At 43.6% G+C, this 72,089-nt stretch overlaps 2 protein-coding genes across 5 annotated transcripts in view; both read right to left on the reverse strand.

The window, feature by feature from the left end:
* Positions 1-7,940: 7,940 nt before the first annotated feature.
* Positions 7,941-21,976, reverse strand: NKRF (NFKB repressing factor). The gene is made up of 3 exons (XM_040323844.1): positions 21,568-21,976; positions 20,460-20,584; positions 7,941-10,623 (listed from the first exon to the last, which is right to left on the reverse strand). The coding sequence occupies exons 1-3, from the start codon at positions 21,963-21,965 to the stop codon at positions 8,543-8,545; spliced, it is 2,604 nt and encodes an 867-aa protein (XP_040179778.1). The 5' UTR covers positions 21,966-21,976; the 3' UTR covers positions 7,941-8,542.
* A 14,524-nt stretch (positions 21,977-36,500) lies between these two features.
* The window catches only part of SEPTIN6 (septin 6), a 92,878-nt gene continuing 57,289 nt past the window's right edge, over positions 36,501-72,089 (reverse strand). The window contains exons 5-11 of one of the 4 annotated variants that reach the window (XM_040323848.1): positions 66,872-67,033; positions 66,086-66,182; positions 61,445-61,613; positions 58,670-58,802; positions 55,832-56,022; positions 53,704-53,740; positions 46,190-46,548 (exon numbers count right to left, since the gene is read on the reverse strand). In XM_040323848.1, the coding sequence (XP_040179782.1) occupies positions 53,737-53,740; positions 55,832-56,022; positions 58,670-58,802; positions 61,445-61,613; positions 66,086-66,182; positions 66,872-67,033 (756 nt within the window). In that variant the 3' untranslated portion in view covers positions 46,190-46,548; positions 53,704-53,736. Of the gene's footprint in view, positions 36,609-42,557; positions 43,233-46,189; positions 46,549-53,703; positions 53,741-55,831; positions 56,023-58,669; positions 58,803-61,444; positions 61,614-66,085; positions 66,183-66,871; positions 67,034-72,089 lie in introns of those variants that run through there. The other 3 variants (XM_040323847.1, XM_040323845.1, XM_040323846.1) reach the window with 3 other exon arrangements.

Here is a 72,089-nt window from a genome sequence, read left to right on the forward strand (position 1 = left end):
TGAGATCCATTTCTAGAGAGACCCATGGTCTGTGAGGCCAGTAAGGAAAAACTGATGACTGTCAAAAATCTCCTTAGGAATTTCAGGATTAAAGAAATTGGAGGGAAGGCATAGGCCAGTTGCCCAGCCCAAGGATGGTTAAAGACATCTGTCCCCTCCGCTAATGGATGAGGGTAGCGTGAGGGAAACTGCAGATGGTTGATGAGGCAAAAATATCCATCTTGTAGACACCACTGCTCGTGGATGATCTGTTTGAACACTTCGGGCTGAAGGGACCATTCGTTGGGGATCCATGAATTGTCTGGATGGGCGATCTTCTTCCAAGTTCTGACAGCCTGGAAGATATATGGCCCTCTAATCTGAGAGATATTGTTATGCCAATGTCATGATTGGATCCACCTCTCTCAATAGGGATTGGCTGTGCTCCCCGCTTTGTCGTTGTATGTAGGACACTGCTGCCGTGTTGTCCAGATGGAGCAGAACTGGGCGACCCTGTATGTGCGGCAGCAAGGTGGCCAATGCCATGAATGCTGCTTGAAGTTCCAGAATATTGGAAACTAGGCCCTGAGTGGGAAATTCCCCTCTGCCCTGGATCTTGAGTTGTTTGCAGGTGGCGCCCCACCTTGTGCTGGCATCTGTGGTAACAATGATCCATGGCTGCGGCCCTAATGGACTAAGCCATTTAGCGGTTTTATTTTTGTCTACCACCAGAGACTCTGGCACCTCCAGCTGGTGATCCCGATTGGCTGGGCTAGACAAACTCTTCCACTGCAACAGGAAGCCATGTTGAAAAAATTGAGTTTACAGTGCGCCCAGGGGATCATCGGAATACACAAAGCCATTGTCCCGAGAGGACTTATGCACTGGGATTCTGACATCGCTGGTGCAGTCAGTGCCTGTTGGAACGTCTCCCTGATTTTGGGGAGTTTGAGGTGGCAAAGAAACTGAGGACGCCTGAGTATTGAACTGGGCCCCTGGGTAGACCATATTCTATGTAGGCTTCAGCTGGCTCTGGTAATGCCTGTGCCTCAACGCAAAACTGAGGAACTGCTGGTATGACTGAAGGATCGGGACATGCCGATAGGCATATTGCAAGTCCACTAAAATCCTCCAGTCTCCTGGTTGAATGACCTGGATTATGGTATGGAGAGACTCCATCTTGAGTCCAACTGGATAAATTGATTCAGCCTCTTGAGGTAGTTCTGGAGGCTGCCATTTGAACAGCTAATAATGGCCTTGCGCCACTGTGGACTGAATCTGCTTTTTTTTTTACAGTGGTCTTGCCGGAACTGGGACACTTTGAGCTACCTGGCTCTAACTGCCTCCTGGGTGGGCCTGCCGTTAAAAGGGCTTCTGGGTATCTTGGGGAGCCGCAGGGGTCTTAGCTCTCTGCGATCTTACGAAGGTTGACTGTGTACCCCTCCAACACCTTCTGTAGTCCCTGGATGGGCAAAAGCCTCCGAAATCCCAGTACCTGTTTGGCGCTCCTCTGGATGGTTGCCCCCTCTGGTGTTTGGACCTTCCACACAAAAAGGACACTTAAGCTGGCTACACATCATAAAAATCCTCGGCCGAGGTCCCCCCCCCCCCTCAGATTTACCAAAACCACACAATATGAGGTCAAACCTTAAGAGCCTCAATTTGTATGCAATCAGGCAGGCACTACATGGTGCCGGCAAATCTAAAGGAAATCAGACAACAAAAGCTTCACAGTGTGTATGGGGTCTTTACAGACACGAGAGCAAGAAAAAGAAAAAACGTTTTATAGAAATTGACAGACCTGGAAAGAGTTCCATAGGAGAGAAGACATCATGCAGTCCCAGTTGCTGTTTCTGGACTCCAAAGCAGGCATGGCACAAGAGGATTGTCGTCTCCGATTAGAGAAAACCTCCACCCCATAAGACCACCAGAAGGGGTTCCCCAACTTGCCTAAGATGTGGGACTGCGTACTGGGAAAGGCTGAACCCAGACGGACTCCGACGTAGTCGGCAGACAGGGCCAGTGCAAGGATTTTTGCCAACTCAGGCGAAGGTGCATTTTGCCGCCGCCCCCCCCCCCCCTCGGCATGCACACGCGCACACACACCATACATTATATTTTAGACCCCCCTCCACGAACTACAGACCCCCCTTCCGCAGTATGGATCCCCCTCACTTAGAACAGACCCCCCCTTTCTCAGTCCAGACCACCCTCCATCAGTGTAGAATCCCCCCTCTTAGTGCAGACACCCCACCTTTAGTGCAGACCCCCCATCAGTATAGATTTCCCCCTTTAGTGCAGACCCCCCACTAGTATAGAATCCCCCTTAGTGCAGACCCCCACAGTATAGACACCCCCCATAGTGCAGACACCCCCATCACTATAGACACCCCCCTTAGTACAGACCCCCGCAGTATAGACACCCCCCTTAGTTCAGACCCACAATCAGCATAGGCACCCCTCTCCCCTCCCACAACGCCCCCCACATGTCCATCTACTTATAATAGAGTAGTAAAGTGTACAGTACAGACCTCAGAACAGCGCAGCATGCAGACGTATACACACAGCGGTGTGTGTCCCTCGGCTCCTCCTCATTGTATGTAAAGAGCAAGGAGGCACCGGCGGCTTCAGTCCGCTCCACCGAAACAGAGCGAGGTCAGATCAACAGAGCAGCGAGCGGTGATAGCGGTGCCGCTATCCACGGGTGTCACCCGGGTGCGGTCCACACCCCCTAGCAACATAACAAGGGGTTAATTAGGCGCACTCCGGATATAGTTGCGAGGACTATTTCAAAATGGAAAGGGAAATGGATGGGTGAATGAATGTTAGTCCATTAAAAAACGTCCATAAATAAAAGACTACACTTGCGCAAAGGTGGCTGCCAGCTTTGCGCAAGTGTCTTCTAAGCATAGCAAATGAGATATTTATTAAAAATAGCAAAGGCATAGGAATAACACTCACAAGGGAGCTAACAATAAGGCTTATCTGTAAGCTTCGTCATCCGCTCTATCCCGGGTTCGGTTGATGCTGTTCCTGCCTTTGATGTTGACCGGCGGAATCCCTGTGGCTCCTTGCCTCTGTCGGCAGCGGTGGGGGAACCACGCGCTCTCAATGGATGGAGGAGGATGGCGTTCCGTGGAGCACAGCCGTAGATGACGTCACTTCTGTGTATGAGGTCAGCGGGGAGGTGCATGTGTTTTCTGCCCTGTTCCCTGGCATTGTAAGGCAAGTGCCCATGTTGCCTTGCGCTAGGGCCGGCCCTGTCGGCAGGTAAGGGCTTATGCTAAGTGTAATGTCTGTAGGTGTTGATCTTTTGAGGAAAAAAAGGAGAATGGTGAGATAGCTCTCAGTCAAACTTTTATAGCGCTAAACAGGTCCTGTGGGTGGATATAGGGGCGGAGCTATATCATATGTATGCTGCCATGTCTGGTGTCAGGAAAGCTGTTATCGCTGGGTCCCCTGCGCTGCGCTCTGATCATCCGAGTGGCTCTCCTGTTCCTCTCCTCCCCTGAACAGGTAGGCACGGATAAATATGTTAATATGAATTTTTATAACTTAATTCTGCATAAAACATTTAAGTGTCATTTTATGAGGGCATGTTTAGGGATGGGGCATCTGATGGCGAGTAACCCTTGAGGCCTGGCTAGTAGCTCAGGACTTGACATTTTGAGCCCTGATGTACAGTATCTCACAAAAGTGATCTCACATTTTTGTAAATATTTTATTATATCTTTTCATGTGACAACACTGAAGAAATTACACTTTGCTATAATGTAAAGTAGTAAGTGTACAGCTTCTATAACCGTGTACATTTTCGGTCCCCTCGAAATAACTCAATACACAGCTATTATTGTCTAAACCGCTGGCAACAAAAGTGAGTACACCCCTAAGTGAAAATGTCCAAATTGGGCCATGTCATTATTTTGTGGCCACCATTATTTTCCAGCACTGCCTTAACCCTCTTGGGCATGGAGTTCTCCAGAGCTTCAGAGGTTGCCACTGAAGTCCTCTTCCACTCGTCTATGATGACATCACAGAGCTGGGGGATGTTAGAGGTTAGACCTTGCCCTCCTCCACCTTCCATTTGAGGATGCCCCACAGATGCTCAATAGGGTTTAGGTCTGGAGACCTGCTTGGCCAGTCCATCCCTTTTACCCTTAGCAAGGCAGTGACATAAACCTACAGTCAAGAATATAAAGATGCTCTGTCCATCCATGGACTTCAGAGAAAAGGATTTTACAGTGAGTACAAAAAAAACTATTTTTCTCAGCAGCAGTATATAGCAGTCTTGGGACTTCTATCAGTGTTCAGCCAAGCACTGGGTAAAGCTTGTAGGAGGAGTTTATATTCTCCTCTGATTGTCCTATTAGGCTGCAGGACGTCTGACCCTCTGTCTGGACAGTGCTGACTGGCCCTGTGCCAACCACATGCACCATTCCAAGAGAAAAAATAAATAAAATAAAAAAACACATGCTTTACTGCATATGCAGTCCGATTTTACTGTTGTGGGTTTAATAACACTTCAAGGAAACGTTGCTCTTATTGCCATCAAAATATACATACAGTTCCTTGAAAAGGTATTCATACCCCTTGCAATTTTCCACATTTTGTCATGTTACAACCAAAAATGTAAATGTATTTTATTGGGATTTAATTTGATAGACCAACACAAAGTGGCACATCATTGTGAAGAGGAAGGAAAATTATATATTTTTATTTATTTTACAAATGAATATGTGAAAAGTGTGGCGTGCATTTGTATTCAGCCCCCCTGAGTCAATACTTTGTAGAACCCCCTTTCGCTGCAATTACAGCTGCAAGTGTTTTTGGGGATGTCTCTACCAGGTTTGCACATCTAGAATTACATTTTTTCCCATTCTTCTTTGAAAAATTAGCTCAAGCTCTATCAGATTGGATGGAGAGCGTCTGTGAAGAGCATTTTTTAAGTCTTGCCACAGATTCTCTGTTGGATTTAGGTCTGGACTTTGACTGGGCCATTCTAACACATGAATATGCTTTGATCTAAACCATGGGTCTTCAAACTATGGCCCTTCAGTTGTTTAGGAACTACAATTCCCATCATGCTTAGTCATGTCTGTGAATGTCAGTTTTACAATGCCTCATGGGATGTGTAGTTCCGTAAGAGCTGGAGGGCCGTAGTTTGAGGATCCCTGATTTAAACCATTCCATTTCAGCTTCGGCTGTATGTTTAGGGTTTTTGTCCTGCTGGAAGATGCACCTTTGCCCCAGTCTCAAGTCTTTTGCAGACTCCAACAGGTTTTCTTATTATGATTGTCCTGATTACTTATTGTAACCCTCAATGGACTCCAAGAAAATGATGCACAGCTTACCATCCAGATGACGGAACACTCTTTTTCAAGTGAGGAATAGCTTAAAGCTCCCCAAAAGGAGAAGCTCCACTTGTTTTGACCGTTCCACCCTCCGCTGCCATATTTGGCACTTTTATGTGGGGGGCAGGTACCCATTTCCACATCACAGGTCCCAGAAGATTACGGGACCATTCACAAGGGGGAGTGTGCCTTGCGCATGTGTAGTAGAACGATTTCACTTCCTGTTTCCCTTGCTAGAAATGCTGGCGCCTGCACCCAAAGCCAATTGAAGAATCAGCTCAGGTGAGGACATGACGGGATCTCTGGAGTGTACTTATCTTAAAAATCAGCAGCTACAGTATTTCTGAAGGAGAATGGTGCTCCTCTTTAACTACTGTTGTTCGCCATGTAGAGCTCTAAAAAAATATTCATAAAACACACACATTTTCAAAGTCTTTTTTTAGAAACTTAATTGAAGAAATCAGAATAACACATTTTAGTGAGGAGCTGGGAGCTTTTTTTTATGACTGTAATACAATACAGTCACAAACAGAAGTTGCCATGTAATTTAAAGCCTAATCTATGTTATGTAGCTTTAAATAGTTTGCTTGGGCCAAGCTGACCCAAATGAACTTTTTAAAAGGGCACAGTAAACATTGAGTTAGGTTTTAACCTTAAGGGCTCGTTCATACGTGTGTTAAATATGAAGAACAAAGCAATGACATGTTTTGTTGTATTTATGAAGCACTGAAAAAACTTCAAGCATTCTTGATAAATGCCCATGAAAGGGTTTCTTTTCTAGTAGGAAGTGCTTAGCGGCGAAGTGAAGTAGAGGAAATTATCTACTTTGAGGCATGGTTATTTTGTGAATTCTCTGTAAGGGGACTAAACCCTGTGGTTTGGGAAAAACATGTTGGGGGTGTGTGGCCTGGATGGAGTTAAGCGGTATGGTGTGCAGTGGCTGAGATTTTTCTTTCCTTGTTCCCTGTAAGATGGATCAATGTGCTTTGATCTCTGCTACTTGGGTTTGGTCCAGCTCAGCGGACACAAAGTGGTACTTCTATAATTGTCAAGAGTAGATTTTATTTTGCAGGTTTTGCTTTTGGTGGTAGTACATGGTAATGGCATACAAAATATACAGCGCTGTGTGTGCGTGTATATATATATATATATATTTATTTTGGGCCAGTTTTCCTTTAAAAATGTATATATAAAAAAAATAAAAAAAAACACAGGACATCTCAGTTAACTTTACTTTTCCCACTAAGACCCCTTTCACACTGAGGAGTTTTTCAGGCGGTACAGCGCTAAAAATAGCACTGCTATACCGCCTGAAAAACTCCTGCACTGCATACTCAATGTGAAAGTCCGAGGGCTTTCACACTGAGGCGATGCGCTGGCGGGAGAGAAAAAAATCTCCTGCAAGCAGCATCTTTGGAGCGGTGAGAGGAGCGGCGTGTATACCGCTCCTTCCCATTTAAAACAATGGGAAACCGCGGCAATACCGCCCGCAATGCGCTTCTGCAGAGGCGCATTGCGGGCGGTATTAACCGTTTATCAGCCGCTAGCGGGGGTTAATATCCCACCGCTAGCGTCCGAATCCTGCGGCAAATCCGACGGTATAGCACCGCTATTTTTAACTGCGCTATACCGCCACCGCGCCTCCCGCCCCAGTGTGAAAGGGGCCTACATGAAAGTCCAATCTATCCTGAAAAAAGTATAATCCACCTGGATACACCAAGTAGATGCACTGATCATACAGTTACCCTAGCACAGGGGTCTCAAACTGGCGGCCCTCCAGCTGTTGCGAAACTACAAATCCCATCATGCCTCTGCCTGTGGGAGTCATGCTTGTAACTGTCAGCCTTGCAATGCCTCATGGGACTTGTAGTTTCGCAACAGCTGGAGGGCCGCCAGTTTGAGACCCCTGCCCTAGCACATGTCAAAGTTGCATAATTGGGTTGGGACGTTGAGATCTTTTTTGACCCTGGTCATGAATTGGTGGTATTTAGTAATTTTTTTCTTATTTAAGATACAGTGCAGAATTGTTGGATCTTTGATGTTAATCTTAAAGATATGGCAGCAAGGGCCCAACCTTGGGTCCCTTATGGAACATTGAGATTTGTCTAAATCAGTGTTTCTCAACTCCAGTCCTCAAGGCGCCCCAACAGGTCACGTTTTCAGGATTGCCCTTAGATGAAACGGCTGTCTGATCTAAATGATAGAGACCAAAGGGGCGGCTCCCCACATAAACCATAAAATGTTTCACATTTTAAAGGAGGGCGATTCTGTAATAATTCTTAATAGGAAGCATTACATTTTGTATCATTGTTCTGTACTGACAATACCTTGTAACTAAAGAATCCAGTGTTTTACTGCAATGTAAGGGTGCAGGCTGTCTTATGCTAGATCCAGAAAGCAGTGAAGCATGATACACATTGCACACGACAAGCTCAACAGGTGGAGAAGAATGCGATTGATCTCAGCCCCATTGACTCCTCCTAAGCCATGCCCCTCTGATGTATTTTGCTTGCACTCCGACTAGTGGTGTGCAATGTCTCTCACTGTTCCGTACCATGCTGCCCCATTGTGTGTTTAAAATGGTCAATAAAAAAAGTATGAAAACGAAAAGACAGTGGAGAAGTTTAAGCTTTAGATACACTTAAAAACAAGAAGCAAAGAGCTGTAGAACAAGCCATGCAAAAATAAAAACTCCGTTGTCTTTCAACCATAAAATAAAAAGTTTTTTCCATAATAAATAACGTATGCAACATAAACAAAAGGAGTCCATTAGGGTTCCCCGTTTGAGAAACAAATGCCATTTCAACAGGTTTCAGTAGAGTCTAATGCAAAACAATCTTACTATGTTTTTATCGGAAATGTCCTGAACCACACATTTTGCTGGTCCCTTCCATCTTCCTAAACCTGAGAAACAGATTTACCAGAGGATTCTCTGAGTTTTACAACCCCCAGTAGGCAAGTTGGAAGAAAACTAAAATACTGACAACAAAGAATAGGATCTTTAGATTTCAGATTTAGACGCCAAGCTTACCCTCCCCCACTTCCCTCACCCATATTCACCGAGTGGGAGTTTTTATCAAGGTTGCTGGCTGGTTTTCTACAGACATAACAAGTCTATTTTTAATCAGTAAATAAAATAAGCAGGAACCATTTATTCAGTTCTTATACACTGTGCTCTGTTGTATACAGGTATAACCTTAAATTGAACAAAGTCAATTGTCAGGCATAACAAGCGCATAGGATCCAACTTGGCCTTCTTGTTTAAGCTGAAGTAGGAGATCTTGTCTGCTTCTTTTCCTACTTACAACCAGAAATCTCTGCTTGCCTTGTCCATGGGACTTACTTTTGAGACCATATCTTTGAGATATCTGATGAATGTATTTGCGTTCCTCATTGGTCAGCTCCCTGGAGAACGTCAAATCATCCTGATTACAAGAGTTGGCGTAATTTCTTATCATCTGTTCAATGTCTCTCTTGGTGATCTTTTGGTTAGTTGTCATTAAACCAAGCCCCTCCCGACTAAACTGCTCTTTTACAGAAATGGGTTCAGCTATTCCTTCTCCTTCTTTTCCCAAACCTCCACCAGTCCATCCCATCTTTCGTAGGAGCTGGTTTCCAATATTGTCCTCTTTGATCTGCTGTTTGTATGCATCCTCGTTTGACAACCCTCTGATCCGATTACGAGAAATGGCATCTTCAGACGGGCCCCTTTTCAGATTGTTAACCACCACAGGCTGGGTCCTCTTCAAAGCCTCCACAGCTGCGTATGCAGCATCATGCTTTACAGTTTTCTTAAAACCAACAGCTTCTGCTACAAACTGTTGTCCTATGAGAACCTTACACTTCCAATCCAGTCCTGATGCCCTCTCAAAGACATATTCTATGGCAACCTTATTAAACTGAGCAGTGTCATTTAATGTACATACAGGATTTGAGGCATTTTCATAAACCACAATGTCTTTCAGCTCTTTTGAAAGACCACTGTCTGCACTTTCTGTATTAATGGCCCTTTGGATGTTAGGTTGCATCGACTTTAGCATATTTACTGCCAACTCGGCTGCTGAATGCTTGCTGCTCTTTTTATTACCAAATGCTTCAGCTATAAAATGATCTTGAACATACACAGAGCAACGCCACGTATTGTTGGACATCATGTCATACTTGTAGGCAACTGTCATTTTGTTGAAAGTAGCTGAATTGTTCAGAATGCCAATTGCATCAAAAGCGTTATCAGTAAGGATGAACTCCGACCATGGTCTGGATGAAGTACCTTTAGTTGACTCGGAAAAATGTTGGCTTGACTGACCACTGTCATTTAAGAAAGCATCATCATGCTTTAGCGCTGGGGGAAAGTTATTCATGCGCATGTCAGCTGAGCAAGCCACCGTATCATCGCGATAACCACTTCCACACTGCCGTTGAACAGTGGCAACATCCACTAAAGGCTTCTGTAAAAGCTGTATGGCCAATTCAGCAGCTCGATCTCTGGCCACAATCTTGCTCCAGGAATATCCAGTAGCCAAGTACACATCTTGGTACCTGACCTCACAAGCAAAGCCATCAGGTGGGATTCCCTTATGTTTTGGGATACTGCCAGGTGGAAGGTCTTTAATAGGGACATAAATATATTCTGGATTGGTTTTACATGCCTGAATGCTCTGCGTTAATACATGGGTGAAGTTAATGTGTCTACCATCTGAAGTCATTTTGGGGTTTTCTAAATTTAGTTTCACAATTGCAGAAAGGTGCTTAATGCCTGGTTTATCTACAGAATTCCCTGCACGAGCCATGGAATGGTTTGCATTACTTTGCTTTTCAATTCCAGTCCTGCCTGTCTTTTTCGGTGGCTTTACAAAACCAATTCCTTTTCTCCCTCGCGGGCTTATACCTGTCCAACTATCGAGAACATTAGACCGAAAATCTTTGCCCAAAGATGAATAGTGAGATTCAAATTTTGCAGAGTAGTCTTGTTCCATTTTAGTCATAAAATTGACAGAGTCATTTCTATTCTGATCATCTGTGTCATTTGGGTCATATACATAGGGACGACAACTCAACTCTGTTTCAGTGTGCTCTTCTGCATCTGAATGGTCACTGACTGTGGTACACACAGCTGTTTCTTGCGACTTGGCATTTGAGGGATAAATGCTGTCCCACTCTGTCTGTCTGTCCAGGTTTGTATTGGTTTCTCGTGTTTTTTGGAAAACTTTGTCTTCCTCCACTGTGCTGGATACAAAATGCACAGGTTCAAAACGTGGCCGTGGTCCAAACTTTTTTTTTGAAGGTTGCCCATCTGAAAGCAAGTTAAAAAAGTATTTAAAAATTCAAATATGTTGAAACAAATCATTTATATAAAAAGTAACACTGCATATTATAACAAGTCTAACAGAAAAATCACAATCATGAAGTCCTTAAAATCGTTTCCCATCTACAGACGGTGTCACTGTCAAATCGTGCTTTAATGTAGATCATGTAACTTTTAAAAGACCATCCATTATAAACCTTTAACTACTTCAAATAAGTGACTGCACAAAGCTAAAAACGTAGTACTTTATAATTGTTCAGGCTTGTGGTGAAAGGATTTAAAAGTTTCTAAACTGCGAGCAGGCAGCTCTTTATTTCAAAAGACTTGCTATGTCTCTTCTGCAATAACTTACCGGTCCTACTCGCAGTCTTCGATTGAATGCACACTGGCCTGTGCATACACAGCTCAGCTTACATTCCTGGAAAACACTGGCTATGCCAAAATGATGAACTCCTGTGAACATGTCTGGGATGACATCAATCCCAGACCGCGCAATCAAGGGGCCGAAAACCCAGAAGAAGTAGCTGGGGAGAATATGACAACAGCCAGGGGGGGGGGGGGGGGGGGATTAACCATTGCATGGCAGGAATGAGGGGGCGATTATGTTTAGTTGTGCTTTAAGAAAAGGTGCCAGGGGATAACAGGTAAACTGCCTATCTTCACACACTGCATACCCAGATGGTGGAAGACAATGCATAAAGTCAGGCAAGTAAAAAGAGGTAGGAAACAGACCACAGGTACCTCTCTGACCTTCTTGCTGCCCCAGCTTTTGATCTTTCACATATTTATATGCCGATAGGCTCTTTTTAAAGGTCCCCTTCATTGCACGGGAAAGCATGTAAACAAAGCTGGTTGATAAAGACCACAACTAGTTCAACACACACAACATATACCTTAGAAGCTGGGAAAATAAATGAATTACCATCAACTAAATTTTCAGACCTCTCCATTTCTAATCAGCACACCTGCAACAGTCATAGCAGAGTATTTAAAAAGCAGGCTCTTGTACCCATATACCCCTTATGGACCAAAGCAGTTTTTACATTTCCACTATGACCTTTATTTGGAAATACCCTTGTCATTACCCAACCACTTGCCAACTGCCTCACGTACATTTATGTCAGCAGAGTGGCACAGGCAGGCAAAGCAACGTACCTGCAGTCTAGCGGGTGCGCGCCGCAAGCTCCGTGACCGCGGACTCAATGTCCGCCGGTGTCCTGACATCGTGTCAGGTAGTGGCAGATGCCTATGTAAATAAGGCATTTCCCTGTTCTGCCTATTGGCAGGACAGTGATCTACTGCTCCCTGTGATCGAGAGCAGTGATCATTGTCGTGTCACTTGTAGCCCAGCCCCCACACAGTTAGGCCCCTTTCACACGTGCGGACCATATGTCCGCTTTTTCATGCATCCGTTTGCGGATGAAAAAAAGGATTTTTGTACTCACCGTAAAATCCATTTCTCTGAGTTCATAGACGGACACAGCATCCTTTGACCTTAGGGTTATGCTTCTTCCTACCAGGAGATTTAGGCAGAATTCTACAGCACTTAAGGTGTTAAAAACTTTCCTTCATGCCGCTCCTCCCAGGGGGCGTGGCTCCCCCAGGCATAACCCACACTCTGCTTTAGCAGCCTCAGTTCGTAACAAGCAGTACAAACAAAGGAGGGGTGGGTGCTGTGTCCGTCTATGAACTCAGAGAAATGGATTTTACGGTGAGTACAAAAATCCTTTTTTCTCTTTCGTTCATAGACGGACACAGCATCCTTTGACCTTAGGGACGTCCCCAAGCAGTGTCAAAAAAATTCGAGGGGTGGGAAAATAACACAGCAAAAACAGGTTACACCCCAAACAAAACCGGAGTTACTCAACGGAGGAACTCCAACCTTAAACTGCCGCCTGTAACACCCTGCGGCCGAAGGAGGCATCAGAAGATGCACTCACATCCACCTTATAAAACTTTGAAAAAGTGTGGAACGACGACCAGGTCGCTGCCTTACACACCTGTAACACAGAGGCTTGGTGTCGGAAGCCCAGGAGGCCCCGATCGCCCTGGTCGAATGCGCCATGACCCGAAAGGGAGGCGCCCGCCCCTTCAGGGCGTAGGCCTGAAGCACAACCTGTCGGATCCACCTGGAAATGGTGGCCGACGAGACTGCCAGGCCCTTACTGGGACCGGACACAGACACGAACAGCGAGTCCGACTTCCGGAACGGAGCTGTCGCCGACAAGTAAACTCGAAGGGCCCGAACCACATCCAGAGAATGTAAAGAGGCCTCCTTCGGGTTCTTCGGCTGAGGACATAATGATGGAACAACAATGTCCTCGTTAATGTGAAAGGCCGAAACGACCTTCGGAAGAAAAGAGGGCTGCGGGCGCAGCACCGCCTTATCCTGATGGATGACCAAGTAGGGGGCCTTGCAATACAAGGCCGCCAGTTCAGACACTCGTCTGATAGAGGTAATAGCTACCAGAAAGACCACCTTCTGCGACAAAGTCAGCAAGGGGATCTCCCGAATGTCCTCAAAGGGGGCACGCTGAAGCGCCGAGAGGACCAAGTTCAAGTCCCAAGAAGGTAGCGGAGGGCGCACCGGGGGGGCCACATGCCGGACCCCCTGCACAAACGTGCGAACCAAAGAATTCGCTGCCAAGGGACGCTGAAAATAAACAGCCTGAGCAGAAATCTGACTCTTGATCGTGCTCAAGGCAAGAGCCTGGTCCACTCCCCGCTGTAGGAACAGCAGGATCCGGGACACCACGTAAGTACGGGGGTGCCACTTCATCTCCTCACACATAGAGATGTATGCTTTCCATGTACGATGGTAAATTTTTCGAGAAGTGGACTTCCGTGCACGCAGCATGGTAGAGATTACCGGGCCCGACAGGCCCCGGTCCTTCAGTACCTGGTTTTCAACAGCCACGTCGTTAAAGCCAGTGACCGTAAAGCAGGATGGAAGATCGGGCCCTGAGACAGGAGATCTTCCCTCAGAGGCAGACGCCAGGGGGCGTCTGTCACCAGACGTACCAGGTCCGCGTACCAAGAGCGACGCGGCCAATCCGGGGCGATCAGGATCGTTGGAATACCTTCGGCTTCCACCCTGCGCAGCAGGCGGGGTAGGAGCCTTAGAGGAGGGAAGGCGTAAATCAGGTGATATTGACCCAGGGAGCCACTAACGCGTCTGACGTGTCTGCCCACGGGTCCCTTGACCTAGCCACAAACCATGGTACCTTCCGATTGAGACGGGACGCCAGAAGGTCCACGTCTGGAGTGCCCCATTTTTGGCACAGGATCTGAAACACCTCCGGGTGGAGAGACCACTCCCCTTGATCCAGAGTCATGCGACTTAGGGAGTCGGCTTGCCAATTCAGAACTCCCGGAATGTATACCGCCGACAGGGCCGGAACGGACCTTTCGGCCCACCGAAGTATGTGAGCGACCTCCGTCGCCGCGGCCGAGCTCCTTGTGCCGCCCTGATGATTGATGTACGCCACGGCCGTGGCGTTGTCGGACCCCTGGTACAGCGCGGTCTGTGAAGGACAAGTGTGTGCTGAGGAGAAGCTGCAGCGCTGCGTCTGTCCCCTCAGATGATTCGCGGTCTTTTTTCCCCGCCGAAACGGCCACTAGAGGCCGAACTAGTGCTGAAAATGGCGCCGGCCACAAGAAAATGGCCGCCGAATAATACAAGCGCGGCTCCGGCAAAATGGCCGCCGTTGCGCAGTTTTAAAAAGACAGTGTACCCAAAAATGACAGTACACCAAAACAGCACACAGCACACACAAAAATGCCCAGAATGTCCACCACAGTCCCCTGCAGTGACACAGAACAGCCCCTGAAAAAAAAAAAAAAAAAAAAAAAAATATGAGCCCCAGGGAAAAAACCCCCTGCACAGCCGTCACCCAAAGGGGAAAGGAGGGAGAGGAATAAGGGAGAGAGGAAAGCAGGGGAAAACCCTCAGTCGACCTCCCAAGGGAAAACATTCCAGCCAGACCACTTACCTGAGTAAGGGGCCACTACTTACCTGTCCTGCGACTACCTGGCTGGAGGTATCCCAGACAGAACCAACGTCCGCGAACGGCATGGCTGTCAGCCAGACACACTGTGACAAGGCCATAGAGACCGGTCATATGTGTGCCCTAGAACCGAAGTTCCCCGGCCGCCCCTGGAGCAATGGGGCCTGTCGTGGACGTCCCAAAGCGGAGCTGAGGGCCGGCACACGCTCGAAGGCCGAACCTGGGGGGACTACAAGGGTCGAGGACCCAGCCTGTCACCCAGTCGGCTGTTGATAGAAGAATCGCAGGATTCAAAAATAAAAATAAAATAAAAAAGCGAGGAAAAAACTCGCAAAAATGCAAAAAAATTTGCAAGAAAAAACTCCAGAGTCCAGGACTCCAGAGAGAGCCTGACTCTCCTGACGGTTAGGCAGAAACAAACTGAGGCTGAGGCTGCTAAAGCAGAGTGTGGGTTATGCCTGGGGGAGCCACGCCCCCTGGGAGGAGCGGCATGAAGGAAAGTTTTTAACACCTTAAGTGCTGTAGAATTCTGCCTAAATCTCCTGGTAGGAAGAAGCATAACCCTAAGGTCAAAGGATGCTGTGTCCGTCTATGAACGAAAGAGAAAAGGGATATACATTGGTCCCTATGAGATTGCGGGTGTCAGCGGATGAACAACCGCCGCCAACAACCGTTCTCGTCCGCCTCCGCAAAGATCCGATTCTGCAGACGGAAGAAAACCCTATTTTTCCTTCCGTCTGCAGGTCGGATGAACACGGTCATACGTGTTCATCCGACCCCCCATAGGGGAGAGCGGAGAAAAGACAGGGCGGTCCCTGCACAGTGTGCGGGGACCGCCCTATCATTCGCCAGCTCAGCGGGGATCAATGGAGCGATCCCCGCTGAGCATACAAAGGCGGATCATTACTGATCCGCCCCGTGTAAAAGGGGCCTTAGAATCACTCCCTAGGACACACTTGACACCTTCCTCACCTCCTAGTGGTTAACCCCTTCCCTGCCAGTGTCATTTACAGAGTAATCAGTGCATTTTTATAGCACTGATCGCTGTATAAATAAATGACAATGGTCCCAAAATGGTGTACGAAATGTCCGCCGCAATATTGCAGTCACGATAAAAAAATAAAATACAAAAATAATAAAAATGCCATAAACCTATCCCCTATTTTGTAGACGCTATAACTTTTGCGCAAACCAATCAATATACGCTTATTGTGATTTTTTTACCAAAAATATGTAGAATAATACATATCAGCCTAAAGTGAGAAAAATAAATATTTTTTTATATATTTTCGGGGATATTTATTACAGCAAAAAAATATTGTTTTTCAAAATTGTCGCTTTTTTTGGTTATAGCGCAAAAAATATAAACCACAGGAGGCGATCAAATATCCCCAAAAGAATGCTCTATTTGTGAAAAAAAAAAAAAAGACGGAAAATTTGTTTGGGTGCAACGTTGCACGACTGCCCAATTGTCAGTTAAATTGACGCAGTGTTGAATCGCAAAAAATGTCCGGTCATTGGGCAGCCAATTCTTCCGGGGCTGAAGTGGTTAAAAGGTTAACTCACTTTTTCACAAGCCCCATACACACCATCAGTTTTCCTGCAGGTTTTTCTCTTCAGGTTTACAAGGGCTTGCCTGATTGCATACGAATTGAAACTCATGAGGTTTGACCTCATATTAGATGGTTTTGGTAAACCTGAAGAAAAAAAACGATAGTGTGTATGGGCATGTACACTGCTGCTGGTAAACAGACATTTAAGAGCAGTTGGGTATTTTTTTCAACTGCTCCTGAACTCTCCTCTATGTTATCTTATCAGTACATGTACACAGGGTCGTTTCCATGGAGTTAAAGGGGTTGTAAAGGTTCGTCTTTTTTTTTTCTAAATTAGTTCCTAAATACCTGGACTACACAGGTATCTGCTTCCCCTGAAAAGGTGCCAAATGTGACACCAGAGGGGGGGACCCGGAAAATGGAAGTTCCATTTTTGGGTGGAATTCCCCTTTAATTGCTGCTGGGTTTTTATTTTTTGTTAACCACTTCAATACCAGCCCATTGTCATATGACGTCCACAAAGGACATCTACCATCCCGGGTGGACGTCATATGACGTCCTGGGCTTTGTGGGGGGATATCTGAATGATGCCTGCAGCTAGAGGCATCAGATATCCTTCTCTTCTGCCGGCGATTCTGTGCAACATAAGAACGATCATAGCGGCGGTTCCGCAGCTTGATCGTTCTTATAGGCGGCGGGAGGGGACATCCCCCCCCTCCCGCCGCCATCCGGTGCTTCTCCGGGCTCTCCCGTGCCATCGGGGGCCCGGAGAACGAATCGTCCGGCGCTCGCAGGAAGCACAGTGATGACTGGTGACCAGATGGTCACCAGTCATCTCTATGACCGTCGGAGGAGCCGGGCGTGATGTGATGACGTCACACCCGGGTCCCCGTAAGTCATGGGTCTTCAAACTACGGCCCTCCAGTTGTTCAGGAACTACAATTCCCATCATGCCTAGTCATGTCTGTGAATGTCAGGCCCCGTACTCACGACCAAACATGTCTGCTGAAACTGGTCCGCAGACGAGTTTCAGCAGACATGTTTGGCCGTGTGTTGGCCCGAGCGGACCATTTTGGGACGGATCGGACAGGTTTCCAGCGGACAACTGTTTCCCGGACTTGTTTTAAAACAGTCCGCTGGAAACCTGTCCGCCCGGACATGTACGGTCGTCTGTACAGACCTACCGTACATGTCCTGCCGCCCGCATCCCTCGCATGCGTCGAATGACTTCGACGCATGCGTGGAAGCATTTTTAAGGCGGCCCGCCCACGTCGCCGCGTCATTGTCGCGGCGACACCGCGTCATCGACGCGGCGACACCGCGGACACGCCCCGCGTAATGTTTACGCGCGGGCTTCTGTTCGATGGTGTGTATAGCCATCGAACAGAAGTCCCCGGCCAGACATGTCCGATGGAAACGGTCTGCAGACCGTTTTCATCGGACATGTCCTGCCGTGAGTACAAGGCCTCAGAGTTTTACAATGCCTCATGGGATATGTAGTTCTGCAACAGCTTTTCACCGATTTCATGCTTTCAGGCCTGGAGGAGAGATGTGGGGTCTTATTGACTCCGCATCTCTCCATAAAGAGGACCTGTCACACACATTCCTGTTACAAGGGATGTTTACATTCCTTGTAATAGGAATAAAAGTGATAATAAATTTTTTTTAATAAAAATAAGTGTAAAACAATAAATAAAGATGTAAAAAAAAAACGCGAACGCACACGCAAGTCCCGCCGACATATGTAAACGCTAGTTTAAACCACATATGTGAGGTATCGCCGCGTGCGTTAGAGTGCCAGCAACAATTCTAGCACTAGATCTCCTCTGTAAATCTAAACTGGTAACATGTAAAAAAATTCAAAGCGTTGCCTATGGAGATTTTTAAGTACCGAAGTTTGGCGCCATTCCATGAGTGTGCGCAATTTTAAAGCGTGACATGTTAGGTATCTATTTACTCGGTGTAACATAATCTTTCATATATTACAAAATTGGGCTAACTTTACTGTTGTGTTATTTTTTTAATTCATGAAACAATTTTTTTCCAAAAAAAAGGCGTTTGAAAATTTATTGCGCAAATACCGTGCAAGATAAAACGTTTCAATGACCGTCGTTTTATTCCCTAGGGCAGGGATAAGCAATTAGCGGACCTCCAGATGTTGCCAAACTACAAGTCCCATGAGGCATAGCGAGACTCTGACAGCATCAAGCATGACACCCAGAGGCAGAGGCATGAAGGGACTTGTAGTTTGGCAACAGCTGGAGGTCCGCTAATTGCTTATCCCCGCCCTAGGGTGTCTGCTAAAAAAACATATATAATGTTTGGGCGTTCTGTGTAATTTTCTAGCAAAAAAATGATGATTTGTACATGTAGGAGAGAAGTGCCAGAATAGGCCTGGTATGGATGTGTGTATAAAAGCCCTGTATGGAAGTGGTTAAATAAAACAAAAGAGGACCGAAATTTGTTTTTTAAAAAAAAAAAACTTTTTATAGTTTGTTATAAAATTTTGAACACAGGTCATTTTTCTCCTTAACCGATGTGCGCTGATGAGGCTGCACTGATAGGTGGCACTGATGATCACTGTTAAGCGACACTGATAGACATTGATTGGCAGCACTGGTGGGTACTGACCAGTGCTGTGGAGTCGGAGGAGATTTTGGGTACCTGGAGTGGGAAAACAATGCATCGACTCCTACTAAATTTAGATTGGAATTAAAAAATCAAGTTTAAATGTCCCAATTGACAAAAAGTTATAATTAATGACTTCTCTACTGTAAGAATAAAGACCAATGCATGCAGTGCCTCACGTAACCGCAAAACGAACACGTTAAGTGACCGTGAAGAAGCATGCTTTTCATGTGCTTCACTATATGGCACGCAACGCACAATTAGGAGCGGCAATACTTATACTTTCCATAGTGTTGTTCTGCTGTTACAGGGAACGCAGCGCCCATGGGTAACCTAGCCTCTCACTGATAAGGGATTAATAAATATGTTTTTTGCAGGACTAGAGACACTTGTATAAGTGAAGGGAATGGAGGGTCAATAGTTCAAGACTGAAGCTGTAAACCATTGGAAAAACTGCTGTCATTTAGCTAAGGCTATAAAAACTCCTGTGGTAATGACATGTATGTTGCCTTTATTTCCTTCAAGGAATGTATAAAATACATTTGCATATTAAAGCGGGGGTTCACCCATCAATTTAACAGTTTGAAAAAGCAGTTACATTCCTGGCATGCCGGGAATGCTAACTGTCACATTGGTTGTGCTCTCAACCAAACTATCAAACCATCCAATGGCTGGTGTCATAACTGATCACATGTGCAGCATCATGGCAGTTGAAGATTAAACAGAGGCCAAGACGTGCCTTAGCAGCCGTCAATCAACTCCTCTTCGCTTAGAAACGCCCATTCCCCGCAGGATTCCCCGCTCGGAGCCGGAAAACAAGGGCTCATATAACGATAAGTACAAGTAAAAAAAAAAAAAAAAACAGCATACTGCAGATGTTAGCAAAAATGGCAAAAAGTGGATTTTTGGGTGAACCTCCCCTTTAATACAGAGGAGTCGGAAGTACAAAAAACTGAGTCGTCAGAACATTTATCTACCGACTCCACAGCCCTGGTACTGACAGTGTGAGGGAAAAAAAAAAAAAATACAGATTACCAGTCTTCTGTTTACATCATGTGATCAGCAGTCATTGGCTGACAACTGATCATGTGTTAAGGGGCCAGGATCGACCCCTAATCTGATATCAGCCGAGTCTCAGACTCTGATCACAGAGCGCGCCGCGAGCGACCCACAGGGTTATTTTTTTTCCCCCTTTTTTGTCAATTTTCCCTTTTCCTTATCCTTTCCTCTCCCCTTTCCTTACCCTAACCTATATATGCTGGGATTATGACAAATATGATGTCATGGGGCGTGGCTGGGCCAATCCCATGCTCACCGATTGGTGGATCTTTTAATAATTTTCTTTCCGCACTGCACTTTGTCAGATGCCCGATGAAGGGATCCCTGGAAACATTACTTCTGTAACTATGATGTGATCTCTGAATAAAGCTTTGGACCTGTTCTGGAGATCCTTGGTGTGCTGGTGACATACTTTGCCCATGGAAACTTTCCTTCAGATGTTGCTAGGGGTTCCTTGAGCATTGAAGTGTTTCTACCTCCCAGTAACCACTGCCCTGTCATATCAGCCAAATCACAAAAAGATGAACCCGTGGAATCCCAAGCATCATTTAAAGCAATGGTGATCAAGCCAACCTACCTGCATCTGGTGAACTGGATCTTTTTGCAGCTTTGGCACCAGGAACAAGCTCATAAGAGGTCACCTCTCCAATGTCGATTCCCTCAGCCATCTGGTGAACTTTCTCTGTTAGCTGGTCTCCATAACTAGAGACAAATCATATGTGAGGATTATACACAGCTATGTTTGTTCCACACATTTTAGGCAGATCCACGTATACATAAGATCTCGTCAATACATTCATTCTTTTTGATCCTGTGGTGCGATTTTTGTTCTGGTATCTCCTAGTTTTGTCAGTACAATGCTTTCTAACCCGCACATTCAGTTATGCTAAGAAATGTATTGTGGAAGATATGACATGGGGGGGGGGGGAGACAACCTGTGACAGACATAGCCACCACATGGGAGAGGGGGTGTACATGTGGCACAGCAAGATCATGGGAGGTGAAAACATGCCATGAGTGGAATACATACGATGCAGAGACAGTCGTGTGGTGCAGACACAGTCGCCATGGAGGGAGGGTACATGTGACGTGTGCATGATCATCATGGGGGTAACATGTGACATGGGAAAGATGGTCATGGGGGGATATACATGTGAAGTGGGCACGATCGTGGGGGTACGTGTAACGCGGGCATGATTATCATGGGGGACGGGTGTGTGACTTATGAACAGTTGTCATGGGGGGGGGAGATATATGTTACGTGGGCACAGTCATGATTGGGGGGGGGGGGTACATATGCCAGGAGAACAGTTGATATAGAGGGAGGGTACATGTGACGTGGGCACAGTCCTTGTAGGGGGAGAGTAAATGTGCCGTGGGTACGATCATGAGGGGGTTGGGTACATGTGACATGTGCACAATCATGGGGGGGGGGGTACATTTGATGTGGGCATGATGGTCATGGGGGCGGTGGTGGGTGCACAATCATAATGGGGGGGTACATGTGATGTGGGCATGATCATCATGGGGGAGAGTACTTGTGACGTGGGCACCATCATCACGGGGGGTGCATGTGATGTGGGCATGATCGTCATGGGGGGGGGGGTGTACATGTGCACGATCGTCATGGGGGGGGGGGGGGTACATGTGACATGGGTGGGGGAAGTTTGACTCTCTGCTCTCACCGGTTTCCTATGTAGACGATGTTGCTCCACACCAAAGACAGGGCGATGAGTTGGTCGGTCTTCCTCCCGGGGTATAGGTGGATGTGTCTGGCCAGGAACTCTCGGCGGGCCGCCCACTGCTTGTCATTCTCATGGTATTGGCGAAACTCCTCCAGACACACCGGCCTTTCCTCCCAGGTGCCGTGCTCGCTTTGTCCGGCCATTTTCCTCACAGGTGACCAGCCCACCATACGGCGGGAGCCCCGACACTCTCCAGCTGGAAGCGCACCTTTCCTCACACACCAACCTGGTGTCCTCTCAACTGAAAATACCGGCTCACACTTACCGGACGTCTTATGCGGCGCTACAGTTGGACCATAAAGGAGAGGATGTGAAGGGCCACGAGAGAACGGAACCATAGAGTCTTACCGCCTGTACATGGGAAGCCGCGCAGCGCCCCCTGGTGGAGGAGTGGGCGGAATGTCTCGGCTCACAGGTCAGAGTGAAGTGTTATGGAAATGTCTTCCAACAATCAGATTTGTTTTATTCCTCTCTTCAATAAAAGATCAACTCACTGGCTTCTGCGGAATCATTTCCTTCCATTTTACATCCTGCACCTAGGAAGCATTAATGAATTTAGTATACAGTTTACCAGGATGATGTTGGAATTGATGCAAGATATGTAAAGGTTTGGATGTACATAAATGATATGTAGTTATAAGAGAGGTTGGCGTTTATTAGCTAGAATGGCTCTAATTTTATTTCCATAGGCAGGGCCGCTGATAGAAATCATGGGCCCCCCTTCAGCCCCACCCCTGGCTCCCCCTTCAGCCCCACCCCTGGTACCTCCTTCAGCCCCACCTTGAAACAAAGTGCATGTTTGTCTTTAGTGCCAGTTCACACTGGTGCAGAGGTGCCCAACCAGTGGCCCGCGGAGCCTTCAGATGTGGCCCGCGACCTCCTGCTCTGGGATGGCAGGTTGTCAAGCCCAGATTTCAGGTTGCCTACCCACCATGCCAGAGCATCAGTGTTGTGAATAAAGCCAGCGGTAGAGAAAGCAAGCGACTGCAAACCAGAGCCGCATAAGCCATTGCTTCCTGTATAGCACCAGCTCTTGTCATAGGCAGAGTGATACCTGCCTGGGACAGCAAATTTATTACTAAAATCACAGTGTATATATGGACATATGCAGTGCACCTGTGGGTTACCTGTACTGAGCCATAGACTTCTGGTTAAACCTGTGGATAAAATAGAATTCTATCTCAGTGTACAGCTAACCCGTAGGAAAGCCACAGGTGCACTGCGCTGCACCCATGAAGTGGGTAGACCGCAGACCGTCAGTGTAAAAAGTAGCCTTAGGCCCCTTCAACATGATCCGTCTAACCCAATCGGACCCTCCATTCACCTCTCATCTCCGCTCATTGTGGCCCGCGACCTGTTACCAAATCGCTTAAGTGGCCCTCGCTCTTCAAAAGTTTGGGCACTCCTGCACTAGTGCAATGCAAGAACCCTGCAAATCCAGTGTGTGTTCCCGCATCGCACCTGAATCGCACAGTGATTCACACTGAGATCTGCAAACCGCTGCGGGTGTCAATGTAAAGTTAACAACACCCCCCACATCGGTTTGCAGATCACAGTGCGAACTGTGAAATGGTGCAGGAATCTGATAAGTGTGAACACTCATGTGATCCGATTCCAGTGCGGACCAAAAGAATGGTCCTGCACCATCTTGGTGCAAATGAGATGCGATTTCAGCCATACAGTTTGTATGGCTGAAATCGCATCGCACAGATATCGCATGTGATGTGAACAGCAATGCAGTATGAATCACATGGGATGTCTGGCATCGCACTAGTGTTACCAAGTGATATTTACCACTGCCATCCATGACACCAATGCCATTGGCGGCATGGGTGGCACTGTCTGCAGGTAGCACATGCTTTATAGGCTGTAACATATGTGCTGCCTGCTGAGAGTACCACCCATGCCGCCTATGTCATAATGTATAGATGCTGCTGCAGTCATAGTAGATCAGCAATCATCGCCCCCGCCCCCTCCCCCAAAGCAAGCAAACACCTGTGTTAGCCGGGCCCCAGGAGTCACTTGCTTTCTGATCCAGCTGTTGCCTGGACTGGAGTGTCATTCAGTGTCACAAGCAATTTCAGTCAGTCTGTCAGCTGCTTCATCATTCGCCTCACTTATCAGCGCCAGGGAAGGCAAAATGCAAGACGCTGGCCGGGACTTGAGCCAGCATGAGGAGCGGGTGCGCAAGAGATACTGTTCCACGCCTGAAATAGTCCCTTCCTGCCACCCACAAACACACTGGTATGAAAAAGTCGCAGGGGGGTTGGGTGGGTTGAGTATACATTGTTCGGTCATTGCTGGAGGAATATCTTTTTTTTTCTGCATGCATTCGGTCTCTGTGTAGATTGCCCGGGCCCCCTGCTGGCCGGGCTCGTTACAACAGTGCCAGTTGTACTGGCCTAGCAGCGGCCCTGTCCATTGGCATAAAACTTTTAAAGCTTCCACCATATGTGACATTCTGCTTTATGAGTAGGACAAAGGTTAACATCCACCTAGAAAAGGTCAACCTGGTGCCTCCTATGAGCAGTGGGTGACTGCTTGAAGATTCAAAAGGCCTTGGTGACCCTCATTACTTATTGTGCCCTGAACAAAGGCAGTCCCCCCCTCTTTGAGGGCATACTTTTGATGGGTGGAGATTCTAACATCACCCTGGACTCCTCTTTAGATAAGACTCGGCCACCAGGTTCCCAAATTTTAAAGCCCACAAAATTGGGCACCAAATTTGCAAAATTTCTGCATGACTACGACTTAGTGGACATTTGAACATTTGGAGGGAGGTTAATGCTACCAAATGTGACTACACTTTCTACTCCCATGTGCACTTGACTTACTCGCAGATAGACCACGTTTTCACGTCTGCCTCATCTATACCAATCTGCACTTCTTCTAAGATTTTAGAGATGCTATGGTCTGATCACTCCTCAGTAGTAGTCAGTGCCGATCCTGACCTCCCTCCCTGGGGCCCTAAGCAAAATGACATGTCACATTAAAGTTGAGAAGCGGGGGGGGGGGGGTTGTGTTCTGCTGTCGGAAATGAAATGACATCTTACATTTAAGTGAGAAGCGGGGGGGGTGCTGACTTCTTACCTCTTCTCCCATGCAGCCAGCGAGTTGAGAAGCGGGGTGAGGGGCCAAAAATTACTTCTCACCAGGCGGGGCCTCTCTAGTAATTTGAGGGGCCCTTCGCAGCTTTGCGGGGCCCTAAGCGGCTTGCATAGTGAGCCTATAGGGCGGATCAGCCCTGGTAGTAGTTCACCTTTCTTCACTGCGAAGCCCTATGGCCCCTTACACATAGCGTCTAAATAAGTCCCACCTTAGTAAATGGGTAGGAAGAAGTGTCAGTGGTAGGGGGTAGGAATGAGTGGCTGTGCTGGTGGGGGGTAGGAATGAGTGGCTGTGCTGGTGGGGGGTAGGGATGAGTGGCTGTGCTGGTGGGATGAGTGTCTGTGGTGATATTGAACTTGCATTGAAGGAATATTTCTCTATGAACGATTCAACCCAAACCTCGCCAATGTGCAATTTGGCCGCTCACAAGGCCACAACCGGGGATCCTGATTCAGCTACAAGAGACATTATAATGCCTTGCTAAAACATAAAGAGGATGAGTTAGCTGCCCTACTCAAGGACCATAAACGGAATTCTCAGTTAGATTTACAGAGTTGGATCGAAACAGCACGTCTCGACTGAATGTTTGCCCTACATACAAATAAACCTGGCAAAGCATTGGTAACAAAACTGGCCCCCAGACGTCCACCTCTTCATGTCGCTAAGATTAGGAGAATTGATGGTAAACTAACCTGAAACCCTAAATTAGTACTACAGGAATTCAAATTCTTTTATAGGAACTTATAGAGAGACATGAATGCTACTAGCTAATAAGACTTTGACAATTTTGTCGATCATCTCCTCATTCCAACTTTATCGGACAAACACAGAGACCTATTGGACAAGGAAATTACAATCGAGGAGGTACTAGCTGCTATTAAACAGGCTCCAATGGGCAAAGCCCTGGGTCCAGATGAGTTCATGACACTTTGTTATAAAACATTTGCTTCTATTGCAGCTTCCCCCCTGACGCTATACTTTAAAGCCATACAAAATGGCGGCCCAATAGACGTGGACTCTAATAGAGCATTGATTACTCTTATCCCCAAACCCAACAAAGATCATAGCAATGTAGCCAACTACCACCCAATATCTTTAATTAATACTTTAATTAATACTAACCGGGATGTTACTGTCCATAGATATTCATAAAGCATTTGACACTCTCACCCTTTCTTTTTCATGTGCTGCAAAGGTGGAATTTTGGCCCCAAGTTTACAGCCTCAGCCCACTCACTTTTTTAATTCACCTACAGCCCAGATAGTCTTGCGAGGTCATAGATCGGATCCGCTTCCCATATCTTTGGGTACTCATTATGGATGCCCACTATCCCCTCTCCTGTTTGTTATAGCTATTGAAACCCTAGCAACAGCCATTCACCAGAATACGAATATCCTAGGGATAGATAGTGGGGGTCGGAGTCACTTCCCCCTACACCACCCTACCGAATCTACTGTCTATTTTTTCTGGCCTATTAAGCAATCCAAGACAAATCAGAGGCTCTGAATATTAACCTGTCACATTTGACTTATGGAAGCATTCAGTCTCAATATTTCTTTCTGTGGCAACAGACGTCTCTTTCCTACTTTACCTAACCCCCAACATTTCCTCACTTTATAAAGTGAACTATCCGCCTCTATTCGCTAAACTTTTGGAGGATGTGAAAGCGCAGTCTGACAAAGTTAAGATGACAGTCCTACCTAGGGTGTTATATTATTTCAGAACTTTACCTATCCAGGTCCCTGTTAATGCAATGCAGCAATTTCAATTAAAAAAAATCCAATTCATCTGGGGATTCAGGGGGCATGGGATAGTGTGGGCTACAATGTATGCCAGGGAAGTGGGAGGTTTGGGAGTACCATTGAAAATATAATTTTCATTGATAATCAGTGCCCTGATTATCAAATGTACATGTCCCTTTTACACAAGTCTGTTATCAGCTCTCCTCTATTCACGCCGTCAGCATTGTAGAAAGGAATACCAATAACCGGCTTCTGTTTACATTGTGATCAGCTGTGATTGGACACAGCTGATCACACAGTAAAGTGCCACCGATTGGCTCTTTATCTCAAACTGTAATCAGCACAGTCTCCGGGGGACACTGTGATCAGAGTGTGCAGCCCACGATCACGGGAGGAGGTCGTATGAAGCCATCCCAGAACTGCCGGCCGTGCTGTAGCCATCATTCGGCTAAAGCGTGGGTGGCAAGTGGTTAAAATGGACCCTGTGTCTGCTGTATGGCATTTTAAAAATGGTCTTATTGCCTTGTTAAATGTTTGAATCTTGGAGGACTTGAAATAAAAAGATTTCCCATGTCCTGTACCTACAATGCAAGCCAGTGAAGTACATATAAATGTAAACATTTTTACATACCTGAAATCTGTTTCTCTCTTGTTAGAATGCAGTGGGGTAGGCTTCAATCCACCTCCATCATCCATAACACCTGGAGTTTTCTGGTTTGCAGCATAATTGGAGCTCTGTGATAATCATTGGTGTCTCTCAAAATAAGGATTAGTCCTTACAAAAAAAAAATCCACACCAATGCATATTCATCAATGACTCAATAGCAAATGTCATATTTGTTCAGTAATCCCAATAAAAGAGTTTTCTTGCTCATCATGTCAGTTTATTAAAGGCAGGATATATGTGTAACTGTTGCTCACAGTTGCACAGACCTCTCCCAAATTCTTTTAATGTAGTTATTTTAAAAGAAGCGTCCCCTGACATTTTTATCCAAAGCCAGGATGCTTTCCACTCCATTTATGCTAGATGCCTTACTAGTAAAATACCATTCCCCAACCAGAGGTTGTAACCCCATGTTGATCACAACAGACTTCACTGAATTTAGCAGTGTGAAATCCTGTTTAAATGATAAACACAGATTGCACCTCTAAGGTAGAACAAGATACCAAACCTTCTTTTTAGATTTGGATAGAGTTTTATGAACCCGAGTCAGTCTTCTATTGCGGTCTGTGTACCCTTTAGTAGTTTCACTGGGGTAGATTCAAAGAGCAATTGCGCCTGCGTAACCATAGTTACGCAGCGCAATTGCTTACTTGCCCCCGGCGTATCGAATGCTCCTGATTCAGGAACCTCGATACGCCGACTGCAGCCTAAGAAATGACTGGCATAAGGCTCCTTATGCCGTCATATCTTAGGCTGCATTCTTACGCAGGCCGCTAGGTGGCGTTCCCGTTGTGGTCAGCGTATAGTATGCAAATTGCATACTAACGCCAATTCACAACGTTACGCTAGCCCTGCGTACGCAGTTTACGTAGTTTCCGTCCGTCGGGTTTCGCGTAAAGCTGCTCCTGCTAATAGCGTCGTCGTTCCCGCGTCGCAAAGTTTAAATTTTACGTCGTTTGCGTAAGTGAATCGTGAATGGCGCTGGACGCCATTTACGTTCACTTTGAAGCAAATGACGTCCTTACGACGTCATTTGCAGCAATGCACGTTGGGAAGTTTCCCGACGGAGCATGCGCCCTACGCTCGGCGCGGGAACGCGCCTAATTTAAATGATTCCTGCCCCCTACGGGATCATTTACATTAGGCGCCCTTACGCCGGGCATTTTTGAGGAGCGCCCATGCAAATTACGTGGCTACTGCTTCGTGAATGAAGCGTAGCGCAGTTAATTTGCGGGGGCGCAGGGCAAAAACGGTATGCTGCGCCTCCGTAAGGAGTGCGCAGCAGTACCTGAATCTACCCCACTGTCTCCAATTGTCCGGATCCCCAATGTTACGGGCAGTTGCTGGCAGAATAGAAAAAAAATGAAATCTTTTAAAATGGGAAAAGTTGATTCTGTGACAGCTGTCTAAAAGGGGGATTTCCCTCATATTGGAAAGAAATACTCTAATGCCTCATACACACAATCGCGATTCCCGAAGAGAAAGGTGCGATGTGAGCTTTTTGTCACAAATTCTGACCGTGTGTATGCCCTATCGCACTTTTTCTGTGAGAATTCCTGCCAAGAAAAGATTGAGAGCAGGATATCATTTTTCGTGACAGGAAAAATTGCTATCAGGAATCGCGATCGTCGGTATGCAATTATGACGTGAAAAAACCCACGCATGATCAGAATCAAGCAGAAGAGCCTATTGAACTTTATTGATCTTGGCTCGTCGTACATGTTGTACGTCACCACGTTCTTGACGGTTGGAATTTCGTTTGATTAGTGTGACCATGTGTATGAAAGACAAATTTCAGCCGTTTTCCTGCTGGAAAAAAAGATGCCGTTTTCTTGTCGGAAATCGCGATCGTGTGTACGAGGCATTACCTTCTGTTCAGTCTGCAGGACAGAAGGTGAATGGACATCTCCCAAATAAGACCAAAGTTGCGGAAAAAAAAAAATGACAGCAGCTATAACAAAAAAAACAGAACAAAAATGTATAGTTTGGCAGCTTATCAATAAGTCTTTAGATGTGGTGGCTGCATTTCTTCTTTTTTTTATATAAGCAAACACCTTGTATAAAGGTCTTGACAAAAAAGTGCAAAGCATAGGTTTTTGCAATTGAAAGGATAATAGCAGATACTTCACCCTTTAGAGGACTAATGCCGCGTACACACGATCGGATTTTCCTTTGGAAAAATATTGGATGTTTTTTCCGACGGAATTCCGCTCAAACTTGGCTTGCATACACACGGTCACACAAAAGTTCTCTGAAGTTTCGACTGTCAAGAATGTGAACAACACTACGACAAGATGAGAAAATTAGGTTCAATGCTTCCGAGCATGCGTCTAATTGTTTCCAAGCATGCATCGGAATTGCTACAGACGATCGGATTTTTCGATAGCTCTCAATCTTTTGTTGGCAGAAATTCCGACAGCAAAAGTCTGATGGAGCATACACACGGTCGCAATTTCCGTTCAAAAGCGCACACCGGACTTTTGGTGTCGGAATTTCCGATCGTGTGTTCGGGGCATAAGAGCCAGATGCTGGTCCAGACCAGACTTGAGAAAGGCCTGGATGTGAAAAATAGAATATTCTCAGGGATTAAGGGGCCTGCTCTTCAGCAGCCAAAGCAGGCCACCCAGTTGCAGTGGTAGTTCCTAGAAGAGGCAGATTTTCTTAAGTAAACAGGTCAATGTGACAGCCAAGCACCTAGCATTTTTCAGAGGAAAGGTAAGCAATGGCGACCTCCATGTTTTTTTTCAGTGACAGGGTTTCTTTAAAAACATTGGAGACTTTGGCCCGGATTCAGAAACAACTTACGCAGACGTATCTATTGTTACGCCGCGTAAGTCCACGGATGCGCTGTCGTATCTATGCGCCTTATTCAGCAAACAAGATACGCCTGAATTTTGGCTTAATACGACCAACGTAAGTCTCCTACGCCGTCATATCTTGGGCGCATATTTACGCTGGCCGCAAGGGGCGCTTCCATTGATTTACGCTTCGAATATGTAAATGACCTAGATCTACGCCGTTTGCGTAAGGCGTACGTCCGGCGTAAAGTTAAGCTTCATAAAGCAGGGGTAAGTCATGTTAGGGTATGGACGTCGGAACAGCGGTCGTATTTTACGTAGTTTACGCAAGTCATACGTGAACAGGGCTGGGCGTAGGTTACGTTCACGTCGTAGGCATTGAGCCGTCGTATCTTAGGGAGTATATGCGACGTGATTCTGAGCATGCGCCGTTCGTTCGGCCCTTCATTTACATGGGGTCACGGTTCATTTTAATACAACACGCCCACTACCTTCCTACTTTGAATTAGGCGGGCTTACACCGCCCCATTTACGCTACGCCGCCGTAACTTAGGGAGCAAGTGCTTTGTGAATACTGGTCGTGCCTCTCTATGTTACGTCGGCTTAGCGCATATGAGATGCGCTACGCCCACTCAAAGATACACCGCTGTACATGAATCCAGGCCTTTGGCTGTAACATACATTTAAGTCGAATCATCACAAAGCAAGATACCACTTTAGAAACCTTCAATGTAAGCTACCATTCTTGGAATGAAGACCAGGCATACATTTTAGGGCAGTGTCTTTACTCACATTGAATGAAGCTTGTAGATGCTGACATTTTAAAATGTTCAGAACACCTTAATACCGAGGTTGGTATTCTCAGGTTTTCTGAAACATGGCTTTATTATTATTGGGCACTGGTGGGCCAACACCTAGAGTGGCAAGGTTAGTGATGGGCCACACTAAGCCTCAATAGTATACTAAAATGTATTTTCATCTCCTCTTCTGTCAAATTCTTACCAATTTTGTGGCAAAGCTTAACAGTGACTAAGCTCTAAAACAAACCCTCGCTGACTTCTGGAGCTGTAGATACTGTGAAGGAATTCATCCTCAAGGCTACCAGCAGACGCACTGAAGTAATTCTTTTGGCATGGTGAGCTGAACTGCCTTAGACAACTTTAGTTCTTTTACTGTGAACATTGAGAATAAACTGCTGCACAGTGCCTGCAACTACAAAGGTCAGTAAGACAAGTCTTGTCCTAAAGCTTATTTATTTTTTGTTTAGAATATATAAAAACATGAATTTTCTTTGATAATGTGTTCATTGCAGTGCACCCATAACAAACGGGTGTTATTTCCAATAAGACCCATAAGTTAAAACATATTCAAAGTCTAGCTTCTAGAAGACACTTTACTATGTACATCACCAGTGCTCCTCGTACTGGATTACCAAACAAGACCAATATTGCTATCATGATGTAATGCAAAGCATGACAAAAAAAAAAAAAGGCACAAAGTCTTATTTTTTTTTTTAGTTTTTTTATTTAAAATGTACGTAAAAGTATTACATGAGATAGTGTTGGTTCTTTAAGTTCAGAAAGAAATATGTATCAGCATCCTACCATCCACACCTTATCTTCATGTCTTTAAAGGAAACCGCATAAATGGGAATATGTAGACTGCAATTAGGGGGCTCCTTTTGAAAATGCTGGTTGATTGGCTGTCTCTGCCTTTGATATTTTATTTAACAAACATGCAGGTGATGAATCAGCGCTAAGTAAATCTCCTGATCTGCATACAGGTTCCAAGTCAATAATTTAAAGTATCAGTAAAACAGCCAGGCAATAAACATTTTCAGGCCAGCATTGGCAGCCTACACATTACCCTTAGTACAGGCGTCTTTCAAGCAAATTCTGCCTTGCTAGTTGCTGAACTATTGTTACACTTGATTGTGCAACTGGAAGAGCTTGGTAGGAATTGTAGTTCAACAGTGTGTGGTGTGCTAAAAATTTCTAAACCTTATTTAGCAAAAACACAAAGAACATTGTAAAGCACTGAGGACTGTAGCAGAGATAAAAGGAAAGACAGTTTCTGTACCCAGTCACTAAATGAGAGAAGGGGGATTATTTTTTGTATATGACCTAAATGTCACAGATGTGGGAATAACAATTTCATTGATGGGTAGCCTTAGCAATGTGGCAAGATGTACAGTATGTCACAAAAGTGAGTGCACCCCTCACATTTTTGTAAATATTTCATTATATCTTTCCATGTGACAACACTGAAGAAATGACACTTTGCTACAATGTGAAGTAGTGAGTGTACAGCTTGTATAACAGTGTATATTTGCTGTCCTCTCAAAATAACTCACACTCCCCCCCCCCCCCCCGAGGGGAATGGGCTATAAGAAGATTGCCAAGACCCTGAAGCTGAGCTGCAGCACGGTGGCCAAGACCATTCGGCAGTTTAACAGGACAGGTTCCACTCAGAACAGGCCTCGCCATGGTCAACCAAAGAAGATGTGTACGTGCTTAGCGTCATATACAGAGGATGTCTTTGGGAAATAGACACATTAATGCTGCCAGCATTGCTGCAGAGGTTGAAGGGGTGGGGGGGTCAGCCTGTCAGTGCTCAGACCGTACACCACACACTGCATCAAATTGGTCAGCATGGCTGTCATCCCAGAAGGAAGCCTCTTCTAAAGATGATGCACAAGAAAGCCTGTAACACAGCTTACTCAAGACAAGCAGACTAAAGACATGGATTACTGGAACCATGTCCTGTGGTCTGATGAGAGAGGCCAAGATAAACTTATTTGGTTCAAATGGTGTCACGCGTGTGTGCTGGCAACCAGGTGAGGAGTACAAAGAGTACAGTCAAGCATGGTGCTGGGAGTGTCATGGTCTGAGGCTGCATTAGTGCGGCCAGCACTGGGGAGCTACAGTTAATGGTTCCCTCAATGAATGCCAACATGAATTGTGACATACTGAAGCAGAGCATGATCCCCTTTCTTCAGAAACTGGGCCACAGGGCAGTATTCCAACATAACTCCAAACACACCTCCAAGACAACCACTGCCTTGCTAAAGATGAGGAGGGTAAAGGTAATTGACTGGCCAAGCGTGTCTCCAGACCTAAACCCTATTTAGCATCTGTGGGGCATCTTTAAATGGAAGGTGGAGGAGCGCAAAGTCTCTAACACCCACCAGCTCCGTGGGAGAGGACACCAGTGGCAACCTGTGAAGCTCTGGTGCACTCCATGCCCAAGAGGGTTAAGGCAGTGCTGGAAAATAATGGTGGCCACACAAAATATTGACACTTTGGGTCCAATTTGGACATTTTCACTTAGGGGCGTACTCACTTTTGTTGCCAGCGGTTTAGACATTAATAGCTGCGTGTGAAGATATTTTGAGGGGAAAGCAAATTGACACTGTTATACAAGCTGTACACTCACTACTTTACATTGTAGCAAAGTGTATATTCTTCAGTGTTGTGACATGAAAAGATATTATAAAATATTTACAAAAATGTGAGGGGAGTACTTACTTTTGTGAGATAGTGGGTTTAGTAACACTTTAACTCTCACACTGCAGATATACAGCTATGGTGCTCTAGGTACATTCACATACTAGGATGTGAGCTTCTTATTTTTAAGTAAGAATGTAAGGTAGACACTGCCGACAGTTTCCTGCCTGTTAGTGAATCAATACTGAAGCAAGAAGGTCTGCGATCACAAAACAAGTATGCCAATGAGGGGTTCAAACATCTTCTGGGTCAGTGACTCAAAGTATTTAAACCAGAGGATCAGCATAAAAGTCAAGCAACTTGAATTGCCATAAAGAGCTCAGCAAAGGCAGCCACATGTTTATTTCAGGAATGGCTTATGTTAACCTCCACTGATCTAGGTTATGAGCTTTAGGCCCCGTTTCACATTGGAGTGGGAGCCGCGGTGGCGGTATAGCGCCGCTAAAAATAGCGGCGCTATACTGCCGGGATTACCGCGGGAATCGGCCACTAGCGGTGCGGTATTAACCCCCACTAGCGGCCTATAAAGGGTTAATACCGCCCGCAATGCGCCTCTGCAGAGGCGCATTGCGGGCGGTATTGCGTGGTTTCCCATTGTTTTAAATGGGAAGGAGCGGTGAAGGAGCGGTATACATGCCGCTCCTCTCATCGCTCCAAAGATGCTGCTGACAGGAGATTTTTTTCTCTCCCGCCAGCTCCCTCGGGCTTTCACATTGAGTAGGCAGTGAAGGAGTTATTCAGGTGGTATTTTTAGCGCTGTACCGCCTGAAAAACTCCTCAGTGTGAAAGGGGTCTTAGAACCTTTGCTTCCAATATTAGGCAAGCCTTGTTTGAATTTCCCTGTGTGTCCTTTTTAAAGGAGTCGCAATTTGTTAACCTTTAGGCCCCTTTCACACATGCGGGCCCGCATGTCCGCTTTTTCATCCATCTGTTTACGGATGGAAAAAGGGACATACATTAATCCCTATGAGATAGCGGGTGTCAGCGGATGAAAATCCGCTGACACCAGATCTCATCGGTGTCCTCAATGCTCCGATTCTGAAGATGGAGGGAAATCCTATTTTTCCATCCGTCTGCAGAGCGGATCAGGTGAATACGGACAGACAGTCTGTGTTCATCCAATCCCCCCATAGGGGAGAGCAGAGATCTGACAGGGCGGTCCCTGCACAGTGTGCAGGGACCGCCCTGTCATTCGCCGCTCAGTGGGGATCAACGGAGCGATCCCCACTGAGCAAGCGGATAAGACATGTACGGATCCTCACAGCCTTATACAGTATGATAGATAAAAATAACTTACAATCATATATGTTAAAGAATTCTGGGTAGAGAAACAAGGATAATTTGAATTATTACAGTGAGTTGGGGCAGTTTTGTCACAAACTTGGTAAAATCTCACACACACACGCATCAATATCTGTACAAGAGTGAAGGAGGCACATGAAGGATCCATACACAACATCTCATTGTATCAATACTAATCTTACTGCATAACCATTATTTATTGATTTGCAGATTGATTGATGGTTTCAGCCAATATTGAATTGAGCAGTCATTTTAGGGCAGAGTATGGTTACAGTGGGACTGCTCTATAGACAATACATCATCAGTATCTAGGGTCATTTAAATAATAATAATAATAATAATAATAATAATAATAATAATAATAAAAGGTCTTGGCTTCATACAGGGGTGGATAACAGTTGCAGTCTTTGCTTGTTTGTGAAAATGTAAAAATCCTTTTTTTTTTAATTTGCACAAATTGCTGCTCTTCTGAGTAACTAGGTTGCCAAAATTGAAAGTTGGCTAAAACAAAGCTTTCCCATCTTTTGATGGACATAGGTCTCAGTGAAAACAATGAGTAGTAGCAAATCTGTACATCTTGAACAAGTCATGTGCCATCACCCCCATCATGATCTGCCTTCCTAATCAGCAGCGTGAAAAATGCTGCAATTCAAAGGCCAACTTCATCTTTTTCACCATGCTACACCCATACTTAGGCTATAACATGTAAAATGGATGCAAATTAGTTATCCCCACAAAAGCTTTATAAAACATGCCGGGAATTTGGGAAACACTGTTCTGGATCCAGAGAAAGAACACCTGAAAGTTTGCAAAAGCCGACAACGATAAAGAGCATGTGCTTCAACATAGCATCACACATCCACAATTACCATTTCCCTTAAAGGGGTTGTAAAGGTAAAAAATTGTTTCCCTAAATAGCTTCCTTTACCTTAGTGCAGTCCTCCTTCACTTACATCATCCTTCCATTTTGCTTTTAAATGTCCTTATTTCTTCTGAGAAATCCTCACTTCCTGTTCTTCTGTCTGTAACTCCACACAGTAATGGGAGGCTTTCTCCCTGGTGTGGAGAAAGCCTTTTGAGGGGGGAGGGGGCGAGCAGGAGTGTCAGGACACTCTCTCTACTTTGCAGATAGAGAAAGGAGCTGTGTGTTAGTGGGCATCCTGACACTCCTGCTTGCCCCCTCCCCCCTCAAGAAGTTTTCTCCACACCAGGGAGAAAGCCTTGCATTACTGTGTGGAGTTACAGACAGAAGAACAGGAAGTGAGGATTTCTCAGAAGAAATAAGGACATTTAAAAAGCAAAATCGAAGGATGAGGTAAGTGAAGGAGGACTGCACTAAGGTAAAGGAAGCTATTTAGGGATTTTTTTTTTACCTTTACAACCCCTTTAAGCACTACCCCACTATCAGATAAAATGACTTCCCCCCTTTCCCTGCTTCATCATTGAACACATTCACAAAGCTGAGAAGTACTTGTGAAAATGGCTTTGTTCGCACTGACCTGAGCATTGCTCTCTGGGTAAATAGAATAGCAATATGCATTAGCCAATGTCCATCTCAAGCATGGCAATAGTTACAGTATGTATAGGTACTTTTGTTAGTGACGGATGTTATTATGCAGTAAGGTTTAATCTGATTAATAGGCTGCATATACCATCAAAATGTTAACCATTTCCTAACATCTCAATGGAGACCATGCAAGTCACAGAAGCACACTGTTCAATTATTGACACCATTGGTTAGGATAATTATGTGTTTTTTTTTTATCTATTATTCCTCTCTCTCCCAGATAAAACGGGACCTCTACATCTTCTACAGAGCAGTCTTCTCCTTTTGACAGATGCGGAGACAGATTAAAAGAAGCTATGAAGAGAAAAAAAAAGGGAGAGAAAAGAGGGCATTATCAAGTGGCAGAAAAATGCGCAGTGATTAAAGCTTATCAGCCAAAGAGCATTATCGTTATTAGCATTCAGCAGCAGTAAAGAAAATAGTAGTTAAGTAAAGAAAAAAAGCCACAAAAAACTTGACTGAGATACACAACTAGATTAATATACCAACGGCCATTCAGCTTCAAGCAGACCTGTATTAAACCTAAACCTGTAAAAAATAGGTAAACAAAAAGGCGTCCAATTCCAAAAAGACACAAATTTCATTATTCAGGTGTATTTAGACCTTACATCTATCAAACTGGTAATCGCAAAAAAGGTGCAAACCAAAAGTATAGAAGGTTTTCAAACATTATACCCCTTCATAAACAAAATATAAAAAAGGATTAAAAATGGGGTAAATCAAAATGAAAACTTCTCTGAACAAAATGAAGTGCATCATCAATCCTTATAGCGGAGCGTCACCCAAAAGGGGAAGTTCTGCTTTAATGCCTTCTCCTCGTTAATGAAATGGCACTTTTGAGCAGGAGGCAGAGTGGGTACCTGATTTGGAAGCCCCCCCTCCCCGCCTTCGGAGACATGTCACAGGTCCCAGAAAACTGCAGGACTATTCACAAGGGCATTGGGTACCCAGCTGTGAAGCTGCAACAGCCGGATGCCCACAATTAAGGAGATGTAGACAGAACACTAGGTGAAAACGTCTGGGGTGAGCACAGTGCTGGATAGGTAGGACAGGCGCGTGGGCGTTTAAAAAAATATGTTTTTACACAGGAGAATGGAGCTCAAAAAGGTGGCTCTAGGCTTTGTGAGGCCTTAAGGCTAAACTTAGACATGAAGCCCCACTCACACCCACAATGGGAAAAAGTATAACATTTTTTAGTGCAGAGTCCTTGCATGAGGAGATTGGTCCCGCACATCCGAAGGCAGTACCATAAATCCTCCCAGATGCTGGGCTCTCCCCTTCCTCAGTCAGGCAAATTGGGCATCTGGGAGGCCTTAGGCGACCGTCCAATTTGCCTAGTTAAAGAGCCGCCTCTGATGGAGCTCCTCTTTAGGGGTTTGTTCACAGCAGTGCACACACTAAAACAATCTCTTTTGATGTCCAGGCTGGTGTTCCATGTGTATAAATGGCACCTTTTTCTTTTAACTTCATGGGAATATCAAAGATGACGTTGGTGACAGGTGAGCTGTGGTGCATTGTGGAACATTGCATCATGTCTACATTTTTACGCAATGCACTGCATCCCACCTTAAAAAGGGGAAATTCAGTTTCCGTTTCCCTACAGCACATACTGTAGCCATTAGCTTTATAAAAAAAAAAAAAAAAAAAAAAACACACAGGTATTACCAGTGCCTGGAGTTTAGAGTTGGGTCTTTCAGCCTTCAGCTGAACCACATAGCGCACTGCGAATTATCCTTCAGCCTCCTGCGACACAAGACAAGTCCCAGGAGACTGCGAGAGAGGAGGCATCGGGGCAAGTTGCATAATCCTCCCCTAGTCAAGTATTGTAGAAGTAGGAGCAGGTACTTGCCCCTTTCCTTAGAAAAAAAAAACATGTAGGTCAGTTACATGCTGGAGGGGAGGGAGTGAATTAGTGGTACCTCACATTTTGAGTGAAGTTCTGCTTTAAGGCAGCATTACAGGCCACATAGAAAATAATTATTTCCTGTGTGCCCTGGCCCTGGCAGTCAGCCTGCATTGATTTGTGCAGAATTGATTCAATTCTACATTCATTAATACATTAAATGTGTTTTTTTTTAATGCAAACACTTGAATCAGACTTTGATCAGCCTCTTGCAATCGCTGTACAGCAAAGCTCAGACTAGGAGAAAGAGAAGCAAAGGAGCCAGCAAGTTGTACTGCAGTGTTCATGTGCTAATAAGCAGCAAGTATGAGAGGGAGAAGGGGTCATCAGTCTTCTGATTCTATTTGTACTGTCTAGTCTCTGACTGGGGGAGAAAGGAGAAGAGAAAAAAAATAATAATAATTAAAACAGGCTGTACCATGTGGCAGAGCTTTGTATACCTCAGGATTGAACCCACAGAAATACAAATCCTGTTACAGGCAAATCATTAGTTCTAGCCCATGTAAGTCTCTATATAAATCGTAATAAAGTGCCCTGCGGCATATGCCCTTTTTTCATATTGAGTTTATTTTCATTTCTTTTCTCTAAACTATAGATACTAGTATTCAGTTGGTCACTTTGTGCCCCCTGTGATCATTAGGTGTGGATTGATTGTCTGGGCCGGTCATCACTTCTTTGGGGTGCGATTGTTTGGACTGGCTGTAGTGGGGAGAGGTAAGGGGCTGCACCCATGGGGAGGGGAATGATACATGCATGCATTCTGATTGTTGTGGTATTTTATGTGTTATTATTTTCTTATGTTTATGTACTGTGCCACATGTATATTTGTTTTTGATTTTTTAGAAGGCTTGTGCTACCAAAATTGGACAGTTTTCCCTTTGAAGAAGCCCGAACCAAGGGCGAAACATGTCGGGAACACATCTCATCTGACTGTCCCTTTAACTGTATTTTTGTACTACCACTCTCCAATTATCTACTATTATTGTTTTTATTTTGTTGTTCAAAATAAAAATATTTTAAATACAATCTACTTGATATATTGCATTTGTGCACCCAAAAAAATCCCATTTCTTTCTTCTTTGTCGTCTACAATATTGGGGATTTGGCGCTATATATCTATTTGGGTTATCCACAACAAAAAAAAATACTTTGAAAACAATGTCACGATAAACCATACATTAAACATTTATTTTTAAAATGAGGATTTTATACAACAAAAATTTGACACACATTTATACACTTTTAGAAATTCAACAAAAACAGGAAATAAATAGACCACATTTATACGGCTTTCCTCCATCATGTTAAACCTCATGTATGCCTTAATCTTGGGCATTTTAATCATACTTTGATACCGCAAAAGACGTGTTGGTGTAGAACGAATGACCAAAGTTCTGACAATGCAAATACCGTAATCATAAAAGTCATTTACTTGGAAGTATTGTGTATAGTAGTCACCATTCCCAATTTATAGATCTACCTGTAGAGACAATGTGCACAGTCTGCCTACACTGCTGCTTATTTACACACTCAGAATAATTACCACCTACTACTAGAATCATAATCAGGATACTCTCCTCCGCCATGGCTTTTGGAGCCTAGTTGCCATCTGTTAGTTCCATTCATTAAAGTATCGCCAAAAGCTTGGCAGATGGCAGTAGCTGTATTTTAGAGGCCATGGGGTTGATTTATTAAAACTGGCGTGTGCAAAATCTTGTGCAGCTCTGCACAGAAACCAATCAGTTTCCATTTTTTTTGTCAAAGCTTTATTGAACAAGCTGAAGTTAGAAGCCAATTGGCTACCACGCAAAGCTACACCAGAGATTTTGCACCCTCCAGTTTTAGTAAATAAACTCCCAAATGTTCTCTTCCAAGACTACACGTTCTGTTCATCTGTAGCCCTATTATACAGGATTTATATAGCGCCAAAGTTTGTGCAGCTCTTTAAAACATCTGCTGGTCTTAGCAAATATACGGTTTATATTCGGACAGTATTCATATTAAAAGAAACACACATGATGTCATTGCTGACCTGCCTTTCTGGAAATTCTAGCTACCTGGCTGCTGTTATGCTTATCCAGTGGCTTTAGTAGTTTGAGTCAGACTAGAGACACGTTTGTAGATTGGAAGTTTTTCTAATTTCAATGCATGCTTTTCCCATATCAGCGACTCAGAAATCATAGAAAACATTTGAACCAGCAAATCTCATCATCGCTCAATGTTCTATGGGAAAACTTAAGATGCTCATACACAAAATAAGTCCGATATGCATGGAGCAATATGACTGTCCCAAGAAAACAAAAAATTAAACGCAGTGTGGTCATTACATTCAGACAGGCAGAACATTAACAGACCAGGTCATTGCACAAACTAGATCGATTGGGTGATGGTATTGTTGTGTCTATGGGCTGTTCATATAAAGATTTAAGGATTAGAGAATAATGCATTCATTATACATTAAAGCTGATGAAACCTCAATGTCATGTTACCAAAAGAATTTTTATTTACTACAATACAAACATATAGACCGATATAAAAAGGACAAGTTGAAGCCACGAAATGACTATAGGACAGAAATGCTTTGGGTGTAACATTTTAGAAAGGTATGGGTCATGTAGCATCATCAAAACATTAAGTGACTAAACAAATACAAAAGGGTTACACCTTACAATAAATCCTTCAATGCATAACATACCAATATTTAAAAAACTCTGGAAATTTAAGGAGAATCCGTTTTCCATAGTTCTAGAACAAGCCTGAACGCAATAATATAGTGCAACGCCAAACATGTGCAGTGGTGCATACAACACAAGGATTGGAACTTTTTAGTTTGATAACCCAAAATGAAGACTACATTCTGATTGGTAATCCAGGATCACTACACATCACACCTGTCAAGTGACAGCTTAAACAGAGGAAATCTACAGCAGAGAAATCCTTTAAAACCCAGCACCAGCCAATACCTTTATTCAATATGGCGGGACAGAGTTAGAACCTCAGGTTTCTATTGCGGTCTGTGTTCCTGTTGGAAAGATTGCGCCTCATTTAGTGTCCACGTAAAGTGAGGCCAGAAGGTTAGGAAGTGGGGGAAAAGGTGTCCAATTGGGACAGACAGCAACAAAAGCACTTTAGTAGGATGGGGGAGTTTGAGAGTTAATCGTCATTGGTGCTTTGCTGTCCCCCTGATGGTTGTTTACCTTATTACTTCTTCTGAAATCCAAGTGAAGGGAAAGTTTGCTAGTGGGGTGACAGAAAGCAATACAAAATGACAGATAATCAAACCCTTCCATGCTCTATTAAAACAAGCAAAGGATTCAGCTACAGTTAGCTTTAACTTTGCAAGGAGGCTCAGGAGATAAAATAGAACCAATAACCTCCTAATGCACGAATAATCAAAGGGACTATGATGTGGTAGTGCTCAGTGGGGGGGGGGGGGGAGGAGTCCTCCTTAAATAAAAACAAATCTTTCTTTATACACGGGTTCTGACGGCCTCCTGTAGGTGCCGATTAGGTTACTGGGTCTCACCCCAGGATCCTAGAAAAGCTGATGCCCAACACTGTAGAGTAGCATATTTTTGTGGGATCTTCAGCGTACCCAAAATCCCATAAGAAGAACCAGAGTGTAAAATAAAATAATAATAATAATAATAAAAAGAAGAGGAAGGATTACTACCTGGAAGTGCTGGCATGTTATGAGCATGTAGCAAGGTACTGAAGGGGTAACTGGAGTGCTGCACAGTGCCAACCGCTCTGTAGCCTCACCCAGATTATCACAGAGAAAGGTTATCAGAATGCTACTTTATTTTAAATGAGAAAATTGGTTTAGAAAAAAAAAAAAAAAAAAAAGAAGGACTATAATTTACTGATCTATTTGAAGAACAGAAGCAAAGTTTGGAGTCCACTTGTAATATGAGTGTTATAAATAAGACAGGCAGACTAAATAAGCATGTTCATAAGATAAAATAGCTTCTTTGTGATATAATTGTAATAAAGCCTGGATTTACCCTCAGACGGTTCACTCTGGGGCGACTCGTCAGGTGACTAAGCCGCCTGACAAGTCGCGTCCCATTCTATTCAATAGAACCGTTCTATTGCGTCGCTCCGACTTAGAAAAAGGTTCTTGTACGACTTTGGGGGCGACTTGCATTGACTTCAATACAGAATTCATTTTGCAAGTCGCCTCTAAAGTTGTCTTCAGGTCGCCTTGCCGAGTCGCCCCCAAAGTCGCGCCGCCCAAGTGTGAACCGGGTCTCAACGTAGAATGCCATGTTTAGAGTTACATTTTGAGATTAGCCTGTAAACAATTATCATTTTCAGTAGTAATTTAAAATAAATAGAAGTTTTTTTTTTTACATTTTAGGTTTTTGGGTTTACTGTTGGGATGACACCTTGGCGGAAGCTTAATAGGAAGGTTTTGGGTTTTCAGTATTTTTTTTCCAAAATACATCAGATTATAATATATATATTTTAACTGTATTTTTAAATTCTGTATGTACTTAGAAAACCACCATGTCCCTATTACCAGAAGCAGACTCCGCCTCCTGCTTTTGCAGTCCTATACATCCACCCAATAGAGAAACTTGAGTAAGCCAGTGTTTGCTGATCTAAAATTCTTATGTGAAAGTTATTCAACAAATAACTTTAAGGCAAAGATCACAATAAGAACCCAAAATATAAACTCACTGAAATGACACTATACTCTCCATTTAAGCTGTTGTAAATAGCACCAACATTCCTTGTTTCATCTTCCCATTGCAGGTCTGAGAATCGTTAATAAAAGACGACTATGTACAATGGTTCTACTTTCTACTTTTGCCCCATTATTTATGTAACCTTTTCAAAATGACAAAAAAGAAAACAATGGTGACAAAAAAAAAAAAAAAAAAAAAAAGTAGGTCTAAACTAGCATACAGATTTGATCTTGGATCAAAAATGATAAACAGGATATAGATGCTAATTTAGAAAAGGCATCTTCCATCACTGTAGAAGACTACTCAGTGCACAGCCAAGGGTTACTGGAAAGAAAAAAAAGTGCAACACCAGGTTAATATGATGAAATCAAACATTCAGTAAATAAATCACCAGTACAAATTAAGGTTTGCATTGTCATTTAAACAGAACCTATAAAGTTCCCAAATGTATCATATACCTTCACATACAGTATATTAACTATTTATGCACTGATATTAGGGATATGTCATCTGAAATGTTTATAAGGCCATTCCTGCTCTTGCAACCTCAATCTGCAGGATTAAGATAAACATGCTATAAGAAATAATGTAGCCTGGCATGCCATGACACCCCTGCTTTCAAAAGTGTCTAACGTGAAAAGTATGGGTGCTGCACTTGCTGATCACTCCTTTGTGTTTGTTGTATCCCTAGCCGTTATGCTGATCCTTTGGTTTCAATACTATCCAAGCTCCTGACCCAGAACAAGTATAGCGATGGTGCAATTTTTTTACCCTTGTTAGTTGCTTGCTTCAATGCTTCTGAGCAATCATTTGTAAGAAAGGACCAACAATGGCAGCCCCCATTCTTTTTTTATGATATTGCGTTAAATTACTAAGTGCCTGTCTCCCGTACTTTGAGTTTCTGACCCAGAAGAAGGATGCTGTTGTGGTAAGTTAGAGTGAAGCCGGAATTCCTGATGCCTGTTCCAGGTCAGGGACCTATAGTACTGAAGCCATTACAGCTGCATGACAGCCAAGGCATTTGCATTTTCCAAAAGGAAAGCTCAGCATTGGCATCTTCAATGCTGTCCAAGTACAGGCTTCTTTGAAAAAGCAATTTTTGTCAATAAGTGAATTTAATCATTAAACTACTAAAATGTATCCCAGAAACACAGAAGTTTTTGTAAATCTACAGCCCAATCATATTACTTTATTCTGCGTTCAATGAAATTCATTGCAGCCAGATACCAGAGACTTCCCAGTGTGTGCGATAGGTGGCCCTATTTGTGTGTTGTAGAATTTTGTGTTGTGTAACCCCTCCCTCTGCTTGACAAGCAACTTCATGTATTGAAAGGATTAAAACCAAAAAACCCCCCCCCCCCCCCCCAGTAAAATAAATATATTGCAGATTACCATTCCTTGGTAGCTGCAATACTTTTTTTAAGGCAAAGGACATTTTAAAGCAAGTACAGTAAAGACTTGATGATCTTACCAGAAATGCAGTTTCCTTTTTACATCCTGTGAGTTGAAAAGGCGGCAACAACCATCATATTTCTTTTGTAAACGACTAATCCCCAAAGACGGGTCGGTCTACCCACCCTCCCCAGGGAAATTCAGGCCTCCCAGTGCTTCTCCTTCAGCCATGCTCTTTGCTCTCCTCCTCCCTGGCGCCCAATAGGATAACCTGCCATTTTGACCATTTGGGAAACAGGTCCCATAACCTGCATCCCGATTGACCGGGAGGAGGATTAGTGTGAGAATAGCGAATATTCATTTGCTGTTGTCACACAACCCGGCGGGCTCGGAGCGCAGTGCTCTGCACCCCGAGCCCACCCTTTTTTGAAGCTTATTAGAGCCTCTGGCTTTAATTCTGTGCTAAATTCCCCTCCCCATTGGAATCCATGGTTCGGCATCCCTGTATGTAGATTAGGGGGCCAGACGCATGGATTGGAGGGGGAGGCGCCCATGCACCCTCTATGGACAGGCCACCACTGGTGAAAACCATGGTTTCCTTCATAGATACAAATGATGCTGTAGCAATGTAAGGTCAAGTAGTGTTTTGTTTGCAGGATTACAAGATTAAAATAAGAAACCCCAAAAAAATGTAATCTAGTGAAGCTGCAATATATTACATTCTTGTTTTCAGGCTTAGATAGGCTTCAAAGTATAGAGACATTTGTATTCTTTTTGTTCCCAAAATTTTGCACCCAATATCAGCAGATTTCCATCCTATTTTCATTTGCCCTGCTTGAAACAGATTGTTGAATTGTAACCTTTAACTCAAAGATAATTGAACAAATGTTCTGAAAATGAAAACTGTACACTTGTAAGGCCAGCCTCATACTGATGTACACTAACCCTAAGGCAGGTTTGATGGAGACTTCAATGCAACATCTTCGCCAAAACAAGCGAACAAAACACTGAAGCCCTGAGTTGTTCCATCTCCCAACGCCCCCCCCCCCCCCCACCCATTTAAAAAAACGTTATTTGGGTGTAAGCCCACACACACACACACACACACACACAAAGGTCAGGCCAGTCAGAATCTATATCCAGGCATAAGCACCATCACCAGTGGCACACCTAAAGACCAAAAGGGGTGTGTGGCCATCAGTCCACACCAACTGCTGCCACTTGGAGGGTGCTCACTGCTAATGAATTGGATCACACTGTGACTGAGACATGCAAATGATTAAGCGGCCAGCAGTGTTGCAGCCGAGTGATCTGTGCTACCTTCCATCTCCTCATTCATATTGTTCTGCCCACCACAGCAGCATGTTCTCTCATCTGAGTCTGTAGCAACGCTGCTGAAGGACGCATGCTCAATCATTGTGCCACATCGCGCCCATATCAAGATGCACACAGGGAAAGAGAAGCAAAAACATCCTTAGCTCCGGTAGAGGGATTTTGCTTGGGGTCTGCCTAAGGTCATCATCACCTATATATTGTCTCCATGATGTCACAATTGCTCTTTTTTGCATACATTGTCATGTTTGCTGCCGGCATATTAAACACAATTAATTTAGTCCCCTATAGGCCTGTCATTTTGAAGCCATGCTGCCATTATCCCCATGTTTGGCCATGGCACACTACGTGTGCTGCCATTCAAAATTATGGATTGTATCCCCCTCCCCCCAACATGATTATAAAACTAATAAGCAGAAGTTTGTATAGGCTACAAGGGAAGACATAGCGGGGGGGCAATGCAAAAGGGATAATAATGTTGTATTCGTGTACGGCTCTCTACACAAAGCAAAATGTTTGCTTTCAGATTATTGCAGGAAGATACACAGAAACAGAACAATTGAGGCAACAACTTTATTACTGAAAACCTAACCTTAAGCATGAACAATAATGTAAGTCAACAGCCATATAATTCTAGCTATGTCCCCTACAACAGACATGAAAAAATAAAAATAAAAAATAGGATTTAGGTTTTCTCCTAATTAAACATGCATATAACAAAACATGCAAATGAAAAAATAAAGGTGACAATGAATGTATGTTGTAAAAATTCCACATGCTACGAATCTCATCTTCTACAAGCTGACAGAAACGTGCAGGTTTTCATGCAAAAGGAGTGAATTACGATTGACTAGGGGTCAAAGATCATTAAATGATTGATGGAGGGAAACAGTGTGCCAGTTACAGGAAACCAGAACTGTAAATAAGACAAATTAAAATAACGATTAATATTTACATGATTATAACTTAGTAATCAATTAGTGAATAAAACGTCAATTTGGCAAAAGAACAGACATGCAAATGGCAAAATAAAACCTCAAATAAGTAAAAAACTAAAAAACTAAATAAAATAAAAATAAAAAGAAGAAGAAGGCAGAACGTGATGATCAACACATTACTGGCAGAGTTGCAGATCATCCCAAGCATTTAATTTGTTTATCCATTTTTGGATGTGCACCGCCAATGATCTGCCACAAGGTGGTGTCTGACCCCACTAAGAGCAGCAATGCAGATTTCACAATACAAGCTCCAATCTCCCCTGTAAAACCTCCTATACCTGCCAAAGCCAATTTGTAGCAGTGAAAGCAGCTGCTAGGGGGGGTAAAACGGCTTAATGTGAAAAAACACTCCAATAGTAAATCCTATATTACTAAAGGCATTTATTTTCATTTACGGTCTTCTGGTTACAGTATCAGAAAGTCATAGGAATGCTTCTGCCCCTCTTCTCTCTATCCCAAAGTTTAATACATTTGATGAAATGCATCCTTCTAGAATTGCTTTCATAATGTATGGTGGATAACAGATCCAACCCATAGCATGCTGGAAGGTTTTAATGCACTGTAATGTACATAAGGCAGTGTAAGGTGCTTGTATTGCATATTCCTAGCATTTTTCCATTCCAAAATATGAATGTGAAGGTATATTGGTGTGAACAGACGAGGCTTTAGAGTAGCAAATGTGAAGACAGCTAAAGTACTTAAAAAAAAAAAGATTTACAGAGAAAAACCTTTGTGTCCCCCACCCCCCTCCCTCACATCCCATACCCCCTCTGATTAGAAGAAGCTCATTTGCTGGCCAATTTTGTCCATTGTGTTTCCAAGGCTGGGAAGGGTTATACTAGAAAACACAAAAGCTCTTGCTGATGCAATGACATTTAGAAGCATATTTATAACATAGCGAATGGGACATGTACTGCAGACGAATCACTAATTTGAACCAGATTCACCAGAAGATACACATGCAGTAAATGTTGAACTTAGGCCCCTTTCACACAGGGGGGATCAGTAATGATCCGCCTCGGTATGCTCTGTATGATCGCTCTGTTGATCCCCGATGAGCCGGCGGATGACAGGGCGGTCCCCACACACTGTGCAGGGACCGCCCTGTCTTTTCTCTGCTCTCCCCTATGGGGGGGAAATCGGATGAACACGGACCGTATGTCCGTGTTCATCTGATCCGCAGACGGAAGGAAAAATAGGGTTTTCTTCCGTCTGCAAAATCGGATCATTGCGGAGGCGGACGAGATCAGGCGTCAGCGGATGTTCATCCATTGACACCTGCAATCTCATAGGGACCAACGTATGTCCCTTTTTCTTTCCGCAAACGGATGGTTGAAAAAGCGGACACAGTCCGCCAGTGTGAAAGGGGCCTTACTGCTTCATACAGTGCCTTGAAAAAGTATTCATTATTCCAGGTACCCATATCAATTAGCAAAAAATTTAGATTTTAAAATTGTATTCTGATAACTGCACTGTAGAGTACAATTATTTTGTTAAATTTAGCTGCCAGAGGTGCTTACAGCAATAACCTTTTATGCAAAAAAAGCAAAAACACACACACACACACACACACACACACACAAACTACCACAGCTTAAGCTCCTCTGGCACAAATAAAGAACCAACAATGTATGCTGAACACTGTCGGTTACATGTATTAATCAAATCATTTTTGCGATAGTAGTACAGTCTGATTGGTTACTTCTGCAGCCATTTGTATTACAACTCACATTCTGATTCCACTTATTTCCTGCTACAGCAACATGTGCAGTCCAGGCACAATACTAACAGAAAAACTGCTAGGAAGAGACGTGAGCCAATCACAAAAGCAGAAAATTATGTTTTAGAGCAGTGGTCTCTAAACTATGGCCAGAGGGTCGGATGCAGCCCTTTGCTTTTATCTGGCCCTTGGACCAATATTTCATCCACAGAAACCAACTATGGGGCATAATTCCCCCCCCCCCCATTTACACCAATGATAGAGAACAATTTCTCCCAATGACACCAACAATGGGGCACACTTCCTCCCAATGACCAACAATGGGGCACACTTCCTCCCAATGACCAACAATGGGGCACACTTCCTCCCAATGACCAACAATGGGGCCCAATAACATCCATGATGGGTCAAAATTCCTCCCAACGACACCAACGTTGGAGCACAATTCATCTCACTTACACCAAAGATGGGGCATTGTTTACTTCCACTAATGCCGGCAAATTTTCTACTCCCGACATCCACAGTCTGGCCCCCCTAAAGTCTGAAGTTTGGCGATTCCTGTTTTAGAGGAAGTTGTGCACACCAAAATAATACAAATTACATACATACATACATACATACATACATACATACATACATATATATATATATATATACACCATGCTTAATTTTTCCAGTCTTGTAAAATCTTAGGAGTCTGCAGAATGAACTGGACAAGTTGTCTTTATTGACACTGAACTACAAAAAAAAGGCTTGCGTAGAAACTTTACAGGTATGTGCAAACAAGTGTATGAATAAAAAATTCCCTATGAAAGTTTGCAAAGCTCAAGGAGAACTGGCTCAGCAGAAGCAATTTCCTATACTGTTGCAGCTTTATTTTTAAATTCACAGAAATGCCTAGTTCTTAAAGTTCCTTCCTCCTCTTTCCTTGTACAATAGAGGAGTGTTCTCCTGCAGGCATTTAAAGGAAGCTTTATAGTGGCTTATACAGACTGTCACTATAGCTTTCTCACAAAGACAATTGCTGCAGAAAAATTGTACATTGCAGTGTTTAGGGCAGATGTCTATTTACTTAATGCAAGCAAAAGAATACAGACAAAAAATAAAAAAATAAAAAAAGGATGGTCAGGCAGAATTTTAGATCTGTATTCAATTTAAATTCCATTAGTACCTAGTGTTTAGTATAACAATTACCAACTGAGTTTGCTTGTGGTGAAATATACAAGCATAAAAGTTAGCAAATATAACAAGGATTAACACATGCAACAAAATATGTTGCTTTGGTTATCAATTAGAGTCAAAATGTTTTGCATTGACTGATTTTTTTACAATGTTTAATAGATGATTAAGGCTAGGTTCACATTACCGTGGCTCCGCAAACCGCTTTTTACGCGGCAGCTCATTGATTTGCATGGACTTGCATACCTACAGAAACACAGGAAAAAAATGACCTTCAGCACTGTAGAAAGCGCAGCCTGCACAGGAACTGCAAGTGCAGTGCGGGAGTGATTTCCAGTGCGTGTGATTAGGATTACTGCCGCACGCACGCATCTCACTGTGTGGGTGGTTGTGGCTGCAGGAACAGGTGTGGACCCACAGCAGGAACCACCTGCACAAGTATGAACCTAGACTTCTACAAGATTAAAAAAAAAAAAAAAAAAAAATCCAGCAAGTGGATTTGCCTGATATGAACTTAGTTTTGAAAATGCACATCAGACGTAAGGTTTCTGAATGATGGAATTCCTGGGTGTTTGGCTAGCTAGATTAGCGGTTGGTTAGATCTTTGAGCAGAGAGGGTCCTGAAATAGATCACTAAACAGTTGACAAAGTAGCAAAAGCATAATATTATAATAATGCAAAGCAACTCATTTAACTAGATTTTCATTACTGGTCTCGCTTGTACATATGCAAACACCGGTGGCATTCTGTCTATATATACACTCCAGTGACAGATGCATTGCATTTCTCAGGGCAGGTCTCTGGATGGTGACAACAGTGGACCACGCCTGCATAATGTGTGATACAACAGCCACTTTAGGCTCATCTAGTCAATAGACCATTATTTTTTTAGATCTATACCTGCATAACAAAAAAAAAAAAAACCTTTGATTTCACAAAAATATGCTATGTACGCACTGTAGGTAATTTTTATCCTACACTGTCCTCTTAAAGGGGTTGTAAAGGAAATTTTTTTTTTTTCATAATAAGCATCCTTTACCTGCAGACATTCCTCTTTTCACTTCCTTGTTGTTCGTTTTTCTCAGAAGTTGCTCCATTTCTTTTCTGTTCACTTCCTGCTTGTCTGATTGTTACTCACCACCGTGACGGGAGGGTTTACTGCGGTGGTCAGTGACGTGCTCACCCCCTCCTGGGAACTACATCTGTGTGGCAGGACGCTCTCAACGTGTTAGAGACTTCAAGAAGGTGTGAATTACTGGGCGTGCCGCAATGCATACTGGGAAATGTAGTTCTTACATGAATGAGGACCGCAAACCAGGAAGTGAATGAGAGAACAGAAACTAGAACGCCGGAGGTGATATAGATGAAGGAATTTAATAGGCATTTACTCGTTTTTTTTAACAGAATCATTACACTATTCTGTCTGTCTACCTTGCAAACATTAATTTTAGGCAAAATTTTATTTTTCCTTTACATCTCCTTTAAGCTGACTGTTAATGAAGCCTTTGACATGATCTTGATAAGCTATCAGGATGTTTCTTCATAGAAAAAAAAAAAAAATGCTCCATTTCGACCCACAGACACTGGCCAACCTTTTCATGAACATTTTGCTAGGTTTACCAAGCAGATGACCTCATGCCACTATCAACATATAGATAGAGACGTGTCAGCACAGCTCAAAAGTTTACGGAAGCACTATATACAGTATATCTGTAATATTTATATCTGATTGAATACAATTTGCCCTCATCACTGACTACTGTATTATGGTCATCAAAAGGCTAAACTGGTGGCTGAGGAGTTAGAGATGGAGCTCACCAAGACGTTATGAGCCTCCTTAAAGAAGGCCATTAACCACTTCAACCCCAGAAGGTTTTACCCCCTTAACCTCCCTGGCGGTATGATTCTTTCAGAAAAAAGGTGCTGAAAGCGGTACCATTATTTGCATTATTTATGACCACTGTGTTACTTTAAACAATTCCACAGTTGTGCGATGCTGTTCCCAAATAAAATTGATGTCCCCCACCCTCCCAAATAGGAGCTTTCTTTTTGTGGCATTTGATCACCTCTGTGGTTTTTATTTTTGTTATAAACAAAACAAAAAAAAGTGTGACAATTTTTGAAAAAAAAAAAAAATACACACACACACACACACACACACACACACACACACACACACACACACACACACACACGGCTCAAAATTTCAAGCCCTGAGCTACTAGCCCGGCCTCAAGAGTTACTCGCCACCAGTTGCCCCACCTAATTCATACACTGCTCCACGCCTAATTGCGCCCCTAAACACGCCCTCGTAGATTATCTCAAGGGATGACATTGTTAAATGTTTTATGCAGAATCAAGTTACACAATTAAATATTACCAAAAACAACTTTAACAAAATTGGACAGGGCACTGGGGGCAGACCAGAGGGACAGGGCACTAAAACTGGATCTCTTCCCCATTCTCTTGCGGTCTCCTCTGCAACTCCCATCCATCCATCCATCCTCTCTCTCCCTCTCCTATTCATCTAATCATCAGGAGCCTGTGTGTGCGGCTTCAATGCTTGCATGTCCCCACTTCCCCCTTTTATTCAGGCTGGCAGAGATCCACACAACTGCACAGCCGTTGACACCATAGCACAGCGCACATTGACACTGCACAGCACACATTGAGACCAGTCTGCTCACAGTGCTCAGGCTGAACTGCTGGACACAAGGAGAAGAAAACTGCACAAACTGGAAGGCTGCCACTCTTATGTCAGGGCAACTTTCAGTGAGCGCTGCACTGCCTACCTTGGACACCCGGAGTGGTAATTTTCGCAATCCTCCACCTGACTCGTTACTTCCTGCTCCCTGCTCTCCAGCTACATTGGTCGGGGGGAGGGGGGCAGGCTCAGAGAGGTCATACTGTTAGGTCCCATGGCTTAATGAGAATTGTAAGAAGAGCACCTGTGTACTGCTCTGCCTGTGCGCGGCTCATCAGACTACTTTTCCCGAGCATGCACCTTTTCTCTTCGGCCGCCAATCGCATCGGGGCTCTAAGTGTAGGCACAAATTGAAGGGACATTGGTCATGCAGCCCTGTCATCACTCGCCCCCAGCTTAAATCCACTCGCCAAATACTAGCAGGCGAGTGGAAATTTTGAGGGCTGTATGTATATGTATATGTATATTATATATATATATTTCGTATATTGATTGGTTTGCGCAAAAGTTAAAGGTGCCTACAAACGATGGGATATTTTTAAATTTATTATTTTTTTTTTACTAGTAATGGCAGCGATCAGCGATTTTTAGGGGATGGGTAACATTGGGAAAAAAAATAAAATAAATCGTACACCTGACACTTTTTTGGGGACCAGTGACACCAATACATTGATCAGTGCTAAAAATATGCACCATTACTGAACTAATGACATTGGCAGGGAAAGGGTTAACATCAGGGCAATCAAAGAGTGTGCTCCTAGGGAGTGTGGAGTTGCTCTGACTGGATGATGACAGATCAGTGTTCCTGGTGCACAAAATCTCCATCTTCTTCCCTGCCAGAATAGCGATCTGTCTTTTTTTTTTTTTTACACATCGGCAGATCACCGTTCTGCCTCTCTGGATAACAATCATGGGTGGCCGGCAGACATCGGGTCTGCCAGACCGACTTATCGGCATTCCGGGTTTCCAATCGGCGCGCGGCACCCAGTGGCTATTGCACAACATGAAGTACAGGTACGTGATTTTGCGCAATAGAGCCGACCTGCCACAGTAAGTATGCGGTAGGCAAGTGGTAAATAAGAACAGGAAAGTTCCAACAGACAATCATTTTTTCCTGTTCCTGCTGCTAGAAAATGAAGGACTGAAGTGTTTTACCACTAAAAGGTGAAATGCAGACAGTTTTGTGAACACCTAGCTCATGTAAAAAAGAAAAACCTCCACTAAATTAGGTTTTACCCAAAACATGGCTCAGTCCAAGGGAATTCATTTTTAATTAATCTCTTGATCACAGGCATATTACTGTGTTAACACTACATTATTAAAGTAAACATTTATGAGCAATAGCTGCATGTAATTTTTTGTATTAGGAGATACAGCTTGGTTGTACAAAGTGCTTATACACATTGCCATCTTCAGTCATGTTTGTCCTACATAGAAAGCCTGAGTAGTTCTAACATGTTAATCGCTTACCAAAGCCATGCGCCCATGCAGCAAACAGCAGAGTTAACTACGAATGGGAGAATGAAATGTTAATAGGAAAAAACAGAATAGTGAAATAAATAAAAACAGAACAAAAGAATGACAAAATGAGCAAACCAGAAAAAAACAAAAAAAAAAACCACCATATATTGGAGTGCAGTGCATACTGACTCTTTCCTGTAGTTATACAACTGACATGTAATGGTTCCATGGTTATGTTGTTAGCGTGGCAATTACAGACTAGCGTGATCTGTACCATATCGGTGACCATAGCACTTTGACAGGTGCATGGAAAAAAGCATCATATTTCCCTTCTCCATGCAAAATATACTGTACAGCATAATGGATGAAAGAGATGGGGCTAGGTATAGTTGACAATTATACACAGAAGATGTAAAGTCATCCACTATTTGTCCATTGAGATTTCTTTCTTCAGCGGTTGGCATTCACAGCCACAACAGGGGGCCATGAAAACTGCTCATGTAGTATTGAAAAAGTGAATTCAACCTTGTAAAGAGTGCCTGTATAGCATATTACTTCACCATAGGAGGAGACCATCTCCACATTGACCTACCTACTGAGACTACAAGGGTAACAATTTTTGTGAACCGGACCTTTAAGTTTTTGGAATCCAACACCTGAGCGGGGTCTCTGTCGTGTGTTCCTTTGCAAAAATAAAGTATTGAAAAAAAAAAAAAAAAATACCTGTTGATCCTGCAACTGAATTCCACTTTAGGCTGCTTCCTGTGATGGGAAGACAACAATGCTGTACTACCCCTAAATTCAGAGCGGCATTGCCACCCCCATATAGGCTGTGCCTGTTGCACTATGGTAGTATAAGAAGACTTTGTAGGGTATGGCTATCGGCACTTTCCTGCCAATTCCCGAGCCTGTAGCTCATTAATCAATAGTTGGATACATCTAGCCCTACCCATTGCTTTCTGGAATAACTCCCCGTGCTGCTAAAACCTTCCCAATGTAGGCTACAGTGCCTAGAAATGGGAGCGTGCGAGACATTTTTCACTTTATAAGGCATGTGCATCACCCCCCTGTGTAACACGTTTTTAATCTCACACAGGAGTCTTTATACATATTTAGGAACATCATATTTCACTTCATAACCCAGTGAGATCTCAGTGCTTGGTTGTTGTGTATTTACAGACACATCACAGGGAAATCTGCCTTTCCACAAAGGAGACAGAGCATTCAAATAAAACAGCATTTTTGTATTGCAGGCCTTAAAAAGTATTTTCTGCCTATTTGATTTTTAAATGCATCACCGATACATGGACAGCAATGTTTGGCCTCTGCATGTGACAGCAATGCCTGTAAATAGTAAAAGTAGGGAAACCTTCATACGGTATTGTCTGGGAAAACGTATACAAAAAAAAAATTGTACCTAAAAAGATATTTTTTCTTTTTTTAAATACAATTAGCCGGATTCAGGTAGAGTGGCGTATCTGATATGCGCTACGCCGACGTAACAGAGAGGCAAGACCAGTATTCACAAAGCACTTGGTCCGCAAAAATACGACGGCGTAGGAGACTTACGTTGGTCGGATGAGGCCAAAATTCAGGCGTATCTTCTTTTAAGAATTAGACGCATAGCTACGACGGCGCATCCGTGCACTTACGCGGCGTAGCAGAAGATACGTCGGCGTAAGTGCTTCAAGAATCCGGCTAAATGCCTTTATCTTCAGGTAAAAGTTCCATAAAAAAAAAAAAAAAAGGTAATAAAAATCTATCCTTCTAATTAGTCCATGTTCATTAAAAAAAACGTCAGTGTGCTGCGACATTCTTAACCTAAGTTATGAGCCTGTTATTGTATAGGATTGTGCAGACGGTCCATACTTGTTACTATCTGCACTAAAGCAGCAGGAAACCAAAAGAAAGCAGACCTGTGCCTTGTCTCTTTATATCTCCTTATGCTGTACCATGTGGCTTTGTATCCTATAGGAATGTACTCCTTTTTCTTATCTTCAATAAAAAGTTATTTGACAAAACAAACGTCAGACTATATACAAATATACACACACACACACACACAATATGATCCATACATTGGTAAATTATTTTCTGTACACACCAAATCACTACTCTTTGTAATAAATGTACTTACTTTTTCCTCTCCTTTTCCCTTTTTAGGGTCTGTGATCCTCCTGCTTGTTGTGCTTGGGACTGGAGTAATTCTGTTGCGGTCTTGCGTTTCTTGAATTCGTTGACTTCATCCTCCAGACTTTTCTTTTTATCCTCAAGCTTCTTCTTCTCCTCCTGGTGTAATTTCTTCAAGCGATCAAACTTTTCATGAAGCTTTCAAACATTTGATTAAAAAAAAAAAAATTATAAAATTACATCATCAATAGGCTATCTGATCAAGAACTTTTCCAGAGCAGAAAGATTTAGCAGAATTGATTTGCTTACTTGTGTATTATTGCCCAATTATACTAGAATTATACAGTAAAACCTTGGTTTGCAAGCAAAATTCGTTCCAAAAACATGCTTGTAATCCAAAGCACTTGTATATCAAAGCATTTATTTTTTACAGGGTATAAAAGAGAAGAGGCGCCTCTAAGTAGCTAAATGTTGTACCTTCATTAAATGTAACCATATTGCTACACTTAGAGGCACCTCTCTTTTTTTATACCCAGTTGTGACATGACGCTACTCTTATATCAAGACATCGCTTGTATATAAAGGCAAAATTTATTAAAACATTTTGCTTGTCTTGCAAAACGCTCTCAAACCAAGTTACTCTCAACCAAGGTTTTACTGTACTAGAAAATCTACAATCAGAATGTAATTACTTATGAACGCTTCAAGAGAACGAGATGCTATTGAACTCAGCAAGAAGTTATTGAAATAGAGCAGGTATTTCAGGTAAATTATTTATATTTCCCCCTTTAATTATACAGACTTGCCTGGAAATCATTTAAATCCTCCCCCTTCTTATTTAGCTCTAGCTGAACTAAAGGGTTTGAAGTTGCATGACAACGGGACCTCTTTGAAGGAGTTCTACATTGCTACATGATAGATTAACCACTAGCTGCTCCATCACACTGGCAATAAAGTAGCCATATTCATTAATAAATCTGCACAGCAGACATTTGCGATTGCTTTTAGCTGATGAGTCAAAATCATATGAAAAAAAAAATCGGTGAAGGGCTATAGTACATTTGACATTGTGAATAAAAAAATAAATAAAAAAAGGTTAGTGTCCAGGATGAAATTTATAAAAGCAACAAGTATGCAATTTTTCAACTGCCCCTGAACACATTCAATGTTATCCTATGTGTCCATGCACACAGTCACATTTTTCTGCGTTTTTCGGCAGTTGCATTTATGCTTGTTTTTTCAGAAGCAAAAAAAATGGGTTCAGACAAAAAAAATGTTTGCGTTTCAGACGCAAAACGCCGGTAAATGCGGCAAAACGCGGTACCGCGTTTTGCCACGATTTCGTTTATAGGCGTTTTTAAAGGTGACCTATTTTTTAACATTAGAAATCTCAAAAATGATGGCAAATGATAAAAAAAAAACATAAAAAAAATGTATTGCTTGCATTGCATGGTGGACAATCCACAACTTGTGGTAGGTGACATGGCCATGTTGACGTGGCAAGTGGACAATCCACAACTTGTGGCAGGTGACGTGGCCAGATGACATTGCCAGGTGATGTGGCCAGTGGACAATCCACAACTTGTGGCCAGGTGACGTGGCCAAGGGATGTGGCAAGTGGACAATCCGCAACTTGTGGCCAGGTGACGTGGCAAGTGGATAATTCACAACTTGTGGCAGGTGACGTGGCCAGGTGATTTGGCAAGTGGATAATCCACAACTTGTGGCAGGTGACGTGGCCAGGTGACATGGCCAGGTAATGTGGCAAGTGGACAATCCACAACTTGTGGCAGGTGTCGTGGCCAGTGGACAATCCACAACTTGTGGCAGGTGACTTTGCCAGGTGACGTGGCAGGTGACATGGCCAGGTGACATGGCAGGTGGACAATCCACAACTTGTGGCAGGTGACGTGCCCAGTGGACAATCCACAACTTGTGGCAGGTGACGTGGCAAGTGGACAATCCACAACTTGTGGCAGGTGACGTGGCCAGTGGACAATTCACAACTTGTGCCAGGTGACGTGGCAAGGTGACGTGGCAAGTGGACAATTCACAACTTGTGGCAGGTGAAGTGGCATGTGGACAATCCGCAGCTTATGGCAGGTGATGTGGCAAGTGACACGCTAAATACAATTACACCGATTCTCTCTCAGCTGCTACTCACTCTGGTGTCACTAAATGACTGAAATGGTTAAATAATACTGTTTTTTGAGCTTAGGGAGGGTCTTATGAGGTTTCTTAACTAAACGCTTATAAACGCAAACGCGGTAAAATGCCGCGAAATTTGCAGCAAAACGGGCATTTTAAACGCCGGTTTTTGCGTTTCAAAACAAGTGTTTAGATGAGTTTGCACCTACGTCTCGTGTGCATGGGGCCTAAGAGTCGTCATGTAAATGTTTGTATTGTTTGAGACTGAAAAAAAATAAATACACACTGTCGTGAAAAAAAAAAATCTACCAGGAGATCTTCTTCCAGCACTCAGACACAAGTTAAACAAAAAAAATATTTAAAAAAATGGCTGTGCGTGGCTCCGCCCACCCGGCTGCGTCATTCATTCACAGACTTCTGTAAAATGAGAACTACAAGTACCGACAGCCTTTGCGACTTTTGGTTTGTAGTTCTCAATGAATGACCAGGGCGCTGACCAGTCGAACACAGAGCACATGCAGATAACTGAACAAAGTGACGACTTCACAAGTGTGCAACTGCTTCTTCACCACCCAGTCCCAGCAAAACTCCAAATCCTGGGTTTTTATTCGGGGGATTCAAGCCATGAGTTTTCAGACTGATGTGGGGTTCTCCTTACAAAAAACAAAGTAATTATGTTTTTAAGTCAAACAAGTACCTCTTTTTCTGCTTCTTTTAATTCTGCTTCCTTCTCTTTAACCCTTTGCACAAACATTTGTCTCATTTCTTCCTCTTTCTTCTGCAATTCACCCAGAAACTCATTTCTTTTTGCTTCATATGTCTCTTGTAGGCTAAATACAGAAAAATTAAAATTTAAATTTTATGCAATGTTTCAAAACAGTATGAGTCAAGTCCAGGTATAGTATTCGAGCCAGAAAATGGGTTCAGATGGTGTATGCCCAGACGCACCCCAATTTGCATAGTTTGTACTTTCTGAAACAATTACATTTATATATTGCACTCAGTACCTTAATACTGGGACCTAAAAGGACAAAGCCATAGGAAAGAACAGAATACCTTACAAGGGACAGAATATTTATTTATAACTACATTGCCATCTACACTAGATTACCAAAAGTATTGGGATGCCTGCCTTTACATGAACTTTAAGGGCATCCCAGTCTGTAGGGTTCAACATTGAATTGGCCCACCCTTTGCAGCTAGAACAGCTTCAACTCTTCTGGTTAGGCTGTCCACAAGGTTTAGGAGTGTGTCTATGGGAACGTTTGACCATTCTTCCAGAAGCGCATTTGTGAGGGCAGGCAATGATGTTAGATGAAAAGGCCTGGCTCACAGTCTCCTCTCTAATTCATCCCAAAGGTGTGTTATTGGGTTGAGGTCAGGACTCTGCGCAGGCCATTCAAGTTTCTCCACCCTAAACTCCTCATCCATGTCTTCATGAACCTTGCCTTGTGCACTGGTCCAAATCATTTGGTGGAGGGATTATGGTGTAGGGTTGCTTTTCAGCGGTTGGGCTTAACCCCTTAGTTCCAGTGAAGGGAACTCTTAAGGCATCAGCCTACCAAGACATTTCAGACAATTTCATGCTCCCATCTTTGTGGGAACAGTTAGGGGATGGCCCCCATCCTGTTCCAACCTGACCGTCTGCAGACCAGTGCACAAAGCAAGGTCCATAAAATGTATTGATCAGGATCTACCAGTAGATGGCGACCGGGTGACTGGTAGATCGTGGTCTGGGCTTGCCTACCCGCCATCCCAGAGCAACAAACAGAGTCCAATGCAGAGGGAATAACTTGTAAAGTTGGAGCTGTAATAGGGAGCAAGAGCTGCTTAAGACGATGTCTCCTCTGTAGTGGTGGCTTCTGTCCCATGCGGAGTGATACCAACTGCACTCTACTTCTTATCCAGTCTAGTGGTTTCCAGAGTGGAGCCAGCAGCAGTAAAGAGTAGATCTTCAGGTCAGTGGGAAGCAATACACTGGGCATAATAGTATAGGGCTTCTTTCACACTGATGTGCTGCGGTTTACCCACACTGTGATTGCAGTGTAGTGTACCTGCTGCTTTCCTGCGGGTTTGCTGCGCTTAGCCATAGACTGCTATTATTTCCTGTGGGTTTGGTACACCTGAATGCAGGAGTTTTGGTGCGCTTTCAGAAAATGCATCACAGCTGCAGGATAAAATAGAAGTCTATGGCAAAGCGCAGCTAATCCAGGAAAGTTCAGGAACCTCAGAACAGCAACGGTTAATTTGCAGTATATGGGAGGTGGTAAAACCCCATAGTTGTGTTTTTAACACCCCCGCCCCAACCGCCATCCATCTCTTGGAGATGTTTGTTTGCTTTTGAGCACCAGCCGCCACGGGCCTGCCAGCTTGTTCAGTACAGCAAAAAAAGAGGTTAAAGCAGGCAGCGTTGTGTTGCTTTCTCACCACCTGCTTTAACCCCTTGGACCCCGCAGAAGCATGTAGTTGCGGGGTGCTTGCAAAGCGGCCCCATTTAACTGAACTAGCACCTACCAAAAGCAACAGAGGGATCAATTCCGGCTGCAGCATGTGTACACCTTTGGCTGTTGGGGGTAGGATCTGGGGCAGTAAACTCAAACGCAGGATTTTACCACCCCCCCAAACTTAACATGTGAACGATCCCTAAGGGTGCCGCTGCAGACTAATACTAAGGGCTCACTCACAAGTGCAGCAGGCACTGCTGCTTCTCTGAAAAGTGATTTGAGTGTTTGACAGGTGATGAGGGGGTGATAAGTTACTTCCTCACCACCTGATTTAAAACCATGATTGCAATGCACACAATTGAAACACGTAGTATGGAAATTAGAGGTTACAATCATGTGCGAGGAGGTGACACTGGAAGACACTGTGCCCTGAGATCTTCGACTTCTCCCAAGTTGTTTCGGTAGATCTTCACCTCTTTCAAGCGTTACTAAACCCAGTAATATGAAAAATAGTTAATCTGCCCCCCCCCCCCACGGTGCTCACAGCTTATAAATCGTTTTTACATTAGAATATTGTCACTATATACACCTTTTTGGCTGCTCTGTATACCACAGTTACAAGATAAACAGCAGAGTTTCTCCATTGCCGAGAGTTCAGGTAGCAGGAGATTTGCACTACAGCCTGTATACATGCCCACATGTGTGATGTCAATATCATGTGACCTGGCTAGCTCTGAGAACAATTATTCTCTCCAGCATAAAAAACACAACTAGGCATGTGCAGATCGGCTACTCTGCCTGTGTTAGCTGGCTTTCCCCCAGATAGACAGTGCAGGAGGAGGAGGATCTGTGCATACAGGATAAAACAGCCTTTTTACATGATGCCGACGATTAACCCCTTAAGTTCCACAGGGAGTATAACAAGTATGCTATGCTGCATATACAGGCAGATTTTACTGTTGTGGGTTTAGTAACACTTAAGGTTGCCTATTCCTGCTATAAATGATTTTCTGCAAAAATATCAATACCTGAATGGTTTACAGTCAGGGTCTGTGTCTTTGAAGCCCATTTCATCCATCTTGCACCGTCGGTACAACTCATAATGATGCGTGTGTGTCTGTTCCCGCAGATCTTCCATGTTCACCCGTATAAGCATTTCTCGTAACTTTACAAAGTCGCAGTGCGATTCATTTTCAACTGGAAGAAAAGAAAGACCGCGGTAAGAAGTTTAAAATGTACACACAAGTAGGTCTCTGTCAAATAGCAAGCAATGTGTTACAACTTTAAAGTGGAATCAAACCCAAAACTACATTTTTTTACATATTGTAGTTTACCAATCCTTACATGTGGCAGCTGCATTTGATTGTTTTTTTAATCTTTTTTTGCCTTGGTATTCACCCGGTGATCTGGCCAGAAACCCTTACTGTATTAGGATGCCTACATTCAACAAAGAAGCAACAGACATCTTTGGACAGCAGAATTTGCAGCCTGAGGGGAGGGTAGTGTTAGGTGTACTAGCATATTTAGATACACTGACAAACTGAAACCAAACTCCAACAAATACAATTTAAGCAGTTACAGCTACAGTCCCCCCCCCCCTTTGGAGGAAACTGTTTTACATAAAAAGCAGATTTTAAGCACCTCGGTTAGTTGCATGTCTCAACCCTCTGCATTACAGCGTGTTCTGTTGAAAAAACAGACTTACTGGCCTGATCACCAGGTGGGGGAAAAATAAAAACAAAAATGCAGCCATGACAAAAAAATAAAATAGGCAAGCTGCAAAATATATATATAGCCTGGTAAGGGTGGCAGCAGTCAAGTCAGGGTGTATTGGGTGTTTTTTCTCAGCGACCAATCAGTGGGGGTTGATCGCCTCGCTGTGCATGCTGGGGGAGAGTACTTAAGGGACAGACGTCATTAGTTCTGGGTCGACGTCGTCGTGAGGCCGATCCTGGCTGTCGTCCCACCACCCCCCGTGTGTGGCCCTTATGGCCGGGGGTGCGTGTTCAAGTGTTCCTGGATCCGGGACCACGTTGGTCCGGGGTTGTGATCTACTATGTAAACCTATATAAAAAAAAAAAAAGTTAAAGATGTGCCAATTAAATCCTAGCCCAAAGTCCACAGATGACAAGAGTAATAAGCTATATAAAGATAAAGTCCAGGTGTACAACATTCAAGATGAATGACCACACAGACAATCGATGCTTAAACTTGGCTCCAAAAACTTTACACCGCAGTGAATACACAAACATTCCACACTTGAGTGAAAAAAGCCCACCACCGAGTATAGAAGCCGCTTACCATGGGGCAAGCTCGATTCAGCAATCGCTTTAACCCAGCCGCGGCCTTTAACAGCTGAAGTAGACTCACAGGGTAAAGATTCCAGATGCTTGGCCTCCTCCCTTTACTTTATATAGCCCACACTTAGGTTGGAGAAAGACCTGTCCAAATCTAGTGATGTCATGACCTGTCTAAATCATGACAATGTAGGCCTGGTAGTCAGACTGGGTCTGCATTCATAGAGCGGTCCTGCGCTGTCCGTCCTGAGGGAGGAAGCCGCCCGATGAAGAACCTGTCTGGGAGAGCACCGAGCACGAGGCTGGTATCTCAGGAGAGGCCTTGAACTTCATCGAAGGATGCACCATTACTGAGAGTGATGGTCGCCTGTCAGTTCTAAATTTATCAAGTTTATTCAAGAGAGATCCGGGTGCTTAATCCTGTGTTGAGAAGGATTCTGGACAGAATATATCTCCATCTTTGGGAAGGTCTGTGGCAGAGACTTTGCTAAAGTTTTCGTGTGACACCCTGGCTGCTAGGCTAGTGAGAGAGGCCTATCCAGGTGCACAATACCCACTCTGGCTAGAGTGGCGACGGAAGTTGTGTTGCTGGAAGCAGGAGGGTTTCCGGACAAAGTTATACACCTGAACCTACTACTTATTACCCTTCTCACCTCTTCAACTACTACTTTATTCTTTTACCCCATTGGGTAATAAAGCACAGAAAAAGAAACCTAAAGTGTGGACATTAAAGTTCTTTTCAGCTCTCATCCAGTACCCTAGACGGCGAAGGAATAAAGGTAGCATGCCACCCAAAACAAACCAGCAGCTCCTTCGGGGGTAGTGCCACACACACGCACTCAGAAGTTTACATACTCTGGCAGAATTTATGATTTCTTGGCCATTTTTCAGAGAGTATATTTCTTTCACTCATGGTTAGCGTTTGGCTGAAGACATTTATTATAAATCAACTGTGTTTACATCACAATGACAGCAGAAACTACTCAAATGACCCCGATAATTTACATACCCCAGTTTAATACTATGTATTGCCCCCTTTAACATCAATGACAGCTTGAAGTCTTTTATGGTATTTGTGGGAGAGGTTCATCTCAGATGGTAAAGTTGCCCATTCCTCTTGGCAAAAATCCCCCAGTTCCTGTAAATTCTTGGGCTGTCTTGCAAGAACTGCGCGTTTGTGCTCAGGAGACTGAAATGGCCACTCCAGAACCTTCACTTTATTCTGCTGTAGCCAATGACGGGTCCACTTGGCCTTGTGTTTTGGATCATTGTCATGTTGAAATGTCCAAGTACGTACCATGCGCAGCTTCCTGGCTGATGAATGAAAATGTTCCTCCAGTATTTTTTTGATAACATACTGCATTCATCTTGCCATCAATTTTGACCAAATTTCCTGTGCCTTTGTAGCTCACACAACCCCAAAATATCAGCAATCCACCTCTGTGTTTCACAGTAGGAATGGTGTACCTCTCATCATAGGCCTTGTTGACTCCTCTCCAAATGTAGCATTTGTGGCTGTGGCCAAAAAGCTACATTTTGGTCTCATCGCTCCAAATGACTTTGTGCCAGAAGGTTTGAGGCTCGTCTCTGTGCTGTTTGGTGTATTGTAAGCAGGATACTTTGTAGCATTTGCATAGTAATGGCTTTCTTCTGGCGACTCGACCATGCAGCCCATTTTTCTTCCAGTGCCTCCTTATTTTGCATCATGAAACAGCCACACCATACAGTATGTTTTCAGTCCTGTATTTCATCTGAAGTTATTTGTGGGTTTTTCTTTGCATCCTGGACAATTTTCCTGGCAGTTGTGGCTGAAATTTTAGTTGGTCTACCTGACCGTGGTTTGGTTTCAACAGAACCCCTCATTTTCCACTTCTTGATTACTGTATTTATTGGCGTATAACACGCACCCCAGTACACAGAACCCCTCCCCCTGCACAGTACACATCCCACCCATCTATTATACAGCCCCCCTCCCCAGTACACAGTCCCCCAATCCAGTACACACCCCCCCCATCCACTCCCAGGAGACCCCCAGTCTCCTGGGACAGCGCAGCCAGCATTCTCTACAGTTAAGAAAGAAAAAAAAAAAAAAACACTGCCTGCCCCTTCCACACTGCTTTTCCTGTGTCACTCATATTGCAAAATAAAGCTTCCATAATCATGTACCTCAATAGCTCAGTTTTTTTCACCGACATGGTCACATGACTGCTCTCCTCTGATGTTACATAGATGGTCATGTGACCGCTCTCCTCCTGGAGGAGGAGGAGCCAGAAAAAAATTGAGCTATTGCGATATATACAAGCTTCGTTTTACAATGACACTGACACAGGTGGAGCGGTGTAGAAGGGGCTGGCAATTGTTTTTTTTCTCAACTTCAGACTACGCAGGGAGCGCTATCCCAGGGCCAGGAGAGGCAGGACGGGCCGGCCTGATACCCCCACAATGGGTGGCTCCTGGAGCGGACCTCCCAATACCCTCCCCCTGTTGGTAAAATGATATAGGCGTATAACACGTAGGCACTGTTTACCCTCTGTTTTAGGGGCAAAAAGTGTGGGTTATACGCCGATAAATACAGTAGTTTGAACACTGCTGATTGGCATTCTCAATTCCTTGGATATCTTTTTATACAATTCAACTACATTTTCCCGCAGATCCTTTGACAATTCTTTTGCTTTCCCCATGACTCAGAATCTAGAAACGTCAGTGCAGCACTGGATGAAAGATGCAAGGGTCCGTCAGGAGTCCAGAAACACATTGACCCATTATACACACACACACTAATTACAAGCAAACAGATCACAGGTGAGGATAGTTCCCTTTAATAGCCATTCAAATCTCTTTGTGTCAACTTGTGTGCATGTTATCAGGCCACCAGGGTATGTAAACTTTTGATCAGGGTCATTTGGGTAGTTTGTGTTGTCATGACATAAAAAAGAGTAAACATGTTTCACTCATAATAAATAGCTTTGGACAAACACTAACCATGAGTGAAAGAAAATGTTATTGTGTTATCATTCATATTCTTTGAAAAAATGGCCAAGAAATCATAAATTCTGCCAGGGTATGTAAACTTATGACAACAACATACATAACATATTATATATATATGTATATGTTAAGCACCCATTGTGTGATGTTTTGGGTGGAGTGTACAATTTTGGGGAACATATTTATTTAAATACCTTTTCTTTGTCTGAAGTTACACCATTACACACTAATCAGCATTCATTTGCAATAGGTTGCCAATTGTCTACAGTAGCAGGTTACTTATTCAGAGCCACGAAAGGGAATATTTCCATGTGAAAAATGGGAGGATTCAGGCACAACCAGCAAAAGTCTACAGACTTGAAAAATAAACAGTCAACCAAATACCTTGAACAGTGCCCCATGGGTATTGCCGGACCTTCATCATTTTGTTTCCAATTTTGGCTTCCTCTGTGCTCCCAACAACTGCAAACGGTAAGTGAGCCTGCAGAAACAAAAAAAAAGTGTTAAAGTGGAACTTCACTCTCTGTCAACACAGATTATTTGTAATCCTCATGCTGCTAGCATTAGTAAGCATATGATAGGAAAGTATGTCATATTTACTTTTTTTAAACGTTATCTTTTGTTACAAGTCTTCAGTTACTTCCTGGTTTCTTGCCTAGGCAAATTATGTCATACATACCAGAAGTCTTCAGGAGGGTCAACAACTGGGTTACATTTTAAGTAACCCAGGCATCCTCAGGAGGGGAGGAGAGAAAAAGGGGCTTTCTCAGCTAAGAAATCTCTCATGCTTGCATGCTTGAGCTAAGGGCAGATGAATTTCAGTAAATGCTACATGAATCATTTGCCCTTACTCAAGATGGCCACAGACATAAATGCTAGGTGGTTGTTTTTCAAAGTGATTTCTCAACAAAATAAAGAATCGAAACATGGATGGATGGATAGGTGGGGTAGTTTGTTTTTTATATTTAAAATTAATCAACTAGTTTTTGGCTTGTGGTGCTCAGATGCAGCGAAGTTCTGCTTTGAATGGCAACAAAACAATGCAAATGTTAATTCATAAAAGTAGAATATGTACAAAATTGTATTCTGGTTAATTTTTAAATATTTGCATTCTTCATGACAAGGTAAAAGTAACAGTTTATCAAAGAAAGCAGTCTGGAGAAAACTTACATTCATTGTTCCATTAATTTCTGCCACAGTTTCATCATCCGTGGGAAACTGATAGATCTGCACACCATTACTGACCAACTCACTCGTGATTTTAATCTTAAATTTAGTTAGCTCATGTTTGGAAATGGAGTCTGACTTTGCAATGATAGGAATGATGTTGACCTGAAGAGGAAAATAAAATACACCAGTTTAGTATCACTTATGTGCCGGCCTTTACCATGTATGTACAATCATGGAGCCTGGTAATGGGCTTGTTTGAATGTGATGGATGATTGTTTTTCTTAAATCCAATCGTGCTTTTTTTCAAATTAAATTGCTCAACACTGCAATTACAAATATGGTATGTGTAATTATCTTCAGTAATAAGGTTTATAAAAACAATGAATAAAACTGCAACTCCTAACCAGTGCTTACTATTAAATCTAAAGGAGGCAACTAAGTTAAATAATTGATAGACAGTTTATGCTATATATAATCTCAGTGGTGCCCCAGGGCACCATCCCGTGGGAAGACCCAAACGCCTAGACTTCCATTTCGTAACAGAGACTAGGCACCGGGTACATCCTAAAAGCTCCTCTGATCTTCATCTGGTGATCAGTAAATCTTGTTGATGTGCGTTAGTGTTTTTTTTGTGTGTATAATTATATGTGCATATACCGTGTATCCATATCTGAATTCTGCTATACAATGTTACACGATGGTTGCGCTTTGCTGCCGCTTTTTACAATGCAAGTCTATGAGCCGTCCAACACCTAGAATGCAATGCACTGCCTGTGCTGATGAGATTTGAATTCAGAGGCAGAGAGATTATAGTGCACTCTCTCTAGTGGCCAAGCTAAAAATCTTTAAATAAGGCATGTCCATAGTCTGGACCGCGGGCCAATTGCGGTCTGTGTTCCGTTTTAATACAACCCCACTGGTAATTTGGATAGATAAAATAAATCATTATATATATATATATATATATATATATATATATATATATATATATATATATATATATATATATATATATATATATATATATATATATATATATATATATATATAATTAATTATATATCTAGATCTCTTTTGTGGCCCCCAATGAATCACCGAGTGCTGCTCAGGACCAAGCATGAGCTAATCACAGGCACTGAGACATTTTCTGGCTTGCAGCTGCAGAGATCGAGAAAATGCTCAGTGCTTGCGATTGGCGCTGCGCGCTGTCATCTTCCTGGCGAGCTCGGGCATGTGGAGTTGTGAACACGACCGAGGCTCATCCTTAGTCCCGAGCTGCGCTCAGGGATTCGTTGAGGGCCACAAAAGAGAGATTTTTTTTGATTATATATATATATATATATATATATATATATATATATATATATATATATATATATATATATATATATATATATATATATATACACACACACACATATATATATAAAAAAAATATAGATAGGAGATATATCTCTATAGAGATGATAGATAGATAGAAGGGGTTAGCTCGGTAGCGGGGTGTGTGACCCCCTGGATGGGTTCACTACACACTGAATTTATACAGAAAGGCAGTCGAAGACGGTTGAAAAACAAAGATTTTGGTTTATTCGTCCATCTTGCTGGAAAAAAGTGCAAGCATCCAAACAGCATAAACAAAATCAAACATAAAATAAACCCTGGCCACTTGGGGCGGCTACCTTCACCACACAGGAACCTATCTAGGGAGTCTGGCACAGCCTAGTGCTGGGCAGACACTGCTGGTCATGCAGCAGAAAAACAATAGTCTTGATTTTTATCACACAGAAAAATCAATCACCACCTCACCTCCTCAGAAGACTTTCAGCTACTGCTCTCCTTCACTCAGAAAGCCTCAGGATGCAGCAAATCAGTGGTAATCCTCTGGATTACTTAGAGGCCTTAATTGCCTCATTCTGAGCAGCTGAAGATTCCCAACGCCCTTAAACCTTTCCTGGCTACTTTTGCAGCCGACGCCTAATAACAATTGGTGTATTGTCTAAACAAGGCAGAAATGTATTTCCCACAGATTTACCTGACTTCCTGTCACAATATATATATATATATATATATATATATATATATATATATATACACACACACACACACACACACACACACACACACACACCCCTATATCTATAAAAAAAAATGCATTGTAAAATCTCAGTTAATGTCAGTTGGTCTAAATCAGTTATAAACATATTTGGACACAACATGTATACTTGGCTTTATCGTCCTGTTCATATTTTTTTTGTTTAACAAACAACCTTAAAGAGGAGTTCCACCCAAATTTGAACTTCCACTTATCCCACTCCTCACCCCCTTACATGCCACATTTGGCATGTAATTTTTTTTTGGGGGGGGTGGGGGCTTCAGGAAGAGTGGGACTTCCTGTCCCACTTCCTCCTTCCTGTAGGCGACTAAGCTTAATCGCCTACAGGAAGGGGCTGCTGTAGGCGATCGCCTAGGACACGTCACAGGTCCTAGGCGATCTCCTGGCCAATTACACGGCGCAGCGCCGGGCCGCTCGCGCATGCGCAGTGGGTGCCCGGCAATGAAGCCGAAAGCTGTCATGGCCGGGTGCCCACACTGAGAATGAAGACGCCGGCCGGGGAGGGGGGGAGAGGAGCGGAGCCCCGGCCGGCGCTGGAGCAGGTAAGTGTCTGTTTATTAAAAGCCAGCAGCTACACTTTTTGTAGCTGCTGACTTTTAAACATACAAATTGTCTGGAACTCCCCTTTAATTACCAATAATATGTAATGTACTTTACAATGTTCCTGACATATTTTAGCTTCCTGGATTTTTTTCCCCCATCTGGCCTTCAGATATTGATACAACACCTGTTTAGATTTGTCATCCATGTGTCAAATTGCTATTTGCAATAAACTTTGCATAAAATAGTTCATTTGCATTTAATTTAAATGGTTCAAAGAATGTCAGGCAAAATGGTCAGCCCTCGGGTATGTTCAGTTAATCAAATCTGGCCCTCTTAGAAACAAAAGTTTGAACACCCCTGCTTTAGATATAAAAGAAATTATAATATTGAAAGGAGAGCATGTAGAAATGTGAAGGTCACATACAAAAATTGTATAAACCCTCCCATAATAAACACAAAATATGCAATCACTATAAATATGCTATGCTTTCCAATTATCAAAGATTAGAAGGCAGTGGCATCTTTTTTTTAAAGCAGAGATTGCAAGAGACCCGCAACTCAGCAACTTAAAAATTTTTTTAGGTAAAGGCAGAAGAATCTGCTATTTTAGATGCTTACTTTTTCCTTTTACCCAATTAATTTCTTCACTTGCAGTGTGCCATTGAACTTGCTAAAAATATATATATATATATATATATATATATATACCCCCGAGGGCTTTCACACTGGAGCAGTGCGCTAGCAGGACTGCTCCAAAAGTCCTGCTAGCTGCATCTTTGGAGCGGTGTGTATACCGCTCCTTCCTATTGAAAGCAATGGGAAACCGTGGCTATACCGCCGGCATGAGCCATTGCAGGTGGTAATAAACCCTTTTTGGGCCGCCAGCAGGGGGGGGGGTAAAACCGCACCGCTAGCGGCCGAATACCACCACAATTCCGACGGTAAAGCGCCGCTAAAAAAATCGGCACTTTACCGCCACCGCACCTCCCGCCCCAGTGTAAAAGGAGCCCAACACAGCTCCATCTCTCCTTACATACCATAGCCCTTTCCCTCCCTCACCTGCCTAAGTAACATTTCCTGTAGCTGCTAGGAGAGGAAAAGGGAAAAAACAAAACAAAAACAAAAAAAAAACAAAAAAAAAAAAAACTGTATAGAATGGGGGTCAGTAACCAGTAGATCGCGGACAGGTGACTGGTAGGTCACAGTCTGGCCTTGCTGACCCGCCATCCCAGAGTATCAAACAGAGTGCAATGCAGAGGGACTACTTGTAAAGTTGGAGTTGTAGTAGGGAGCCTCATGTGTAGTGGTGGCTCTTGTCCCATGCGGAGTGATACCAACTGCACTCCACCTCTTATCCCGGCTAGCGGTCTCCAGAGTGGTGAACACAGCAGAAAAAAAAAAAATATCTTCAGGTCAGTGTGAAGCAATACACTGGGAATAATAGTATAGGGCTGCTTTCACACTGATGTTCTGCGGTTTAACCACACCGCGGGTGCTGTGCAGTGTACCCGCGGGTGCTGTGCAGTGTACCCGCTTTGTGGGTTTGCTGCACATAGCTAGTCTTCAAATATATCCTGCAGGTTTGGTGCACTTTCTGAATGCAGGAGTTTGGGTGCACGTTCAGAAAGTGCACCACGCCTGAAGGATATAATAGAAGACTAGGATATGGGAAAGTTCCCCCGATGGGGTTTTTAGGCAAGCAAAAATTCAATAATTATAAATAATAATAGAAGACTATGGCAAAGTGTAGCTAATCGCAGATGTACAGCACTGCAGCCGCGATGCAGGTAAACCTCAGCACATCAGTGTGAAAGCAGCCTTATAAGGGGACTCAGAACAGTAAGGGTTCATTTACATTTGTAGTTTGGGGGTTGGTAAAACCTCAGTTAAGAAGTGGTTTTTCCACGGCTGCTCCAAACGCACCCACTTTAGCTACAGTGACCAGGGGTGTACACATGTCGCAGCTGCAGCAAGAGTTATACGCCCAGTCACGGTTGGTTGGTTGGTTGGTATAGCACCTGTCAAGCATGACCCATTCAAGTAAGGCTGCATTCACACTGTAACGCCGCGTACGCGGCGTATTTTGCCGCGATTTGTTTAACTTTTTTTTTTCTCACAAATTATTTCCATTGCCGTCTATGGCCGAACGCCAATGCCGCCTGAAAAAAAAAGGGTCCGGGACTTGTTTTCAGGCGGCAGGCGTACGGCGTTTCGGCGTTCGATGTGAACCATCTCATAGACAGCAATGGAAATTCGCCCCTCCAGCGTATCGAGCATCGCGCTTCAGGCGTTTTGTCGCCTAGGTGTGAATGCAGCCTAAGTGAGGCCACTCTGCAAATGCCCTGCAACCTTGTAGTACAGTAAGCATGGGGTTAAAGCAGGCAGTGTTGCTCTCTCACCACTAGACATGTGCACTGCCAAAAAAAAATCGTTTTTTTCCTTTGTTATTTTATTTTTTCGTAAATTCGTAAATTCAGGAAATTAAAAAAAAAAATTTCCGTTTGTTTCATTCGTTTTTTATATTTTTTCGTAAATTCGTAAATTTAAAAAAAAAACAAAACA

This window comes from Rana temporaria, chromosome 9 (assembly GCF_905171775.1).
Source record: "Rana temporaria chromosome 9, aRanTem1.1, whole genome shotgun sequence".
NCBI classification, from domain to species: Eukaryota; Metazoa; Chordata; class Amphibia; order Anura; family Ranidae; genus Rana; species Rana temporaria.

Coding starts and splice junctions, on each gene's coding strand:
- NKRF (XM_040323844.1), bottom strand. CDS start 21,965: ATGGTTCCGTTCTCTCGTGGCCCTTCACATCCTCTCCTTTATGGTCCA. Junction 20,585..21,567: donor ATCGTCTACATAGGAAACCG/GTGAGAGCAGAG, acceptor ATTTGTCTCTAG/TTATGGAGACCAGCTAACAG. Junction 10,624..20,459: donor ATCCAGTTCACCAGATGCAG/GTAGGTTGGCTT, acceptor ACTTGCTTTCAG/ATGGGCAACCTTCAAAAAAA.